Here is a 72089-nt window from a genome sequence, read left to right as displayed (position 1 = left end):
CGATGGAGGGCCTCAAATTGTTGGGAGTAAGGGGAGTAAAGGAAACGGGAAGAGCAGGCAGTATGACGCTAGCAATCCTTACCGCCACTGGGACGTGGAAAGCGAGGAGCAGGAGAGGGTGATGAAAACCCAGCGGCGAACAAGCAACGGCCGTGAGGGGCCGATGTTCAGTGGAAATGAGGACGCTTCCCGTGATGACACTGCTCCAGCTGCTGGAAACAGGACGAATGGTCATAGTAATACTACCAGCCGCTCCTACCTGCTCTTATTGGCGGGGAACTCGACCATCGTAAAGATGCGCCAGAAGGACTTTGCGAAGTACCTGAAGCTGAACTTGGCGGCGAGGCTGTCGCTCGAGTACGACGACGTGAAGGTGAACCGAGTGGTGCTGGCGCCGCCGCGGCTGCTGGTTAACGTGAGCGTCGTGACGCCGCCGGCCGTCGCCACGGCGGAGCGCGTCGTCGCCGCCGACGAGGACGCAGCGATCGACGCCGGAGGCGGCTACTACGGTGGCGCCGTCCCCGCCGCAGCAGCGGCAGAGGTGAACGTCGTCGAGGAGGAGGCGCCGCTGCACAAGCTGGCGCGCGCCAACGCCACCCTGCTCGAGCTGTCTGGCGAGGAGTACCACATCGTGCGGCTGCTACCACTGCACACGCGCCGCCTGCCGCCGCCCCCGGAGTTCAACGACAGCCTGATGGAGGCGGAGGGCGGGGGCGGCGGCGGAGGCGCCGGCACGGCAGTCGGCGCGGACACGGAGTACCGCGAGGAGCAGCCGGAAGTGGGCGCGCCCAGCAGCAGCCGGCAGGAGCAGCCGGAGCGGCAGGTTCTGTACCGGCACGACGACATCGAGCTCATCATCTACACGGCGGTGGGCAGCGCGTGCGCCGTCGCCATCGTGGCCACGGCCTTCATCACCGTGTCCCGCTACCTGCGCGTCACCGCCTTCCAGTGGCCGTGGCGTTCGCCCAAGACCTTCTCGAAGGCGCCGTGGATCCTGCCCAACCACCACCACCCGCACCACAGCTCCGGAAGGCACTCGCCGCCGCACTACCGCATGGACGAGGAGGGTCTGCACCCAACGGTAAGCTTGTGAGACCTTCTTCCCGTGTCTAAAGTGCTATATATGTATTTCTTTTTCACTTAAATTTTTCCTTCAAACTTATCCACAAGGAAAATGGCGCTGTTATTTGGGTATCCCGTGGAGTCGTGGAAAGGGTTTTGTTCCCCCGTGTCCGCAGCTCGTGATCTCGCGGTCGCGTTCTCGTTTCCCAAGCACGGGGTCCCGGGTTCGATTCCGGCGGGATCAAGGATTTTCAAGTGCCTCGAGATGACTGGGTGTTTGTGTTGTCCTCATCATTTCATCATCATTCCTGAAAGTGGTGAGTTTGGACTGAGCAAAGGTTGGGAATTTGTACGGGGGCAGATAACAGCGCAGTTGAGCGCCCCATGAACCAAACATCATTATCATCATCATCATCATCATCATCAAATGGTTCAAATGGCTCTGAGCACTATGGGACTTAACATCTATGGTCATCAGTAGCCTAGAACTTAGAACTACTTAAACCTAACTAACCTAAGGACATCACACAACACCCAGTCATCACGAGGCAGAGAAAATCCCTGATCCCGCCGGGAATCAAACCCGGGCGCGGGAAGCGAGAACGCTACCGCACGACCAAGAGCTGCGGACTCATCATCATCATCATCATCATCTTCCGCCGCGTATAATGACCTCTTTCTACACGTGTATGACAGTTCTGCCTTAAGTGTGGCTGTTCGATGTAGGTGCCTATACTGTACCTTCTTCTGCGTGTTATCATTTAGCCCCTTCTCCTTGTCAGTGTTTCCCATACCTTGCCTTATTCCCCAATTTTGCTTGCTTATCAGTCCACCAAAATTTTCAGCATCTTTCTGCAGCACCGCATCTCAAACTCTTCGATTTGTTGTGCATTTTGTACACAGTGGTAAGGAAAGGTGGACTACAGTGTGATGCGCCAACTGTCTTCGTATGGAAGCTGGACAGGAGCAGAAATGAATAGCGACCAACACAGCAAACAGCATTTCTGCAAGCGTGTGAAGACACTCATTACAGCTAATTCAGCATGGAACAGAGTCCAGCTCTCAATGTCAACAAGGATGAGGCTCTCTGAACTACACCACAAGCGATGGTGTTGGAGCCTTAAGTAGGAGGTGTCTGCGTAGCATCACACAGCAGATAGACAAAGTGGCTACCTGGACGCCTCCGTCCGTCCTATATTGCGGCGGCAGAGGCCGCTCGTAGCCCAGAACTCAGTGGGCGTCCGTCTGCGTATGACGGACACTTGCAATTCTGTTGCTAGCTGTATGACGACCGTGGGGTGATATCGACACATGATGCCACACGATTCTCTTTTTACCCACTTTTCTACCAGTACATCATTAACTACCACACAACGCTCGGCACAAAATGTACGTATTCAGAAATTTTTTCCTCATATTAAGAATGATGTTGAGTAATAATTCTCCGCACGCGCGGTCTAACGCGCTGCTTCCCGAGCGGGAAGGCGTGCCGGTCCCCGGCACGAATCCGCCCGGCGGATGAGTGTCGACGTCCGGTGTGCCGGCCAGCCTGTGGATGGTTTTTAAGGCGGTTTTCCATGTTCCTCGGCTAATGCGGGCTGATTCCCCTTATTCCGTCTCAGTTACACAATGTTGGCGATTACCGCGCAAAACACTGTCTCCAAGTACGCGTACACCATAATTACTCTACCAAGCAAACATTTTGGGTTACACTTGTCTGGTATAAGACGTTCTCGGAGGGGAAGGGGGGGGGGGTCGGTGTTTACACTTGGGGCCGAACCGCACAATGACCCTGGGTTCGATGTGGGGTGGGTGGACTGCTGTGGCCTGTTGTGGGGTTTTGGGCCACTTTGGGCTACAGCGGGACTAAGCCTTTCCGTCTTTTCTAGGTCCCCGGTTCAATACACAATAGACAATAATACTTCTGTCCATAACGCCCTCCTCGCTTGAGCTAGTCTGCTCTTTGTCTCCTGCTTCCTTCGCCCATATGTTTTAAGCCCATTTTACACGATCGATCTCACTGCATCAATTGATTACTCGAGGGAGGTGCGTCTATTGCAACGCCAGTAGCGTTTTACCCCTGTACTAAACCTCGTCTTCTTTCTACATTGTGTGTAAGAGTTCTGCCTTCAGTATAGCTGTTCACTTTAGGTGGTTCTAATGGATATTTTTTATGTGCTATCATTCCGTCCCTTCTTCTTGTCAGTGTTATCCATACGTTCCTTTCTTCATCGTTTCTGCGGACAATCTAATTTCTTATCAGTCCACCTAATTTCCAGCACCTTTCTAAAGCACCACGACTCAAACCCTCGATTCTCTTTTTTACCTGTTTTCCCACAGTCCATGATATACTGCCACACAAAGCCGTACTCGAAACGTACAGTACCAGGAATTTTCTCCTAAAAATATGAACAACAATGTCTTCCTTGCCCTTGTAGGCTTCTCTTTACATAGGCCTACGCCTTCCTTCATCCTTCATGTGTTAAGCCGCTTTTATCACATTTGACGACTGCGGACATGTGAGCCATCTGCACCATCCTTGGTGTTCTATTCAAGTACTGAGCCTCCTTTTGTATCGAGTGGTCACTCCCGGTGGCATGTCTGCCCAAAAACTAGTGCTTGTGAGAGCCGTCTGCTGTGGAGATTGCCACCTGAACGATCAAACTAAGTTTACGATGGACTGTACTTTTATAAAGAATTAAATTATACAAACAAAACGTAGGAACAGTTAATGACAACAGAGTTCATTAATGACCAAAGCAAAATTTCATAGTGAATGTTTTTGTCAAGAGCCTTGTGGCAAATTCTCTACACTCCTGAGAACTGACATAGGAAAAGTGTCGGCGAAACATTGCAGAACATACATTGAATTTGCTCGAGAAAATATATATCTGTAAACACATCAAACAATATGAAGAACGCAGCAAATAGAGCCTTTTTACTTTACCTTTTGTGCCCCTTCTTGCCGCGTGGTAAATAACATCGAAAAATAATTTTCTTTTCAGTAATTTCCACTTTTTCACTGTTCAAATAACGTTCATTGAAACACTTTTATCTGTTTACATTCTTATTCTTGGATAGTGTACGCCTTTCCTCTGTAAAACGTAAATACCTTTTTGCTTTGTTTCACTTGTCGTAGAACATTAGCAGCTAAAATACCAGGATCTCGTGTAACCTTTTGATTGTGTCACGAAAAGAACGAAACAACACAATAATGATTATGAGACACGAAAGCACAAAACTCATTTCTGTAATACCAAGGCTCGGCCAGGACGGATTAACCTCCCATATTAGCTGACGCCCCCACCGTCCCGTGTTTTTCTACAAACGCGCAGCGTACAGCATACTCGGAAATTTAGAACTTCCCAGTCGACACAATCTGTACAGGATGGTCAGAAAACCTGGAAAACTTGTAACAGTGTAGCAGGGTAAGTTGTGTTGCGAAATAATTGCGAGGAAAAAAATTCGATACTTTGCGACGTATCCGAGTTAATTAGCATTGGTGTTAGCCATTCAGACTGTTGCGCAGGCAAATTCAAGCGGCCGGCCACATACATTTAGTTTCAGTTGTTCTCAAAGCGCAGATGATAGCAGCCTTTGGCTCGGGTTCCATCTTTACTACCCTACCGAGTCCAAATGTAGTATCGCTCTCTTGTTCAGTTTTTTTTTAAGAAAGCGAACGAAGAACACGTTTGGCGACACCGTCTCTGGCGCTTCAGTTTACATGTTTTACGGACTGATTTGCTAACTTCAGTACTAGTTAACTCAGACACGGCGCGACGTGGCGAATTTTATTCTGAACAATTATTTCTCAGTGTAATGTACCCTGCAACACCCTTACAAGATTCTCATACCGTTTCTGTCCTCTCTGTAGATCATAGACGTCACAGACACACTCGCAACTAGTTTGGTTGGTAATTTACATGCAGGCATGAGTAGTCGATTTTGAGCAGAAAGTCATTCGCGTGAAACATGCTTTGTTTTACTCACAACGTATCAGAATTCATTCACTACATCTAGTTCATGGTGTCAAATCTTAATGTTCAGTTTATCCTTAATCTCATTTTTGCTGCTCCACATTACTGTCATCTTTCTATAGTTTACTTTTCCTGGGTCATCAACAGTCTTCCGATTGGTTTGTACTCATTAGATTGTCCGTTGCATTCAATACGTCGTCAAATTATTCTTCATTTTCACTGAGAATACCAGGGTCATTAGGGAATCTTATCATTGGTATCATTTCACCCTGAAATTAAATCTCACATTAAACATTTCTGTTCATTCCATCATTTCTTCCTTAGTGCACATTCTAGTACCGTAAAGCGCCGACAGGGCCCAACAGAACAAGATACACTTGCTCATATTAAAAACTAAAGGCTCACCAGATTCAACACTATACTGCTGCATAGATGAGATGGCCAAAATTCACCACTGAATACGCTTCAGCAACCCGTGGCCAAGTTGAAACCTTGCCTGGCATACATTTTCAATGCAAGTGAGAAAACACGCTGCCGTACAACACCGCACGATAACAGCGTTCCTCATGGTGCACCACACCCCGACGAAAAGCCTCTACAACCCGTTCGAAGAATGCTTGGCGCCTCAGCGCTCTTCTACACCAGGCGGCATACCAAACAAGAGCTCTAGCGCAAGACCTGGCCAGCAAGACCTTCCTCTCGCCCTTCGAAGTGCAGCGTTAAAGCCTCACTTGTCCGCCCTCTGCGCGCCTCCAATCGGTGCGTGGCAAAAACCAACAATCCGCAGTGCAGCAACACGGTATCTGACCGGTGCAGTGCAAAGAGCAGCACAACTAGCAATTACGCATTTCGTGTTTTAATATTCGCTGCGTGGTTATATTTCTTATCTGTTCGAGTGTACAGCTTGCGTGTAACTTTCCTTTCAGGTGGCCCATTCAGATGAAAGTCTGCTGTCATTTTTCTTGAGTCATCATTAGTCTTCCGATTGGTTTGCCGTAGCCCGCCACGAATTTCACTCCTGCACCAACCTTTTCACCTGAGAGTAGCAACTGTAACCAATGTCCTCAATTATCTGCTACATGCATACCAATCCATTTCTTCCCCTACAGTTTTTACCCTCTACTGCTTCCTCAAGAACCATGGAACTAATTTCCTGATGTCTTAACAGATGTCTTATGATCCTGTCCCTTCTCCTTGTCAGTGTTTTCCACATATTCTTTCCTCTCCGATTCTGCGCGGAGCGTCCTCATTCTCTATCTTATCAATCCACAATATGTTCAATATTCGCCGGTAGTACCACATCTCAATTTCTTCGTTTCTCTTCTGCTCCGGTCTTCTCACATCCCATGTTTCACTACCATACAATGCTCTGCTCCCAAGGTACAGTCTCAGAAATTTATTCCACAAATTAAGATCTATGTTTGATACTAGCATACTTCTCTTGGCCAAGAATACCCTTTTTGGAAGTGCTAGCCTTCTTTTGATGTCCTTCTTGCTCCGTCCGTCATCAGTTATTTTACTGCCTAGGTAACAGAATTTTTTAACTTCATCTACTTTGTGACCATAAATCCTGATGACAAATTTCTCGCTGTTCTCATTTCTACTACTTCTCATTACTTTCATCTTTCTTCGAATTACTCTCAATCCATATTTTGACTCATTAGATTCTTCGTTCCATTCAGCATATCACTTAATTCTTCTTCACTTTCACTCAGGATAGCAATGTCATCAGTGAATCCTATCCTTGATATCCTTCGACCTTGAATTTTAATTCCACTCCTGAATCTTTCTTTTATTTCCATCACTGCTTCTTCGATGTACAGATTGAACAGTAGGGGGGAAAGACTGCATCCCTGTCTAACACCCTTTTTTATACGAGAGCTTCGTTCTTGATCGTCCACTCTTATTATTCCCTCTTGGCTCTTGTATATAATATGTATTACCTGTCTCTCCCTACAGCTTACCTCTATTTTTCTCAGAATTTCGAAAATCTTGCACCATTTTACATAGTCGAATGCTTTTTCCAGGTCGATAAATCCTCGATTTTTCTTTAGTCTTGCTTCCATTACCAACAGCAATGTCATAATTGCTTGTCGGGTACCTTTACCTTTTCTAAAGCCAAACTGATCGTCATTTAGCACATCGTCAAATTTATTTACCATTCTTCTGCATATTATTCTTAATAGCAACTTGCAAGCATGAGCTGTTAAACTGATTGTACGATAATTCTCGCACTTGTCAGCTCTTGCCGTCTTCGGAATTGTGTCGATTATGCTTTCCCGAAAGTCATATACACTCCTGGAAATGGCAAAAAGAACACATTGACACCGGTGTGTCAGACCCACCATACTTGCTCCGGACACTGCGAGAGGGCTGTACAAGCAATGATCACACGCACGGCACAGCGGACACACCAGGAACCGCGGTGTTGGCCGTCGAATGGCGCTAGCTGTGCAGCATTTGTGCACCGCCGCCGTCAGTGTCAGCCAGTTTGCCGTGGCATACGGAGCTCCATCGCAGTCTTTAACACTGGTAGCATGCCGCGACAGCGTGGACGTGAACCGTATGTGCAGTTGACGGACTTTGAGCGAGGGCGTATAGTGGGCATGCGGGAGGCCGGGTGGACGTACCGCCGAATTGCTCAATACGTGGGGCGTGGGGTCTCCATAGTACATCGATGTTGTTGCCAGTGGTCGGCGGAAGGTGCACGTGCCCGTCGACCTGGGACCGGACCGCAGCGACGCACGGATGCACGCCAAGACCGTAGGATCCTACGCAGTGCCGTAGGGGACCGCACCGCCACTTCCCAGCAAATTAGGGACACTGTTGCTCCTGGGGTATCGGCGAGGACCATTCGCAACCGTCTCCATGAAGCTGGGCTACGGTCTCGCACACCGTTAGGCCGTCTTCCGCTCACGCCCCAACATCGTGCAGCCCGCCTCCAGTGGTGTCGCGACAGGCTTGAGTGGAGGGACGAATGGAGACGTGTCGTCTTCAGCGATGAGAGTCGCTTCTGCCTTGGTGCCAATGATGGTCGTATGCGTGTTTGGCGCCGTGCAGGTGAGCGCCACAATCAGGACTGCATACGACCGAGGCACACAGGGCCAACACCCGGCATCATGGTGTGGGGAGCGATCTCCTACACTGGCCGTACACCACTGGTGATCGTCGAGGGGACACTGAATAGTGCACGGTACATCCAAATCGTCATCGAACCCATCGTTCTACCATTCCTAGACCGGCAAGGGAACTTGCTGTTCCAACAGGACAATGCACGTCCGCATGTATCCCGTGCCACCCAACGTGCTCTAGAAGGTGTAAGTCAACTACCCTGGCCAGCAAGATCTCCGGATCTGTCCCCCATTGAGCATGTTTGGGACTGGATGAAGCGTCGTCTCACGCGGTCTGCACGTCCAGCACGAACGCTGGTCCAACTGAGGCGCCAGGTGGAAGTAGCATGGCAAGCCGTTCCACAGGACTACATCCAGCATCTCTACGATCGTCTCCATGGGAGAATAGCAGCCTGCATTGCTGCGAAAGGTGGATATACACTGTACTAGTGCCGACATTGCGCATTGCGCATTCCTTCGTGTTCTTCAAGTATTGTTCCCTCTTGGTTCTTGTACATATTCTACATTATCCACTTTTTCCTACAGCTCACCCCTGTTTTTCTCAGAATTTCGACCATCTTGCATCATTTGATATTCTCAGAAGCTTTTTCCAGGTCGATAAATCCTATGAAGCGTTGGATTTGTCATCACTCTTGCTTCCATTATCAACCGCGACGTCAGAATTTCCTCTCTGGTGCCTGTACCTTTTCGAAAGTAAAACTGATCGTCATCTAATACTGACGCAATTTTCTTACCATTCTTCTGTATACTATTCTTGTCAGCAACTCGGAGATGAGCTCTTAAGCTGACAGTACGATAATTCTCGCACTTGTCCACTCGTGCAATCTTCGGAACCGTGTGGATGATATTTTTCCGAAAGTCAGATGGTATGTCGCTAAGTTTCGTACGTCCTACACACCAACGCGAATAGTCATTTTGTAGCCTCTCCTATTCTTTTTAATTTTCTCAGTTTACTGTACTGTTCAGGTGTTTTCATCCCAATCCCTGTAAGTTTGATGTTGCTGATTATGTCCTTTCTAACACTATTTTCTCTTTTTTCATGTTGACAGCAGCTTTCTTTTAATACTCAGGGATTACTGTAATGAACGAGCATGAGCAAATTTCTTAAAATATCCATACACATTTTATCGATATCAGTAAATGTCAACGGCATTGTCGAGATTAATATCGATATTTATGTCCAACAATATGTGAGAGAAGTCTCGAGAATGAAAGACTTCTCATACATATTCGGCACATAAAATATTGTACGTAACATAAACATTTCGGACAACAAGAGTCTATTTTTCATTAAATACCAGTGCAGTAATGTGTGTAAGTTTTGTACTAAGTCTACATCACTTTTACAGTGCGTCTATCTTCTCTTGATCCAGACAGTTAGTCGACATAAGGAAAGCGCACAATTAGTCTCATAATTGGAAGCAGGGAGTGATAATTTCCATCATTCTCATACAGTGCCGTCTCCAAACGTGCTCGTTTTGCACCTCGTACAAGTCATTTGCAATGCTATAAATGACACGCGAAAGTTACAAACTTTTATGAATATGCAATACAGTACATTCATGTTCAGATCTGGCACCCATTTGATGTACTGAATATGATATTAAAATAAGCTCATTGTAAGACATTTATTATTAGATTGCAAAGGCTGGTAGTAGCTAAATGGTCAAGTAGTCTGCCGATGAGAGATGTAGTGCCTGTGACCATATAAATATCTCTTTCGATGTAATTTCTTAGACTTTCCCGGCGATTTGATGACATCTCGTGGAACACCTGATGAAGACGTCAAGTAATGACGGCGAAATATCGTGTTTGGAAGACGCTGATATCCGGCAGAAAACCCGATTTCCACGAGATAACTCTTTCGATAGCCAATATGTAGTATCGAATAATCGATACATGGGTTTTATACATATCAGGAACAGAAATAGAATTACTATGAAGGACTGTCGATACTTTTATGTACCGATACTTTTTGTCCATCCCTAGTGAAATACACAGATGTGCCAAAAGTCATTGCGTGCCTCCTAATATTGTTCCAGACCTCCTGTTGTCCGACGTGGTGCAACAACTGGATGTGGCATGGACTCAACAAGATGTTGGAAGTCCCGTGCATAAAAACTGAGTCATGATGCCTCTACAGTCAAACATAATTGCGAAGATGTTGCCTGGTCAGTAGTTTGAGCACGAACTGATCTCTCGATTTTGTCTCATAAATGTTCGGTGGGATTTGCGAGTGCCAAATCATTCGCTCGAATTGTCCAGAACGCTCTTCAAACCAATCGAGAACAATTGTGGCCCGGTGACATCTCGCATTGTCATCCGTAAGAATACCATCGTTCTTTGGGAAAATAAAGTCCATTAATGGTTGCAAATGGTCTCCAAGTAGCCAAACGTAACCATTTCTAATTATCGCTCCAGCTGGACCAGAGGACGCAGTCCATTCACGTAAACACAGCCCGCAGCATTATGGTCACTACCAGCCTGGGTCCATGGCTTTGTGGGGTCTGCGGTACACTCAAACCCTACCATTAGCTGTTCCCAACTGAGTTCGGGACTCATCTGACCAGGCAACGGATTTCCAGTCGTCTAGAGTCCAACCGATATGGTCACGAGGCCAGGAGGGGCACTGCAGGCGATGTCATGCTGTTAGGAAAGGCACTCGCGGCTGTCGTTTGCTGCAGTAGCCCATTAACGCCAAATTTCACCATATTGTCTTAACGGATATGTTCGTCGTACGTCCCAGATTGATTTCTACTGTTATTTCATTCAGTGTTGCTTGTCTATTAGCACTGACAACTCTACACACGCCACTACCCTCGGTCTTCAAGTGAGGGTGGTGACCGTGGTGTGAGTTAATGCCCGAAATTTGGTATTCTCGGCACATTCTTGACACTGTGGATCTCTGATTATTGAATTCTCCTAACGATTTGCGAACGGCAAGTCCCGTGCGTCTAGCTCCAACTACCATTCCGCGTCTGCAAATTTCTGTCGTGCGGCCATCATCATGTCGGGCACCTTTCCAGAATAGTCACCTGAGTACAACTGATAGATCTGTCAACGCACTGCCCTTTTATGCCGTGCGTACGTGATACTAATGCCCTCTGTATAGCCGGCAGCGGTGGTCTAGCGGTTCTAGGCGCTCAGTCCGGAGCCGCGCGACTGCTACGGTCGCAGGTTCGAATCCTGCCTCGGGCATGGATGTGTGTGATGTCCTTAGGTTAGTTAGGTTTAAGTAGTTCTAAGTTCTAGGGGACTGATGGCCACAGATGTTAAGTCCCATAGTGCTCAGAGCCATTTGAACCCTCTGTATATGTGTGTATCACTATCCCATGACTTTTATCACTTCAGTGCAAAGTAGTACAGCTAGAAGTCATAAAACGTGAGCTTCTCGCGGCATATCGAATGTTCAAATAACTTACGGGATTATAGCCGGATAACGGCTTCAACAACCGCCGATATTTAGATAGAAAACACCCGGCCATTTTCAAGGCTCAAATGAAATGAGAGATCTCTGTGTTTTGCCCCGGTGGGCGGTGCTATGCCAAGTAACAAACAAAGGACGCGTATGTAGATTGACAGCAAAGACGGAGAAAATTTGACGCCACTAAACAACCAGAGCTGACCAATGTCAGACGTTTTCAATAGTGCAATTTAATTAAAAGTGGAGTAGGTTTTCACTCAAATTCTGCTTGATATTCTGATCTCTCCTTGGTCAGACAACAGAGTGACAGCGTTAGCCTCACTTGCTCTCCCATGTACAGTATATTAGGTAATAACTAAAATAATCACAGAGGAATCACACTGCAATTGCAGGTTGTGCGTCTAATGGCTTCCAGGAGCAACAAAAGTTTGATTTTCAGTATTTCGTGTAGTTACTGAATAAATACAAAAATTTAAAATGCTGTTATAATCTATTCATTAAGATGTAAAAGTTCATCACAATAAATCAAGTATTAAAGTGAGACGCTATGTATACGTCTCGAGGCAGTGTAACGCATGGCACACAAATTTCCCAGACTATATTCATCCAGTTTTTTAAAAAGGAGAGCACTGAACGAATCGTAGCAAACTTTACACACAATTTCATTCCAACTAGTTTAGAAGCTTTTTCTCACTGACACACTCCACAAAATACTAAAGGGCAAAAAGTAATCACTTGCCACAATTCCACTGTTCATTCAGTAACACTTGAGGATCAGGTATGATGTTTTAATTTACTTCTTTATTACTAACTCTTCTTTACACCTATCAACTCAATTTGCCCACAGGATACGCTTGTACTTATGTTTTTACCTGCAAAATAATATCATTGTTACACAATGCGGTCATAAAAGATGCATAAAAACTAGATAAGGGGTAATTATTTACTTACATAAAAGGGGTTAAGTTTTTTTGTTTATCAGTTTCGCTTTTGACCTTTTAAATAGACTGTGGATTAATAATCCTAAAGCAATAAAACCAGCCCAATTAGGGTTTTGGATCTTCAACCATAAAAGGTTGCTCAGAGCCAAATGTTTAACACTTTAACTCATCTCTAAAGTAGTCAGACGTTTGAAGATATTTCATACAATTTTATATGCGGAAGTTCAATATTTTAAAGACTGGGGCTAGAGGGGGGCGAGGGGATTATTCGAGTTATATGAGCAATGGTGACGTATTTCAATGCAGCAAAAGCAAGGGAAATCATAATTTGGAACATGGCTGCGCTTCAGCAACTGTTCGTGCAAGAGCTTCAATAGAATGAAAATAACAGCCAGTCAGTTGCAAAATAAAGGTTTATTAGACTTTGACCATGGTTTTTACAGTTTTAAGACATAGCTCTACAGTAGAGAACTAATATTTTTGTATCACACCTTTTAAATAGTGGTTAAGTGTATGACGCGCACGTATACCAGACAAAATCAACGAGTCTCGCATCGAATATAGATAATATGTATTTCTGTGCACAATATCTTCTGAGGAAGACAATTTTAAAACAGTCGAAACCATGGACAAGGTTTAATAAATTTGTATTTTGCAACTTTTTGGCTGCCATGTCCAATGGATTAAGGAAATACATGTCTTTAGTGCTGCATGAAACACAGACAAGTGATCAGAGACGTATAAAGAAGCTTAAAACATTAGAGATTGATTTCTGTAGAATATCAGCAAAAATCTCAAGGACTGATCACTTACGGAAACAAGTGGTAAAGGCAATGTACGTGAAAGAGTGGATATGTGTTTTCATGAATTAAAGAAAATTATCGTGGTACAGTCATGTAAGAAGAAGAGAGGAAACAAGAATACGGAAACTGATATTGCTGTGGCATGTTGAGGGAAGGAGAAGAAGATCGGTGACTGCATGGCTCCAAGATGTAAACACCACGAGGAGAAGATTTAATGCGGAAGAGGATACAAACGTTCGAAGCACCTGAATCATAATTTTGAAGAGCACTTGTGTAACACTCGTAACACTCAACGTATTAAGGTCCAGGCGTATTATGATGTTGAAGAGGAACCTCTAGACTAAATAAAGTCTCAATTTTTAAAAAATGTGTTATTTGACGCAGGAAAACATACATAACCTAAACGAAAAAATGAAGGAAAATAGAAAAAAACGCAAGGAATACGTATACAGTACAGGTGAAGAAAAAATCGCGGCGAAGTCTCTCAATTACAACTGCACTGGAAGAAATAATGTAGGAAGACCAAGCATGAGATGGAACACTGTGGAATTACAGGGAATTCATTAGTTGTTGTTTACTTAACGTCTAGGTCTGTTTGTCTTTGGTTGTGTAATGGAGCTTGTTATTTACAGTGCGCGTTGTCTTTGTGCATATGGTTCTTTTGGTTCCTGGTTGGCGCGGCCCGGTATGCCACGGGTCTAAGTTACCCCGCAAAGCAATCTCTGTTTTCATTTGTGCCTTGAAAATAACGGCGTGTTCACTAGCCGAAATATCGGCGCTAAATTCCCGTAAGTTATTTGAACAGTTCGAGTTTATGTACTAACGCTTTAAATGTTCTAAACTAATTAATATTTTAGAATAAATGTCAGTCGTCAGTTGCTGATGTATTGTTATTTCTGCTGAAAAGTAACAGTTATGAATAAAATAATAACTAGTCACTATTATTTTTAATCTTTATGCACTTCAAACATGATAAACTAATCAGTTTTATATTTACTGTTTATGCTCTTTATTCATTTACTTTTCATCTTCGTATTGACCAGTTAGAATAACGTAAGAACTTTAATTCATCTTCTTGCTCTATTTTATCCTGTTTCTCCAGTACTCCTTCATCTTCCTCACTTGTCTTTGCCTTTCTTCTGCCCATATTATTCCAAATCAATCATTTTTCCTGCCTTGGAAGCGTTCTAAATTTAGTACTTTATTCTTAAAAAGGTTTCTCCCTGTTATTTCTTTTTCTTTGATATTTTTTGCGTCTAGATATTTTCTTCCTTCCGTAATGAATGCTGCTGACGATTTCTTTTTCCAAAAATATAGGAATACTTGTTTCGTTAGCCTACTCTCATTCATGTGGTAGAGGTCCCCAAAGACAATTAATCTTCACTTTGGTATTACTTCGCTATGTTTCCATAGATTTCTTCATTACTTCTTATTTTATATTTATCTGTAGTTTTTATTGCGTCTATTATTTTTCTAATTCGTCCTTTAAGTATTTCTGCTCTGTCCAGCTTATAAATTATCGTCAAGCATTCACATGCGTGTAACCATTCTGTTACTATAACTGCAGTATAATGCTTTAGTTTTGCTTTTCCAGATATGCACTGCTTGTTATAACAACTTTTTGTCAAACCATACGCTTTTTCCATTTCAGTAATTCTCAGAACTGTGAAATTTGTTCTATTCTATTCTTCTGTATAGTTTCTCCAACGTATTTAAATTTACTAACTCGCTCCGTTTTATGCATTTATATTTCTGTGTATTTTGTTGCATTTTTATATTTATTATGACTTTTCTTTTTTTCAGAAGAAATTTCGAGACCAGTTTTAGTTGATAGTTTTTCCAAAAAATATGTTACAGTAGCTGCTCCTGTCATCTTTTCCGGAAGCTTACCGCCAAGTTGTCAACAGAGTTTATCTATTGTTTCTCTGTTTACCGAATTAAAGGCTTACTTGAATTTAATAACATACCATTAATAGTTTAATGGTTAACATTCTGTGGAGAGTTATTGATTTTAAAGCAGTGAACACATGGTGTGTCGTGGGGGGATTGTTTCTAAAATAATTGAAAAGCCACGATCGCTTCAATCGTTTATCGGTTTCAGCACTCTGAAGGTGCCGTCATCAGATCTGTGAAGGTATAACATAACAGATTTGAGTGAGGGCTTACATGAGTTAACTATACACGTGGGCGTACCCAGCGAGGGGCAGGGGGGCAGCTGCCCTCCCCTCCCCCCCCCCCCCCCAGAAGATATTCGCAGTTTTTCACTAGTTTACGGTTTTATTTAATAAGAAATGCTGCATGTCTCGAGTCCTTGTTTCCTGAGACCTGCCCCCTCTCCCCCCTAGTTCAGATCCTGGGTACGCCCTTGACTATATACATTAGAATTATTACAGAACCACGTACCTGAAACGTGGATTAACATTTATAAAACCATATGGACATCATGGCATATGAGGCAGACCATCTGATAAAATCATTGTCACAACCAATGAAAATAATAAAAACTGCTCTCATGGTCGATCTTTCCATAAAATATAAAACAAAGTCACCAGATAAAACTACCACTGCTCGCCTAACACCGGTCGGCATCATCACTGCCCTATTCCGCGCAGGCTTACCTGCTGCGATTCCAGCGGTTCACAACCGGCCACCAGATAGCGCCGTCCAAGCAGCACATACACAGTCCCACGGTATAACCACTCATTACTACTAAAACACAACTTCAATATAAATGCTTGTCACATACCCATGCAAAGCCCACATTTGCGCATACATTGTTGGTTTTATAAATGTTAATCCACGTTCAGGTATGTGGTTCTGTAATAATTGTAACTCATGTAAGCCTTCCCTCAAATCTGTTATGTTATACCTTCACAGATGTGATGATGGCACCTTCAGACTGCTGAAACCGGTCATCCAATAAACGATTGAAGCGATTGTGGCTTTTCAATTATTTTATTGATTTTAACTTAAAAATCTGTTCTGTGCAGAAAGATACCCTCTTATTCTACCCTTTATTATTACTATTATTATGATTATTATTATTATTATTATTGCCTTCTCGGATGGGAGGACTAATGACCACGTGCCTGTTCAATAGGTTTTTTTCTACCTGTCTTCTGATCACTTCAGACCAGTTTTTTTCACTCTTGTGTCTTTTGCCCTAAACACTGTTCTTCAGTTGTTTCTTCACCTTTTATATTACTTTTTATCCTAAATCATTTATCACCTTATGGATCCAACTTGTCGTTGACTTCTTATTCCACAAATATTGGTTAATTTATTTTCTTGCATTCGATATAAACGTCCATGAAGTACTAGTGTTGTTTCTCTCATTGTGTCTGATACGTTTTCTATGTTTCGATAAGACACCATTACTGCGTGATTTCCAATGTTCCTTAGTTATTCCTTATAATTCGCCTTTCTCGTATTTCTAATTTACCTGTATTATTATTATAATTATAATTATTATTATCACTGCCCATTATGCTATGTGCATCATTGTAAGTATATGTATATGCGTAGGTCCTGGTTCAGTGTAAGACAGAGTCTTAAAGCCCTAATTTGGCCATGCTAAATGAAAGGTAAACAAGTAAAGAAACAAAATTACACACCAAATGTGTCCCTGGCCTACGTCGTGTGAGCTGAAACGCCGCCCTCTTTTGGTGTGCCGGACAGGTGATCTACTCGGGCGCGTTCGCGGCGGCGCACAACGTCGGCGGCAGCATGTGCGGCTCCACAGGCCCGTCCTCGTGGGCGGACGACTACCAGCCACCCCTGCCGGACCGCGCGTCGCTGCCCGCGCACTGCGGGTTGCCGCTCTTCGGCCCCGGCGGCGACCCGGGCTCGTCCAGCGCCCTCTACAGCGATGTCGTGCAGCAGAGCCCGCGCTCCAAGCTGCACCTCTTCAGCTGCCGCCCCGGAAGCCTGCTGCTCCCCATCGCGCCGCCGCAGTCGCCGCTCAAGTCGCTGCCCTCCCGGCTCGGCAGCAACAACAACAACAATAACAACAACCAGCAGCAGCAGCAGTCGGCTGGACACCTCAAGGGCAAGCTGGTTGGTGGGCTCGATAACCCTAACTATGAGAAGTAAGGTGACAGCGCCACACGGCTAGTTGAGGCTCAGCAGTCACCTGCGAGACTACGTGCCAGCAGGCAATGGCTAAAGTCATTACTTCTGAAGCAACTTACAGCTGGAGGCGATGTTTGGGATTGCGATTCTTGTCGCCTACGGTTAGAGTAAATGAGTGCCAAATAAGTTCAACTTCTACTTCAGTGCAATACTTGATACCTGAATAATCAATAGACAAAATCTCTAACATTGCCTTGAAATGTCTTCATGAACTACTTGTTTCCCGGCATTCAAAGAAATGTGTGTGAAACTAAAGAACAGCAAGGTTATTGATGTGTCGGCACATACCGAAATAAAGTGAGAACAGTACATACAAGACAATAGTTCGTCGTTCGATAAACGTATATTAAAAAAATTACGATGGCACTTACAGAAATCGAAGGAATTTACAGTATGCTTACGCATACATTTAAATACTGAATAGGCAAAGTAAAATTGTCACGGAAAGTATTTCACGTATCTTAAGATAGACAACGCAAATTACACCATGTGCTGCACGCAGGCCAGACGATGTAAGCTGGTTTGCTATCTCAATGCATATTAAATATTTCCGTGACAGTTGTAATCTGCCAACCCGGTAGTCATGTTAACTGCGAAATGTCGACTTCATAGATGCATGTAGCGATCGGCACAATAATGTGGAATATATCATGGCATAGATCACCTTGTATCAACATGCCACTTCTTCAGATACTATTTCATAGTCTCTTCACAAATACCAGAGTCTGTACCGAGAACGACGGAGTATAACCAATATTACTTTTCTCTCCCTGTGATGTTAGCTAATTCGTATTCTGATATATTCGGAAGGTGTCGAACTGTAAGATTGAAGGATGGTCAGATGTGATTAAGGATGTTGCACAAAATATATGACAACGATTTTTGGGAGGTTGATATGGTCGTCATTCGGAAAACCCATATCGATCTTAAAGAAGAAACGACCAAAAAAAAAAAAAAAAGCTAATGATATTACTGTACTCATTCAGACGTCTTGGGATGTATAAAAACTTCCGCTTGTCTGTTCGTTGTGGCATATTTAGTCCAATATTGTGGAGTATATTACAGATCACTGTGTAACGAGATGCCATTTCACCATCCCATGACGTAACGCAGTACGTTCGCAGGTACCAGTTCCTATATCCAGAACGAAATGTGTAGCCTATGCAGTCCTCGTCTCCCTGTCCATTATTTTCAAAACACATGCTTATTTTCAGTGGGTTCGTTGCGAACTGTTTCTTTACACACTAGAGGGTGTCGGCCCTTTCTCCTTACACTTCTACGCGGTAACGTAGTCGTCAGCGTAGGTGAAATTGCGGAGCTCTTCTAACAGAAGCGAAGCAGCTGTGTAGATGTTGAAGAAAGATGGTGTCATTACTTTATCTTGCAGAAAGCTATTTTTCTGTACCCGCCATATGCTTTTCTGGCTTTCTGAACGGGACTTCTGTGATTGCGCGTTAAGAAATACTTTTCTTAATGTTGTGTTTTCCTTACAAAATCGCTGATTCACAGTATCGTTAAGGCATGACGCATATGCTACCTACTCAGCAAACATCCAAGAAAGATACCAACGGCAGCTGAGGTCATCACTTCTGAAGCCCTCACTCCTCTAGGCCACATTTAGCAAAGTGATTCATCTTGTCTGTGGCGAGAGTAAGCAAGCGCCAATTCAAGTTTCACTTTAGTGCAATACTTGATACCTTGAATGGATTATATCTCGAATAGGCCTATTGCCATACAAGATAAAGCCAACAACTTCACCTCATATTTTGAAGATAAGAATCCACACTGGACTACTTATTACTTCTTGCGAAAATTTCATCCTTAATTCTGGTAGTACACAGGTATAACCTCTGCACGTATATTACAGATCACTGTGTAACGAGATGCCATTTCACCATCCCATGACGTAACGCAGTACGTTCGCAGGTACCAGTTCCTATATCCAGAACGAAATGTGTAGCCTATGCAGTCCTCGTCTCCCTGTCCATTATTTTCGAAACACATGCTTATTTTCAGTGGGTTCGTTGCGAACTGTTTCTTTACACACTAGACGCTCTCTCTCATCGGTTGTTTGTCACTAGCTCCGCCACACTGCAGCTGCCTAACGACCCAGCGCAAAGTGACTGCATTGGGGCAGAGCGAATAACAATCAACCAGTGTGCGCAGCTATTCCAAAACTGTGCGTTCAGGAGGTCATAGCTGCATACAATATGAATGAAGGCCGAAATTTTCGAGCGGAAGTGATTGCTGGGGATGATATCTTTCAAGGACGCTCTTTTCTCCTCAAAATATAAAGTCAAGTAGGTGAAGTTCCCTTCTTAGAGTGAGTAAATGGACTACTTATTACTTGGCGTTCGACGAAAGACGACTAAGACTGATGCACACCTAAGGTGATAAGGATTTTGATACGTACCAAAGAAAAATGAAAACTGTTTGTAAATGACTGAGCATTTTGTCTTTCCATGAATCTATATCAGTGAACAAATTAGATGCCCCTTAAGAAAACAAGTAAAAACTACTTCCTGGCCAAAATCCTTGCAGCAGAGCTGCGAAATGTCCATCTGACAGATACTTGTCCAAATCTACGCAACAGTTTGGAATAGGTCGCCTTGTAATAGCATTTTACGTTACCGGCATTTAATGTAATATTGTATGTTCATGGATACTATATATAGAACGGTGTATAGCTTGTGTTCTAATGAACAGAGGATGCTGACAGCTTGTAGAGGAGAAGAAATTCATACCTGACGCAGTGATAGAACGGTCGTCAGCTGGTACAAAACTGCTGGTTGATTTCATTAAAAAGTTAATTATTTATGGAAATGTTAAGAAAGGATGGGACTATACGACTTCCTTCAATCCATTTTTCTATTTTGGGTATCTGTTTCTATGGTCTTGGATTTCCACAAATAATATTCGTATCTGAATGAAATTTTTGAGAATTTGCGAATTGATTCACAAAGTGGCCCTCTCGAAGTAGTTGGCAGTAAACTGTTGTTTCTGTCTTATCGTCTGAAGGCCGCCGGTGATGGCTAAAACCGATAATTTCTTCTTAAAATTATTTTTGACTGGGCCAGTATATAAATCACTTAAAAAAGGCAGGAAACTAAAAAATTCCTTATAAAAACAATGACCGACGTTGCTATAAGGTGTTGTAAGATCTATAGAAACAGCTCCTGCAATGTGGCGTCTCTTACATGTTGATTCAGTTTCGTTATTTTAGATTCGCTGCTCTTACAGACACTAAATAGCGCTTCTTCTTTAACGGTGAGTGAGTCAGTCTTTTCCGGTAGTCTTCGCATAATTAGTCTCTCCAACACCTTGCGACTTAATAGTGATGTCGATCGATCAACAAACAAAATACGACTACCATTAAAGAAAAGCAGTTAACTGAATACAGCATTTTATTAGAAATTTTTATGAAATACGACGCACTACAAGCACATAGTCTGGCAGCTCAGTATGGACTTCAAAGATTCAAATACGTGCATGTCACCGTGAAGGTGGCCGACTATAAAAGACATTGATACAGTCATCTAAGGAACAAATCTTGTAAACAACTGAACGAGTTTCATTCTGAACGTCCAGGAATGACAACAAGCATGACACATCTGTTTGGAAAACGACCTGAAGCGTGATGATGTACGATTTTGCTTCATAACCTGATAGTTCATTGTCGTTGTGAGCACATGACGGACAGGGACAATCATTACGAATTAGATGCAGATAGTTATCCACTAGGCAGCGAAACAACGTCCTAATCAGTTTAATTTCAACACTCTGTTCTGTCATGATGGAACTTTATCATTCTCGCTCAAATTGGAGCCTGTACTTTATGGTAGCTCCACCTTCGTTTCTTAACAAGGTGATTACTACAGTAACACAGTTTGGAAGAAATTTTTTAAGGGATTTATATTTATTGAGGTGATCGAAATACATATGTGATCCACGTAACATGCGTCAAACTACAATTACGCAAATTTGTAGCTGACAGACCCATGGAAATGCTGAATGGACAATTTGTGAGCGTAAAGCCATTTGTGTCTCTTTACTAGCAGTTACTCGAGTGACCACTGTGTTTCCATTTTGCTGTGAAGCAGTCCTCTACAGTAACACTTGTCAAATTTATTGACCACATTTTAACGATTTGCCTATCAGGTTGACCTGCTCAGAGGTTTCTCATGAATTACTGTTTTGTACCGTCATTCTTCTTATAACTGTTACAATATCATGTTAATGGTATTACAGTCGAGTCTTACATTGTTGTGGCAAAAATTATAAAAATAGTTTCAACATTGCAAAGGACAACAATTATACGAAATTAATTAATGAGGATTCATCAGTTTAAAAAAGAGTTACTGCAGATTTTAAACGTTTTATGTCCTTTATCGATCGTTTTTATTTAATCTTTTTTGCGTAAATTACAGCTCTGAATGAACGATCACTTAATGTGAAACTCATCAGAGAATTTGACGTATCTTGTAAAACTTGACTAACACCTATTTCACCGGGAATTTGTGGGTCCCAGAAGAAAAATGCGTATTATTACATAATATTATTGGTGTTGTTTTTTATTTATTCACTTGTAGATAATTATAAATGTGTTACAATAAAATTTAAAATAAAGAAAATAGATATGTGTGTTTTAGTATGCAATAGGTCTCTGTTTGCAACTTTAATTACCTACATGATAATATTACTGTTGTCTAAACCAGAAATACTTGTTATCCTGCACTGCTTTCTGAAAGTCTGAATAATTCGCTGTAATAAAGGCTGTACGATTGGTGTTATAATGAATGATAATCATTCCATTAAATCTAATATAATGACAGCTGGTCGTGTACTCTATAGCTCACCCTATTCTCTATGTTCGATCCAGAAAATACGAGACAAGCTCATTGCGTACTGTGATTTTATACATGTAAATAGTTTTAAACCAGCTGAATCATCTGGACGAACTCTGAGACTTGTGTTTTGCTGAATACAAGTGCAGTTACTAACTACATCAATCAAAATATTTCTAAAATCAGATGGAGAAAAAATATTTTTATTAACTCTTCAACATCACGGACTGTATAATTTCAGTTTAATTGATCTGATTTAACAATGCTATGAAACTTAATATGTAGTTGGGAAATTTAATCAAACTCGTAAATGCAGAGGTTAATTTTCGTTACAGTTATATGTCTCTCGTAGCTGCCAGCTTGAAAATATTTATTTCCTCTGTATCTGTAGTGACCTCCATAGAAACATCAAAAATAGTGTTTCTTTTCTTAGTGTTTGTTGTATATGATACCAAACAAGAACTGATCGTTTATATATACAGTATTAGCTATAATTAATTTCATTGTAGATATTAATCGTAGTTTATTGGTGTTCTGAATGAAAATAGATCATAGAGTTAGACACTGCATCATTTTAGGAGCAGATTTGTGTCAATTAATTTTTTCGTCTTACACATCTTTGACATGAAAGTGAAAAATATCTCTATTGTATCTGAATTTTGTTAACTTACGCAATTGTTATTTCTTATTCCAAACTATGTTGTTGACTAAGTTACACTTAGAATTACTACTGAAAATGTTAATTTGTTTTTTTTCATGTTTGTGTGCTTCTATAGATATTGCAGTAATTGATAGTTGCATCGTTGGAGCTTGTTAGGCTTTTCATGTTAATGGTTATGCGCTTCTTGCAGTGGTGTTATCTTTTTTCCCCCCTATTGACATTTTAGACGAATGTGATAGATGTTCAGTGTTACAAAACCAAGCAATTTCGGTTTTTATGTAGTTCTCATCTGCAGAACTGAGAGTTTTATGTAACTGAGGATTTTTCTGTTGAGTAAGGTAACCCTAGTTTCATTAGTTAGTACTGCTAAACATAATAATTTCATGGTACCTACCCAACACCAGATAAAACATTATTCTGCTGTCGTATTTGGCAGGTAATAGAAAAACATGTTTGATATTTGTTTAACACATAGTGAATAGGTAACTGTACAACAGACAACGATTGTCGAAGATTAAGTGTGTTTTTAGTTTTTGTGGTAGCCTTGTTTTCCAAAGACGACGAAATACAGCCGTAAGGCACCATGATTGGAGTCATCAACCGAAAGCAGGAACCTTTTAATTGGTTGGCTACTTAAGTATTCATATTTTGTATATTTACATAGTTAATTGCAATTCATTGATTGTAATTTCCCATATCCGGCGAGCATTAAATAACCCCCATAGTTCATCATTTGCAAAACCAAAGATTGTACTAAATTTACTGTATTACTGTGAATGTTGTAGCTTTATTTGCAATAAATTTTTATTCTTGTTGTTTACTTTTGTTAATCGCAAGATTTAACCTGCAACCACGAATAATAAGAGAGTTCTACAGCTGAATCTTGTGTAAATCGAGCTCAGGTGTAAGTCTGAATGTCCAAGCTTATTAATACGGCAGGTGATTTTATAACCAGAGACATCTCCAGTTATCTTCCTTTCCCAGGCAAGCGTTGTGATATGGCAGCTAATTGGTACGAGCGATTGGTAACAGACTGTGTGCCATCTTTGATACTAGTAAATCCCTGTGTTAACCAACTTGTGATGACTCAGATCTGTGGATAAGAACCAACGCTCATTCCCCTTGTATGGACAAATGTACTTGCTGTGATTTTAAGCGTTTGTCTTCCAGATGACTATACGAACAGTTAGTTCATCAGAACAGTTCGCCAGAATGCCAGTATACGTCAAGGACTCCGAAGATGGATCATTGTTAACTGAAGTCACGTAAGAGTACGAATTATAGGGCTACGATAGGAGCGGCACCGTTCAACTTGAATCTTCCGGACGTCTCACATTTCCCAATTTTTAGCACGTATTCCAGTTCCCGCTTCCTCTAGTGACTCCCGCACTGGTGCATCGCTCATGTCACGGATTGCGCAGCCCCTCCCGCCAAAGGTTCGAGTCCTCCCTCGGGCATTGGTGTGTGTGTTGTCCTTAGTTTAAGTAGAGTGTAAGTCTAGGGATCGATGACCTTAGCAGTTTGGTTCCTTAGGACTTCACACACATTTGCACAAATTTTTTGGCGCCTCGCTTTCTGCTTTCTTATAGTAGTACAATTCGAACAGTATGGCTGTCACAGTCTACAGATACAGAAAGTTAAGTTTATTGCGATGTATAATGGACTCAGTGCAATCAACCACGGGGTGCTACCATTGTGGTAACCGATACATTAGGAAGATAGAGGACAGGAATAACTGGGCTTACTGCGTTCAATATATTTTGCAATAACTCACAACTGATTTATTAAACATAAAATGCCATTAAGATATTTTCGTCTGCTGGCGTTATTTGTTCAAAATTGAGAATTCAACAAATTAAATGATGCCACTTGTGCAAACGACTAACTCCTTTTAACAATAATGGATTCACGAAACTTTCCTCCTCGTTTGTCACCTTAAAGCTTATGTAGCTTCGGGCGAAGTCCGAGACAAGGCCAGAATGTACGCACTTTTAGCGTCGTGAGGTACATGGGACAAAATCACTTGAAGTATCTTTCAGGAGGACTGCTTCCAAAACGTTTATTGGACGACCCGGATTATTTCAGTGCACTGTTACAAATGTATAGGTTTGGACAAAAGTATAGAAACACAGAGAGAATTGCATGTTTGAACGTAAATGCAGATGATAGCCAAGCCTACAGGTATCGCTGCTTTATTTTACCATGAATGGTGCTGTGCAACGTCCTCACTACTTCATCCGTAATCACAACATTGTTCGTTGGAGATACACTATGTGATCAAAAGTATCCGGACACCCCCGAAAGGTGCATTGTCCTGCCACCTACTGCAAGGTACTCCATATCAGCCACCTCAGTAGTCATTAGACGTCGTGAGAGACCGGAATGGCACACTCCGCGGAATTTACGGATTTCGAACGTGGTCAGGTGACTGGGTGTCACTTGTGTCACACATCTGTACGCGAGATTTCCACACTCCTAAATATCCCTAGGTCCACTGTTCCCGATGTGTTAGTAAAGTGGAAACATGAAGGGACACGTACAGCACAAAAGCGTATAGGCCTACCTCGTCTGTTGACTGACAGAGACCGCTGACAGATGGAGAGGGTCGTAATGTGTAATAGGCAGAGGTCTATCCTGACCATCACACTGGAATTCCAAACTGCATCAGGATCCACTGCAAGTACTGTGACAGTTAGGCGGGAAGTGAGAATACTTGGATTTCATGGTGGAGCGGCTGCTTATAAGCCACAAATCACGCCGGTACATGCCAAACGACGCTTCGCTTGGTGTAAGGAGCGTAAACATTGGACGATTAAACTGTGGAAAAACGTTGTGTGGAGTGACGAATCACGGTATACAATGTGGCGATCCAATAGCATGATGTGGGTATGGCGAATGCCAGGTGAACGTCATCTGCCAGCGTGTTTAGTGCCAAAAGTAAAATTCGGAGGCGTTGGTGATACGGTGTGGTCGTGTTTTTCATGGAGGGAGCTTGCACCCCTTGTTGTTTTACGTGGCACTATCGCAGCACTGGCCTAAATTGATGTTTTAACCACCTTCTTGCTTCCCACTGTTTAAGAGCAATTCGGGGATGGCGATTGCATCATTCAACACGATCGAACACCTGTTCATAATGCACGGTCTGTGGCGAAGTGAGTACACGGTAATAACATCCCCGTAATGGATTGGCCTGCACAGAGTCCTGACCTGAATCCTATAGAACATCGTTGGGTTGTTTCTAAACGCCGACTTCGTGCCAGGCCTTAACGACTAACATCGATACCTCTCCTCAGTGCAGCACTCCGTAAAGAATGGGCTGCCATTCCCCAAGAAACCTTCCAGCACCTAGTTGAACGTATGCCTGTGAAAGTGGAAACTGTCATCAAGGCTAAGGGTGGGCCAACAACATATTGAATTCCAGCATTACGATGGAGGGCGCCACGAACTTGTAATTTTCAGCCAGGTGTCCGGATACTTTTGATCACAAAGTGTAAGTTGTGTCTGGGGTAAGTGACTTCGAACGTGAGCAATTTGTTTGTGCTCATATGGTGGGTGCTTCCGTAACTAAGATGGCTGAAATGTTTGGTGCTTCAGGAGGCACTGTATCGAATATTTATACTGCCTACAGGGAAACTTGGGAAACGTCATCTGCTAAGTCGTAACGCTGACGAACTTACGTGCTGGGTGACGTTCATTGACGAGGTTTGTGATGAAAAATAGTAGGATGACAGGCGCAAATATCACTGCAGAACTGAATGTCACACTCACGAACGTTGTCAGCACCAAAACAACTCGAAGGGCTCTCCTTAGGCAGGAAACTGCAGGGGATTTGGAATTCAAATACCGCCCATCATTGACATAAATGACTATAACAGGAAAATGTGATGCGGAGGTCATTTTGTCGGACAAGTCTTTTTTCCTCCTGTTTCAAACTTCTGAAGTCCTGTAGTCCTGTAAGTGTAACCTATTGCGTATAACAAGGTGAAAAACCGCATTAATGTAAGAGTACAAAATAAATGCCCAGTCTTTGGAAGCGGTAACATACGTCAAGTATCTGGGTGTAACTATTCGAAATTATCTCATATCGAATGATCAGATTAAACAAGTAACGGGTAAGGCAAACTCAAGATTGCGGTTTATTGGTAGAATCCTGAAGCGATGCAGTCCTTCAATAAAGGAAATAGCTTACAATACGTTAGTTCGTCCAGTCTTAGAGTATTATTCGTCTGTATGGGACCCTTACCAGTTGGGTCTGATTCAAGAGATTGAGAAGGTCCAAGGAAGAGCGGCAAGATTCATGACTGGTACATTTAGCCATCGCGAGAGCGTTACAAATCTCATCGAAAGTTTGAAGTGGGACACACTTGCTGATAGACTGCGTGCTAAACGGATGGGGCTGCTCACTAAATTCCGAAATCCGTTCTTCAAGGAGAATGTAGAGCATATATTATTACCACCAACTTTCAAATCGCGCAATGATCACCATTCAAAGATAAGGGAAATTAGAGCTCGTACTGAGGCGTTCAGACAGTCGTTTTTCCCTCGCGCTATCCGCGAGTGGAACTGAGGGTGGGGGAGGTGGGGGGAAATATGACTTTGGCGCGAATTGTGCCCTCAGCCACTCACCGATTGGTTGCTAGCGTATATATGTAGATGTAGATGAAGAATGAAACATTGAGGGGATTGGATGAGATTTGGCCAGCCATATTGTGGTTCCATGGCTCATACGGTTATTCCGCAAGACTGCATTACTGCCAACGGTTATGTGATCAAGTCCATCTTACGGTACAATGTTCACCAAAGGTGACACAGTGTTCCAAGACGATAGGGCCCCTATTCACACAACTCGCGTTGCGCACAAGTGGTTTTGTGACCATGAGGATGTATTGTCGCAACTCCCCTAGCCGCAGTAGTTATTTTTGAACCTTTGCTGTCTACTTTGGAGAAAAGGGTGTATGATTGTAATCCACCATCATCGTTACCCAAACTTGCCACCTAAATTTTTCCATTCTGAGAGGAAGCTGTTTTAAATGTCAGTAGATGTCGTAGTAGGCACGATAATGTTTTTTTTGGTGTTTCCATATTTTCGTCCATCTCCCGTATTATAATGCTAAATAAGGACTAGCCTCGCTTTGACCCACGACACTGGTTTAAAATATTGCTAATTAAAGGCTGTAGCAACCCAAATACTTTCGCAAGACTCTCAGAACCTAGCACTGTATTAGTAAATGTACATTACCAACAGTAACTATATTGACTGCAGCCGGTTTATAGTATCACAGTTTGGAATATGAAAGGGTCACTCGATTGGAAATGTAATTTTTTTAAATCATTCAGAAAATATTACGAGCCTTAAATATTTACATGTCGCAGGCGGTACTTTCTGTGATTTTTTCAAGGGACTTGAACGCCTGGATTACGTTAATGTCTTAGAAAATCTTGTTTTATGGAACTGATAGTTTTACACATTACTGGTTTCAATCACATTTAATAAAACAAATGCAAAACATTGTTCTCAATAATACAATATTTGAAGGAGAGAAAACTTTGGTGACTGGGGAGAAATCACGAAGCTAGGCTCATAGGTTCAATTTTGGGTGCCATCTATTCCTTACAGATGTATGAGTTATCTTCCACATAACGTTCTTCAAGCAGAATTGATACATTCTGCAGATGACATTAATGTTGTAATAAATCCCATTAGAGTGAAAGCATCACAAGTTTTTAATGATGTTATTAAGTGGTTTTCTAGAAAATAATTCTCCCTTCATTCTGAGAAAATACATTGTATTCAGTTCCGTACAACAAATAGAGTCGTAATAATGTAACACATGAACAGGAGTCAGTAAATGGGGTAGAAAGCTCAAAATTTTTAGGTGTATTTACTGAAGAAGGGCACTGCAGTGCTACTCAGTTAAGTTGAGCTACTTCTACTCTTCACGTTGTTGCTGGTGTTGGAACCAAACGAATCAAACTCGTGACATATTTTTCATATTTCAGTTGAATAATGTCTTATGGAATAATTTTCTGGAGCAACTGGTCACTTAGAAGAGAAGTATGGATTGCAAAACAATGACCAGTAACAATAATACGGGGTGTTCACTTTCGGTTGTCATGTAGGTACTTCTCCAATGGATTAGACATTGTAACTGCGCCATCCCAATACGTTCATTTCCTAATTCGTCATGAATAATCCACCCCAATTTGAAAAGGATATTGATGTTAGTACCTGCAGCACTACAAGAGGAAATTGTCTGTATTACCCATTATTAAAGTTGTCAACCATTCAGAAAGGTCTCCTACATTCACAATCCTTCTGATGTCCTACATGTCTGTTTTTTTAAGTGCGGTAGCATGAGAAGAATGAAAAACTATCATGTTAATTAATGTTAACACTAATCACGTAACATGTCCTGCCAATACGACTAGTTCCACGTCGTTTTCAAAAAAGAATAATTGAAATGATCTATGCAACATGCAACTTCCTAACTAAATAAATCACTCTGAAAAGTAACTCCTCCACTATAACATTGTAAAGTTAAACAGGAGGCGAATACAAACAAAAAGACCATATATTTTCACTGCACTAAATGAAGTTTATCATCTCTTATAAGACCTCTGCAAGTCCGCCTATTTTTTTTTTTAATTAATAGTTCCCCACAGCTACATGAGCTACCTGTCAATATGACACGTCTATCTCCCAAGTAAATGCTGGCATATTAAGTAGCTTCCTATCTCACAAGAACTGGGAAGGTCTTTACTGTCACTGAGGAGGACGCGTCACTGCCTTTTTTACACACGCAAGGCTCTTAGACCCTCAGCTCCGCCATAAATGGCGCACTGCTCCCATCTTATCCTGGAGACGAGCGCAGGCGTATGACTCCCCATTTCACGAGCTACAAAACCGCTCCACACTGCTGTTTCGACGTGCAGACCTCTCGGCCAATCAGTTTCCAGAGCAGAATGAAGACATTTCAATTGAGTTTTCCAGGTCGTACGTCCGCGGTCGAAGAAACCTGCTGGTACCTGACGTTTCGTCCACAGCTACGCTGGACATCTTCGGAGGTGCTCCTGGCAACGCTGAGTCTTGCCGAATGACTAGTCGGACGTCGGAGAGCGTAAGTAATGAGTAAAGTGGAGGTGGTCGAGTTTATATGTGATCAGCAGAGATAATCTTTGCATAAATAAAACTTAACTATCTATTGTCGGTAAGCAACGATAAAAATTTATTTATCGATTCTGCAGAGCCACTGTCCATATATCACTGAATTTCATGGCTTCTTCTTTTTTGTTAAAATTATCACGATGTTTATGTATTTCGACGGCTTCTCTATATACTCGCAGATAAAAGTTAATCATAATAATCAAAAAGTTCGTTTCGGAGAACTTCATTAATTATTTAACCGGCAAAGATTTTTATGTTCGTTATTTCTGTCGTCTTCCGTCGTTCCTAAGTTCCTTCAAAATTCATGGAGGTATGTTCCGTCTCTGCAACTAAATGAAAGGCAGTTTTTTTTTACCATATGTGTTTCGCATCTTTTATGTATGAAGCATTTTCAGTGGTGACGTAATACCTGATTCCTTTTATACTTACAATAAATGAATTATGTAGTAGTTACACTATGTTACTAGGTTACGTTTTCTAATGTTTTTCGCTTTTCTTCAGATTAGAATAAAATTTAGCAAATGAAATTTTCGCAACTTAAAATTATTGTTTGGAGCCTACTTACGATGGAGTTTTCAGCATAGGTAATACGAGGGACACTCCAAAAGAAAGGCACACTATTTTTTTCAAATCTTTTATTCTACATGTTTGAAAGTTTTACCGTGTGTACATACATCCTTTAGGAACAATACTTCCATTTCTCCATATAATTTCCATCCGTCTCAACTGCCTTACGCCATCTTGAAACCAGCGCCTGTATACGCGCACGGTAAAATTCTGGACCAACTTGTTGGTGCCACTGTTTGGCAGCGTGCACAAGGGAGTCATCATCTTCAAACCTTGTTCCACGAAGAGAGTCTTTCAGTTTCCCAAAGAGATGATAGTCACATGGAGCCAGGTCAGGACTGTAAGGCGGCTGTTTCAGTGTAGTCCATCCGAGTTTTGTGAGCGCTTCCATGGTTTTTTGATTGACATGGGGCCGTGCATTGTCGTGCAAGAGCAAAACATTCAGCTTTTGCCGATGTGGTCTAACACGACTCAGTCGAGCTTGAAGTTTCTTCAGTGTCGTCAGAATTTATGGTGGTTCCACTTGGCATGATGTCCACAAGCAAGAGTCCTTCGGAATCGAAAAACACCGTAGCCATAACTTTTCCAGCAGAAGGTGTGGCTTCAATTTTTTTTTTCCTTAGGTGAATTTGCATAATGCCACTCCATTGATTGCCTCTTCGTCTCTGGTGAAAAATTATGGAGCCATGTTTCATCACCGGTCGCAATTCCCTCCAAGAAATTCATCTCCGCCATTCTTGTACTGTTCCAAAAGTTCGCTGCATACCGTTTTTCTTGTTTCTTTGTGAGCCACTGTCAACATCCTGGGAACCCACTTGGCACAAACCTTTCTTAACGCCAACACTTTCAGTATTCTGCAAACAGTTCCTTCCCCTATCCCAAAGTATCATGACAATTCGTTCACTGTGATACGTCTGTCAGAAGTCACCAATTCGTTAACTCTCTGCACATTGTCTGGAGTGTGTGCAGTACGAGGCCTGCCGCTGCGAGGACAATCATCAATATTGCCGTGCCAGCTTTCATCACGTAACCTGCTTGCCCACCGGCAAACTGTACTGCGATCGACAACAGCATAGCCATACACCTTTTTCAACCTCTTGTCGTTTCCAACTGTCTCGTTTTCACAGCACAGGAATTCTGTGACAGCACGTTGCTTCTGGGTAACGTCAAGTGTAGCAGCCATCCTGAAGGCATGCTGTGACGGCGCCACTCACGAGAACAGGTTGAACTAAGTTTGAAAACAAGCGGGAAGGAAGTATCTACACACTGTAAGACTTTCACACATGCAGAATGAAAACTGTATTTTTACAAAAATGGTGAGAATTTCTTTTGGTGTGACCCTTGTGGTAAGTAACACCAAACGATGAAATTTAACCTAACGAAAATTTGTCCTACGAAAGTTGTTTCTAATTTTAAAAACAAACGAAAAACATGAGAAAATATAACATAGTCACGCACTGTAACTACTACTCTATACATTTATTATGTATATAAAAAGAAACATGTATTACAACTCAATGAAAATGCTTCATGAATAAAAGAAGCGAACCGCGTATAGAAAAAGCAAACAGCCTTTCATTTACTTGCAGAAATTGAACTCACCTCCATGAAATTTTATGGTCTTTCAGTCTTGTATTCACGCTTTTTTTTTGGTAGTCCCAATGTAAACCTTTTCACAAGTACACAGAATCTCATATGCTCAATTTTCTGATAAAGGAGGGTCTTCATCCTTTACAAACAGGAGTGCTTTGTTGGTGTAAAACCGGTCTGATGTCATGTTTCTGTAAAATCTCCGACCTGATCGGTTACTCTTTTGGTAAACGGGAGAGAACCCGTTCTTCCATAGCAGTGTCTCTTAGTTGTCCTTTTTCCTTCTCACATTCTGTGACAGAACCCTGTTTACTGCTTTGCCTGAATAACCATTAATCTCGAAAACCTGCTTTAGATGTTTTAATTCAACGTCAAGGTGTTACGACTAGCATATTCTTTTAGCTCTGTGAAGAAGACTTTTAATTGCCGCTCTCTTTTGTTGCCGGTGATGGGGTTCTTATGTTATTATCTATTCGTATTTGTGAGTTTCCGAAAAACTTAATGTTGGAACCTTCCACCAACCTGTTTCGTAATTAAACCATCCGAGAAGGATATTGCGTTGCCTTTTTCCATCACAGTGAATTGCAGTTTTGGATTTATACCACTCAAATAACAAAAAAATTCTTCTAAAGCTTTTTTACCGTATGACCAAACCACGAATGTATCATCGACAGGCCGACACAGTTTCTTATTTGAATTTTCTAGAGCTGACTCTTAGAATTTTCACTTATAAAAATTGGCGATCGCAGGGCCTAATAATTACCCATTGCGACAGAATCAGCTTGCACATTATATTCATCATCCCACTGTAATTGACTGGAACTAAGGCAGTGTCTAAAAGGATCAGTCAAAGTCCGTGGTCACTCCAGGCAAATGCCGGGATGGTTCCTCTGAAAGGGCACAGCCGACTTCCTTCCCCATCCTTCCCTAATCCGATGAGACCGATGACCACGCTGTCTGGTCTCCTTCCCTAAACAACCAACCAACCAAAGTCCATGGAAAAACATCCGTTACACAAATCACGATATCCGTGACTGGAATCATAGTGAATAAACTATTGGTCTCAGAGGAAGACAATTTTATGAATTTTTGGCAGGCCTTAGAATCTGGGACACATTGTTTCAATTTTTAGTAAGACTTTCTCACCTTCTTTTTAAACTGAAGTAGATTATTTTGTCAAAATTTTTGTTTTCCACAATACGCCAGCTGTGTGTCTTTCTTAAAATTGTTCTTCCTCTGAGACCAACTGTTAGTGCTATTAGTTCCCCAGCTTACCAAATAACAAGCCATACATTAGTAAGACTGCCTCTTACGTGGAAGACTCACGTCATTTTTATAGAGAAACTGAAGGACTAACTTTGGCACCTGAAGATATTCTTGTGTGTTTCGGCCTAGATTCTGTATTAACTATGATTCCAGTTAACTAAGTTATGATTTTCAACGGATATTTTTCCAGGGGATGTGACTGCTCTTTTTAGAGATGTCCAGGATAGCTTTGGACGCAATATCAGGTACCGATAAGTTTTATCGACTACGGTTATACAACTCGGAAGATTCATCAGCAGCTGTGACATCCAGTCGTGAAAGACCCCATTGTGTTATTTCGATTGACCTTTCCTACTACCGCTCATAATAGGGATAGGCGAGCTAAAGTAACCAGTGCATATTTATTTTTCCCTTTGAACTGTGTTTATACCTGCCGAGTAGTGACCAAAGTCGTTTGATGTAAGGTAAGTCTTATATTATTCGTGTTACACCATGTCTACATCTGTACTTTACTACAACATGTGTGTGTAAACGTCAATACAGGATGATTCAGTAACTATGTTACAGGCTTTCAAAGATGATGGGGAAACATTATTGTGTCAGTCTGAGGAACAGGACTTTAGTCGTTCTGACATGTCACAGTGGACTTGTTCTACTGCAAGGTCTTTGCTTTCATTGTTTTGGGAGGAGGTGGTTCGGAACAATGCAAGAAAAACTTTTCTAGTAAACATGTCCTGTGGATACACGTTAAGTGTCTTTAATGCAGTGGATTCCATTGCCTTCTGCTTCCTCATGTCGTTGATCACGCTGATTCTTTCGCTTGCTATGGGCTGTTTCCCACCCCTAGGGTAAGAGAGTGCCCTGGACATCTGCCCGCTACTCCGCTCTCTTTGACAAGGCCGTTGTCAGAATGAGGGTGACTTCTTACGCCGGAAGTCCTCGGCCGCCATTGCTGATGACTTATTCAAAATTTAAGCAGTGATTCCTAATCTGAAAGCGACAAAGTTCTACGAACAACTATGATTCGATGAAAATTCAATTTTCCTAAGGGTGTCCACTTGGCCCCATTTTCCCCAACTTGTTTCCTGACAGACCTCTGAGAAGTTTCCAAAGGGTATTACAAAACATCCTGTGGAAATCACTCGATGTGAAAACAATAGAATCAGCACAAACTATCAGCTATTCATCCGGATTAACGGAAAACCGACCTATTATCTCGAGGCTTCCACTGAAAATGGAAAACCTGTGCTGGCTTTCACTACATCGACCAGTAATAATCGATGGGTGCGGCCCAGAAAAGGTGAGTTACTCTGTCACATCATAATCAGTTTGAAAATGAAGATTAACTTCGAAAACGCAGCTTATCAATTAAACGTCTATGTTCTAATATGATATCAGCAAGGACATGAGCAAGATTCAGGCTACTTAAGATAAGTGGTGACTGTGGTAATACAAGGAAACACAAGTTAAATGACTTAAAAATCACAATTCTTCAAACAACAAGCGATTCCAGATACATGTAACTGTCGTAGGAGCAACCCAATAACATTTATAACATTTCCTGGTTGAACGGCTATGCCGCCGATACAATGAAGTCCGCAACATCAAATGAATCAGTGTTCCTTGCACCAATGCAATCACGGTCAGTGTGGCACCTTGTCTACTAGTTGCTGTCCAGTCCACCTGCTGCTAATGGCCTTTGTTCATCCACTTTGGCCACGACCTGTGCAACGACGGCACATTTATAGGAATATTATAAGAATTTTGCAATAAAATTGCACAATCTACTAAGTATCATTAATCTCATTAATTTAAACAATTATATCTCAACTATGAGTGTAATAATTTACTGCTGCAAGACAAGAAGGACAGGTAAAATCAGCGAAACTCACATGGTGATATCATCAAAATAAAAAATAATTCAATTGTGCGTGATTTCGTGGCACAGTTCTGCCTCACTCAGCAGGTGCAGGAGTTTCCTAAGAGCGACACGAGGGCACAGAGATGTAAGGATCCCAGTGTCATTGCTACCAGTGTCGATGAACATGTCTTGGCTGGCTGGGAGGAGTGGAACAGGTGGGACTTGGAGTTCAGAGGAAGTGCGTTGCAAGCTGGTGGTTGAGCAGGAGGACAACACGCAGATAGCGGCACTGACTGCGTGGAGACTTACCGGCCAGGTTTGTCATGGAGAACCGGAAATCTGTTCCACCCACTACATGCTCTGCTACCATTAATATTTTGGTATTAGCAGTAGCATTGGGCTGACAGGTGGAAGTCATTAGATGATGCAAATATACAGAGCTGTCAGAAATAGTCTGGAAAGCTTGGAATGTTGTTCCAAGGAAGGCTGAGCTGAGAAATAATTGTTAATAAAGACATTCGACGCATTATTTAGTGTTGAAGTTAGCCAATCAGGTCATAGCGTGCACAAATTCGAGCACTTTCAGGCTGTAAAATGTGATAATGCAAAACACATGTGGGTCCATAAATTGCCACTTGTTCAGATGTACCATTTAAAATTTATCTTTGTCGGAACTGATATATTTGATCTAGGTGAGAAAATGCTACATTTTTCGATTTGAGAAAACCAAACAAAGAACATGTTTGACAAAAATGTCTCTGGTAGGCCGCTTGAATCTGTGTGAACGATGACCTGACTGAGTAACTTCAGTGTTTAATAAATTGTAAATTGCAAAACCAATCGATTATCTTTTGTTGACAGTTACTTCTCTGTACAGCGTCCCCTGCAACATCCTGAAGAACTTTCCAGACTGTTTCTGAGCGCACTGTATTTTTGTATTCAGACAATTTTATCATCAAACACCTTTTCACCTGATTCAGATTACCAAATATCAAGTAAAGCAGTTCCGAAAATATTTATACCAAAATGAGTAATCATAAAAACATTAACTGGTTACGTTTTCCTTTAAATCTGCGTTCAGTTTGGGCAAAACTCCAATTTGCCTAAAGAATTAATTCCTATTATTCAATTAAACATACATTTTCAAAAAAATATAATAACTGAGCTCTAGCTGGAATTTCACAAGTCTTCTAAAACAAAAGAAAAAATGAAAGCAACATGTTGAGTAACTTGAGCAGAATATTCGCACTACACTTTTGAATTAAGATATGTCATATTGTTGGGCGTTGAGTTCATTCAACTGAATGCTTAAACACTGTGTCAGAGGACTGTCAAATACGAGAGTTTCACTTGGAGAGTCCTGTGTGGAAGGCACACATCTCAAGGCACCGTCTCTTCCCAAGCACTGCTGGCACTGATTTCTTTGCCACCAGCACTACACTGGCTGGCCAGTTCTCCGTGGAGTCAGCACCTCTGTGTGCACGTTGTCATCCAGCACAGAATAACTCAGAAACGTCATAGCTGCCAATGTAGAAAGCAGTTAAGATCAAAGAAAAGGTAATGCAGAAAAAGTAACAGAGTGTACATTGGAGAAAGCACCGTAATTTGACAGTTTGTTTTATAAACAGTTCATTTGATTCACCTGGTGTTTGCTATCGCGTTGAATCAGACCGCATTATTTGCTGACGGCACTACCGGAAAGAGTACTCCATAGGTAAACGTATCGCTATAATATATTCCAGAATCGTGTTCCAGTGTGACACGTGCACTCAGAAACATTTACCGCCACTCACTGAACATACTGTGAAGAAAAGAATCTTGATATTAAATGTTTATGATTACTACCGAATTTATTACGGCCTGATTTCACGAAAAGATCCCTATGTCGATGTGAAGTCCACTCAGGCTACATACACACTATTCAAAAACCCTTTATGTCATTCTTGTATTAGTGGATGACAGTCTTATAAAGCAGGTAACTAATTTCCATCTATGATGACAGTCCTGAGGCATTTAGCACAAAAACCTTTTCTACTACATCCAGCCATCACTCTGATACAGGGAAAATAACAAGCCATAAAAGTTTCGTCGTTTCATGCAAAACTGTAAGTACTAAAGGTTGCTAAGAAATATGATGTAATTCCAAAATACATATTAGAAAATGTAACGGCTACTTACTGTAAAGAAAATGTACTCTTCCATGTTCCAAAATGTTTACCATAAAATAAATACTTCACTCACCCATTCGTACCAACAAGGGCCACTCCACGATCTCACAGACCATGTATCAACAGGCCTGTTCTGCAACAGCGGTGGACAGTGGTCAAAATATTCTGGCTTGTCTGTGTCGATACACATTATTCAAGCTTAGTTGGGAGGACTAGTTTGATTATGGAAAATGTAGGAATACACAAAGCAAGACATACACTATTTAGTATCATAGATGATAGGTTGAATAACGAGAAACTCACATTCGTAGCTTTAATAGGATTCTAACAGAATTTTTACAAGGTTGATTGTACTATATTCTTCGAAATAACGTTATTATCAGGAATAAATTTACAGTAAGCGAAACAATATCTTAAAAATTTTACGCAAATCACATTACGGTTAGCCGGCCGGAGTGGCCGAGTGGTTCTAGGCGCTACAGTCTGGAACGGCACGACCGCTGCGGTCGCAGGTTAGAATCCTGCTTCGGGCATGGATGTGTGTGATGTCCTTGGGTTACTTAGGTTTAAGTAGTTCCAAGTTCTAGGGGACTGATGACCTCAGAAGTTAAGTCTCATAGTACTCAGAGCCATTTGAACCACATTACGGTTATAAGAGTCGTAAGACATTAATGAGACGTAGTAGTTAAAAATAAAGAGATGTGTTGGTATTCCAGGTAATTTGTACATGTAGCCAGTAGAAAAGCAAATCAATCAGAATTTAGGAATATGTATTAACGTGCAGGGAGGGGCACAGCTTTGTTTCCGATTACAATATTACTGTCTCAGAACAGGCTAAGGACATGGAACAATCAGTTGATTGAGATCGGTAGTGTCCTGAAAAGTGTTTACCAGATGATCACCGATATTGAGACAGGTCCTAATACTGATCTAGACTGGGCTGAACTAGCCAAGATGGGTCCAACAATTTCTGTCTGTCATAATGTTACTTATGGCACCTGATAATGCCAAATAATCCCAAAACCATCGCCTCAACAGTTTATAATAAACAGTTAAAGCTTAAAAAGGTGTTATAAATGGTTCGAATGCCAGTAGTTTGACAAGTACTAACGAACACTTCGAACTGGAACTACTTTAAAATAACAAGTCCCTTTAACCTGATTCAGTAAAACCAACAATTAATTCAATGATGATTGGATTTCTCTGCTGATTTGATAACTGCTAACCTTCCTCCTACTACGATCTAGAACAGCAGTGAAATCACTCACACACACATTCAAGCAGTGCATTCTGCATCATTTGAGCATTCCTTCAGATATGCCCCGAATATCTCTCTTTTTCTCCAAGGAATCTCTTTCCATCTTCAGTCCATTTCGTACCTGGTTCCTTTGGTGCTTCATTCTCTCACCTAACATTCCTCTTGTATGTCTTGTTTCTGCATATGTTTCTGTCTGCAATTTTTGTTGGATCGGTTTGAGCATTGTTTAGGTCAGGTTTCACTTTTATGACCTTTTGTATTGTTTACTTGACCCACTGCATGTTGTTGTTGTTGTTGTTGTGGTCTTCAGTCCAGAGACTGGTTTGATGCAGCTCTCCATGCTACTCCACCCTGTTCAAGCTTCTTCATCTCCCAGTCCTACTGCTACCTACATCCTTCTGAATCTGCTTAGTGTATTCATCTCTTGGTCTCCCTCTACGATTTTTACCCTCCACGCTGCCCTCCAATACTTTATTGGTGATCCCTTGATGCCTCAGAACATGTCCTACGAACCGATCCCTTCTTCTAGTCAAGTTGTGCCACAAACTTCTCTTCTCCCCAATCCTATTCAATACTTCCTCATTAGTTGTGTGATCTACCCATCTAATCTTCAGCATTCTTCTGTAGAACCACATTTCAAAAGCTTCTATTCTCTTCTTGTCCAAACTATTTATCGTCCACGCTTCACTTCCATACATGGCTACACTCCATACAAATACTTGCAGAAATACCTTCCTGACACTTAAATCTATATTCGAAGTTAACAAAATTCTCTTCTTCTGAAACGCTTTCCTTGCCATAGCCAGTCTACATTTTATATCCTCTCTACTTCGACCATCATCAGTTATTTTGCTCCCCAAACTGCAAAACTCATCTACTACTTTATTTGTCTCATCTCCTAATCTAATTCCCTCAGCATCACCTGACTTCATGCGATTGCATTCGATTATCCTCGTTTTGCTTTTGTTGATGTTCATCTTATATCTTCCTTTCAAGACACTATCCATTCCGTTCAACTACTCTTCCAGATCCTTTGCTGTCTCTGACAGAATTATAATGTCATCGGCAAACCTCTAAGTTTTTAATTCCTGCTACAAATTTTGCTTTGTTTCCTTTACTGCTTGTTCAATATACAGATTGAAAAACATCGAAGGTACGCTACAACCCTGCCTTACTCCCTTCTCAACCATTGCTTCCCTTTCATGCCCCTCGACAGCCTTTCGCTCCCTGTATTTTATCGCTGCCGCCTTCAGAATTTTAAAGAGAGTATTCTAGTCAACATTGACAAAAGCTTTCTTCAAGTCTACAAATGCTAGAAACGTATGTTCGCCTTTTCTTAACCTATCTTCTAAGATAAGTCGTATTGTCAGTATTGCCTCGCGTGCACCAACATTTCTATGGAATTCAGACTGATCTTCCCCGTGTATGGCTTCTACCAGTCTACCAGCCTGCAAAGAACTCGTGTTAGTATTTTGCAGCTGTGACTTATTAAACTGATAGTTCGGTAATTTCCACACCTATCAACACCTGCTTTCTTTGGGATTGGAATTATTATATTCTTCTTTATGTCTGTGGGTATTTCGCCTGTTTCATACATCTTGCTCACCAGATGGTAGAGTTTTGTCATGACAGGCTCTCGCAAGGCTATCAGTAGCTGTAATGGAATGTTGTCTATTCCCGGGGCCTTTTTTTGACTTTGGTCTTTCAGTGCTCTGTTAGCTTCCTCACGCAGTATCATATCTCCCATTTAATCTTCCTCTAAGTCGTCTTCCTTTTCCATAACGTTACCCTTATTAAACATCAATAATTCCTAAGTAGTGATGGGAACTATCGGCTACCGTAGCAAAACAAAGATCACAAATCTTGGACGTTTATTCGTTCCAAATCCGATGATTGCTCAGAACAAACGTCGGTTTGCATTAGGGTTTTGGAGCATATACTGTATTCAGACATTATGAATCACCTCGAAGGGAACGATCTATTGATACGTAATCAGCATGGTTTCAGAAAACATCGTTCTTGTGCAACGCAGCTAGCTCTTTATTCGCACGAAGTAATTGCCGCTATCGACAGGGGATCTCAGGTTGATTCCGTATTTCTGGATTTCGGGAAAGCTTTTGACACCGTTCCTCACAAGCGACTTCTAATCAAGCTGCGGGACTATGGGGTATCGTCTCAGTTGTGCGACTGGATTCGTGATTTCCTGTCAGGAAGGTCACAGTTCGTAGTAATAGACGGAAAATCATCGAGTAAAACTGAAGTGATATCAGGTGTTCCCCAGGGAAGCGTCCTGGGACCTCTGCTGTTCCTGATCTATATAAATGACCTGGGTGACAATCTAAGCAGTTCTCTTAGGATATTCGCAGATGATGCTGTAATTTACCGTCTAGTAAGGTCAACCGAAGACCAGTATCAGTTGCAAAGCGATTTAGAAAAGATTGCTGTATGGTGTGGCAGGTGGCAGTTGACGCTAAATAACGAAAAGTGTGAGGTGATCCACATGAGTTCCAAAAGAAATCCGTTGGAATTCGATTACTCGATAAATAGTACAATTCTCAAGGCTGTCAATTCAACTAAGTGCCTGGGTGTTAAAATTACGAACAACTTCAGTTGGAAAGACCACATAGATAATATTGTGGGGAAGGCGAGCCAAAAGTTGCGTTTCATTGGCAGGACACTTAGAAGTTGCAACAAGTCCACTAAAGAGACAGCTTACACTACACTCGTTCGTCCTCCGTTAGAATATTGCTGCGCGGTGTGGGACCCTTACCAGGTGGGATTGACGGAGGACATCGAAAGGGTGCAAAAAAGGGCAGCTCGTTTTGTATCATCACGTAATAGAGGAGAGAGTGTGGCAGTTATGATACGAGAATTGGGATGGAAGTCATTAAAGCAAAGTCGTTTTTCGTCGCGGCGAGATCTATTTACGAAATTTCAGTCACCAACTTTCTCTTCCGAACGCGAAAATATTTTGTTGAGCCCAACCTACATAGGTAGGAATGATCATTAAAATAAAATAAGAGAAATCAGAGCTCGAACAGAAAGGCTTAGGTGTTCGTTTTTCCCGTGCGCTGTTCGGGAGTGGAATGGTAGAGAGATAGTATGATTGTGGTTCGATGAACCCTCTGCCAAGCACTTAAATGTGAATTGCAGTGTAGTCATGTAGGTGTAGATGTAGGATCAAGTATTCCTCACAGGAGACAGAATGCATATCCGCATGTGAACGTGTGATTACTGTGGTACTTCGGAGGGAAAGGACAGGAAAAGTTTTGATATTATAGACTGAAATGGCCATAAATCGTTTCAGCTGACTAATAATCATAAAACTGAAATGTTGCTGACAATTGCATTGGAAGGTTAGTGGAGTCAAGAACAAGAAAACCTCAAAGAGTAAAATCAGGGCCGAGAGGTCACCATACAGTGGCTGATTATTTAGTTAGAATCCACGCTCCTGTCCATCAGTACAAATTCTTACGCCGTTTTGCTGTCAAACTTACATCAACTGCGGCAGACGAGGCGTGGTGAGATCGAAGGCAGAGATAGGGGCTGGCATGGTGCCGTTAATCTATTCGTGCATCGACTGCTCGTCTCCAAGTATGTTCCTCCCTCTTCCACTGGCGGCGAAGAAATCTGCTCTCTCCTCCACGCGACCATGAAGTGTCCTCTCTATGCCTTCCAGCGAAGAATTGTTTGATGCTTCTATCTTCTGCTCTTTCGCAGTGTGAGCCCGACAAATCTGCCATTGTGGGCAATCCGAGATCGCGTACTTTATTTCTACAACCCAGATACTACTAACAATTTTGTTCTGGAAGGTCTGGCGTCGCCATTCGTAAGATTGCGAATACGACCATATCTTGATCCTTCTTTCCAAAAACTTGCCAGTACCGCCCTATGAAAAATCGCAGCTCCCAAACATTGCAAACTCCGACCTATCAAAGGGCATCCCAGCAAAACTTTCTGTAACTCGCGGTATGTTATGGCAGTGCCTATGTTGTTCAGGAAGAACCAATACGCAAAGAAGTGGTATGGGGAAGCATTAAGGAATTAGGAGATACGCTCCAAATTCTCTGAGGCTGTAGATACTGCGACAATGAATAGCAGGAGTTCAATCGAAGAGGCAGTCACGGAAGTTGGAAAGGAAAACATAGATACAAAGAAGGTAACTGCGAAGTAATCATGGGTAACAGAAGATATACTTCATCTGATCGACGGAAGAAGGAAGATCAAACACTTTCAGAGAAATTCAGGAATACGGGAAAACAAGTCACTTAGGAATGAAATAAATAGGAAATGCAGGGAAGCTACGGCAAAATGGTGACATGAAAAATGTGAAGAAATCGAAAAAGTAATGATTGTCGGTAGGACTGACTCAGCGTGTAGGAAAGTGAACACAGCCCTCGGTGAGACTGAAAGCAAGAGTGGTGACATTAAGACTGCAATAGGAATTCCACTGTTAAATGCAGACAAGACAGCGGATAGGTGGAAAGAATACATCGAGGGCCTCTATGATGGGGAGGACTTATCTGATGGCGTTGTAGAAGAAGAAACAGGATTCGATAGAGTAGAGATTGGGGATTTTTGTATTAGAATCATAGTTCTGAAGAGCTCCGGAAGACTTAAAATCAAATAAGGCAGAAGGTATAGATATCATCGACTGGGATTTCTAAAATCAGTGGGCGATGTGGCAACAAAACGGTTATACACGTTAGAGTGCAGAATGTATGGAATGGGTGATATACCATCAGACTTTCGGACAAACACCATCTACACAGTTCCCATCATAGCAGAACCTGAAAAATTCAAGAATTATCGCACAATCATATTAACAGCTCATGCATCCTAGTTGCTGACAACAATAATACACAGAAGAATTGATAAGAAAATCGATGATTTGTTATATTACGATCAGTTTTGGTTTAGGTAAGGTAGCTGTTCTGACGTTTCGGTTGATAATAGATGCAAAACTGAAGAAAAATCTGACACTTTCATTGGATTTGCCAGCTTGGAAAAAAGTTTGACAATGTAAAATGATGCAAGGTGTTCGAAATTCTGAGCTCTAGGGAGCGACGGATAATTGACACTCCAAAAAAAGTTTTGCATCACCTCGGTTCCGAGACTTCCAGAACCTGTACAGAAAATTGGAATAGAAATCAACATAAACATCATTTCCGCCCTTTTTATTGCTCATGAAAACCACACTTTGCTTTTGTACCACCATACAGCGAGACCTTCAGAGGTGGTGGTCCAGATTGTTGTATACACCGATACCTCTAATACCCACTAGCACGTGCTCTTGCATTGACGCATGCCTGTATTCGTCGTGGCATATTATCCACAAGTTCATCAAAGCACTATTGGTCCAGATTGTCCTACTCCTCAACGGTGATTCGGCGTAGATCCCTCAGAGTGGTTGCTGGGTCACGTCATCCACAAACAGCCCTTTTCAACCTATCCCAGGCATGTTATATAGCGTTCATGTCTAGAGAACATGCTATCCACTCTGTTCGAGCGATCTTGTTATCCTGAAGGAAAATTGACAAGCTGTGCACGATGAGGGCGTGAATTGTCGTCCATGAAGACGAATGCTTTGCGAGCAAGCTGCCGATATGGTTGCACTATCGGTCGGAGGATGGCATTCACGCATCGCACAGCCGTTACGGCGCCTTCCATGACCATCAGCGGCGTACGTCGACCCCACATAATGCCACCCCAAAACAACAGGGAACCTCCACCATGCTGCACTCGCTGGAAAATGTGTCTAAGGCGTTCATCCTGCTGATTGCCTCCAAACACGTCTCAGACGATTGTCTGGTTGAAGGTACATGCGACACACATTGCCCCAGAGAACGTGATGCCAATTCTGAACGGTCCATTCAGCATGTTGTTGGGCCCGTCTATACCGCGATGCATGGTGTCGTGGTTGCAAAGATGGAGCTCGGCATGGACGTCGGGAGTGAATTTGCGCATCATGCAGCCTATTACGCACAGTTTGAGTCGCAACACGACGTCCTGTGGTTGCACGAAAAGCATTATTCAATATGGTGGTGTTGTTGTCAGGTTGCCTCCGAGCCATAATCCGTAGGTAGCGGTCATCCACTGCAGTAGTAGCCCTTCGGTGGCCTGAGCGAGGCATGTAAGCGACAGTTCCTATCTCTCTATGTCCTCCATGTCAGAACAACATCGCTCTGGTTCACTCTGAGATGCCTACACACTTCCCTTGTCGAGAGCCCTTCCTGGAACAAAGAAACAATGCGGACGCGATCGAACCGCGGTATTGACTGTCTAGGCATGGTTGAACTAAAGACAACACGAGCCGTGTACCTCCTTCCTGGTGGAATGACTGGAACTGATCGGCTGTCGGACCCCCTCCTTCTAATAGGCGCTGCTCATGCATGGTTGTTTACATCTTTGGGCGGGTTTAGTGACATCTCTTAACAGTGAAGGGGACTATGTCTGTGCTACAATATCCAAAGTCAACGTCTCTCTTCAGAAGTTCTGGGAACTGGGGTGATGCAAAACCTTTTTTTTTCTGTGTGTATGTACTATGTACAAAATACAAGATCGAATAAAAAGCGTGGATGACCAAGAACGAAGCACTCCGACTAAAGCGAGTGTAAGTCAGGTATACGGTCTTTTGCATCTACTGTTCAATCTACACGTCGAAGAAACGATTCTCTGCCTCCTGATGACTGGGTGTTGTGTGATGTCCTTAGGTTAGTTAGGTTTAAGTAGGTCTAAGTTCTAGGGGACTGATGACCATAGATGTTAAGTCCCATAGTGCTCAGAGCCATTTGAACCATTTTTTTGAAGAAACGATGAAAACGAAAAACAGATTCAAGAGCGGAATTAAAATCCAAGGTGAGAAAAAAACAATGCTAAGACATTGACATTGCTGTCCTCACTGAAAGTGAAATAGAATTACAGGATCTGTTGGGTGGAATGAACAGTCTGTTGTGTTCAAAGTACAGATTGACAGTAAAAAGAAAAAAGACGAAAGTAATGAGACACAGCAAAAATGAGAACGACGAGAAACTCAACAGCATTATTGGTGCTCACGAAGCAGATGAAGTTAAGAAATTCTGCTACCTAGACAGCAGAATAACCCATGACAGACTGAGCAAGGAGGACATGAAAAGCAGACTACACTGGAGAAAACGGTATTTCTGGCCATGAGAAGTCAACTAGTATCAAACACAAGTCTTCATTTGAAGGGGAAATTTCTGGGAATGTACGACTGAATAACAGCGTTGTATGGCAGTGAAGCATGGACTATGAGAAAACTGGAACAGATGAGAATTGAAGCATTTGAGATGTAGTGCTACAGAGGAATGTTGACTACAAGGTGGACTGATAAGTTGAGTAATGAGGAGGTTCTCTATAGAATCGGCAAGAAAAGGAATATATGGAAAACACTGACGCGAAAAGGGGACAAGATGACAGAACATCTGGGAATAACTTCCATGACACTTGAGGGAGCTTTTGGGGGTAACACAACCTGCAAATAATAATGAGGTTGCAAGTGCTACTCTGAGATGTAATACTGTGCTACGTATGTTTGTGGGATGAATTTCCTTGCCTGTTACACTTGGTCGTTCAATTATGAGATGGCTAATGCTGTTTGTGTATGAGTTTGGAGTTTTTGCCCGGTGCCATCCCATATGTGATCGACTGGAGACAGATCTGGCGAACGAGCAGGCCAAGGCAACATGTCGACACTCTGTAGTGAATGTCTGGGTACAACAGCGGTATGTGAACGAGTGTTATCTTGTTGGAAAACGTCCCCTGAATTGCAGCACAATAGGTCGAACCACCAGACTGACGTATAATTTTGCATTCAGGGTGCGTGGGACAAGAATTAGAGTGCTCCTGTTGTCATACGAAATCGCACCTCAGATATTAATTCTAGGTGTAAGTTCAGTGTGTCTGGCTGGCAGACAGGTTGGTTACAGGCCCTTAAGTGGCCAGCATCTAAAACACGGCCCCTCTCGACTTACTCCCCTAAGTTAAAGTTCAAACTGTACACCATTTAGTAGGAATACTTGCGCTTTTATTTAAACAAATACCTTTGCAGGGACAGCTACCATTCCTCAGTCGAGTATTCCGCCACCATGCTCCACTGATGTTGCCAGAATATTGGATACTGCTGCCAACAGCTGGGGTCACTGTGTCGCCTAAGACAAAACAGTCTGCCAGCCGGTAGTCAGCCCACAGTCCATCAGTGACAGCTCCAGGCAGAGAGGGACACCAAGCAGATACTACTGATTCGATAATCTTATCTCAGATTGAATACAGAAGCTCTGATTCCAAAAGCTAAGTGGAAACGCTAGCTATGGCTATGAAAAAAAAAATAAATAAATAAATAGGACGCTATGCTTGTGAATTCACCAAGTAAATAAATTGTGTTTGGAATGGACGGTGGTTATTTATTGCCTGTAATATAAGTAACATCGTCAAACACGTGAACGTATATGTACTAGGCATGCAGCAATAGCATTTGCAACTGAAACGCACTTGTAATTATTTGCAACTGGGTGGATAGTCATAAAAAATGCGACAAATGCATGTGACTGGAAAGTTCAACATTTTCTATCAGAATAGTGGTCAATACCGTACTTCGTCTTTTATCCCATTCCATTTACAGTATGAAACAGCACTTTGTTTCACATGAAATAGAAAGATATTGTGCTGACGACACTGAATTTTCCTGTGTTGGTCTGCTTATTTTCAGTGACGCGAGGACTGAATAAGTCATTTATAGGCTGAAAGGAAAGAAAAAAAATGTTGTTAATCTGTCCCCAGAAAGGGCACAAGGTGTTTTCCAAATTTTAAAAGCCGACTAGTGCTGGCGATATACCATACACTTTTAGTTCCCTTTGGTTGTGTGCATCAACTCGATGGTACCTCATTCCCCACCTTTTACATTTCTACTAGAATTTCGGACTTGCAGAACAGTTGTAGCTTTGATATATGGTAGTACTGTCCAATGAATTACCACCTGAAGGCAATCCCATTTCTGCTACAGGTACAAAACCACAACAACTGGGAAACTGAGTTTTCCACAGACGTTTTGATGACGGCTTGTTAATTTTTCCCACAAATCTAAGTCTTCCATCAGTTTCTCCTGTACTCCACGAAGCGAAATGGTTTTGCGCAAGGTGTAGTGTCATCAGATATCTTCACTGAATTTCTGAGTCTAAATATCGAGAACAAAGACATCGGGTGTAAAGCGTATCGTTTCTATATAATTGGTTCAAATGGTACAAATGGCTCTGAGCACTATGGGACTTATGAACTGAGGTCATCAGTCCCCTAGAACTTAGAAGTACTTAAACCTAACCAACCTAAGGATATCGCACACATCCATGCACGAGGCAGGATGGGAACCTGCGACCGTAGCGGTCGAGCGGTTCCAGCGCCTAGAACGGCTCGGCCACACCAGCCGGCTCTACATAAATCGGTAAAAATATGAGATATACTATCAGACATGACTATGAGAGTGTGAGAGACAGTGTCATGATTGCAAACCATTTCTCCTATATGGAGCAGACAACGTGATTACAGAGCTCCAAGAACAATGGTGGCCAACTGTGAGAGGATGAAGCTACTGTTGGCCGGCCGCGCTGGCCGAGCCGTTCTAGGCGCTTCAGTCCGGTACCGTGCGACTGCTACGGTCGCAGGTTCGAATCCTGCCTCGGGCATGGATGTGTGTGATGTCCTTAGGCTAGTTAGGTTTAGATAGTTCTAAGTTCTAGGGGACTGATGACCTCAGGTGTTAAGTCCCAGTGCTCAGAGCCATTTGAACCATTTTTGAAGCTACTGTTCATCAAATACAGCATCGATTCTGTCTGACAAAAACATTTTATAGGTTTCTGAAGGTGCACAAGGTCAGCTGTTAACGAAATTCACGTCAGATACTGTTCATAAATTATGTCATGTTCACATCGCCCTGTATAAAATCGTGTTCAGCAGTGCTAAAGGTGTGTAACGAAACAGAGTAATACGAGAGTAATAGTCTGTTACCCTAGTACACCTGACATCTCAAAACGAAAAACTATCGCTGGTTTAATAACCAGACCACATTACATTTGAGGACGAAAAACAGTCACCAGCATCGGTCACCAGTCCACAGCACACACCAGATGTCACGAACGCTAACTTAATATTCCAACACACACTTAACAACGCAGTCTAAGAATAGTTTAAAATACACTTATGACCACTGCCCACCACGACTTTGGATGCTGCTTGGTGCCGTTGCGGGTCCGTGATGGAGTAACAAAAGTGTGTAAAGGGAGCAGACACATTAGGGGGACCAGCTTAGCGATGATATGTGCTACAAATGGGGAAATCCATCGAAATAAGCGACTTCGACAAAGGGCAGTCTATAATTATGCACAGCATGTGAAGAAGTATCTCGAAAACTGCGAAGCTGGTCGAATGTGCACGTACTACTGTCATGAGCATCTACGGCTGGACGGTTGGACGTCCATAACCCTTCACGGAACGTAGGACTCGGAGGCTTGTATGCTCTGTAAAGTAGGACAGATGGTGATCTATGGCATCTCTGCCGAAAGAGCGCAATGCTGGTTCGTGCAGCACCATTCATTGTACTGTACATTGTTGATCATAGAGCTCCACAGAAGACCACCCGTATGTGTTCACACATTGACCCAACGAACTCGTCAATTACGATGGCAGTGAGCAGGGGACTATCTGGATCTGAGTGTTGATCATTCGGGTGAATGACACGCTTGCTACACTAGACTGATGGCCGTCTCCACAAACACAGTCATCGAGGTGAACGACAACGACAACAAAGTGCAGCGCGCTACGAACGCTGGCTATTGGAAGTAATATTATGCAATGGGAGAACACCGTAGTATTAGAAGACACGCTGACATCTGCGAACCAGCTGCATCCCCTCATGCTTGATGTCTTCCCCGACGGCGATGTCACTTTTCAACAATCTAATGTCTGTATCTCGGAGCCAGAACGGTGTACAGTGGTTTTAGGAACATTATATTGAATTCACGCTGATGTCGACCATATTCGCCTGATGTAAATCCTATGGAACCCATCTGGGTCACTATCGGGCGCCATCACTGCGTACGCAAATCAGCAGCGCGTTATTTAGGCGACATAAATGACCTGTGTGTAGACGTCTAATGCCACATATATACGAAAACCTACCACAAAACTGTCTTTGTCCCTTTGGTTCAGTTCGTGTTGTACCATACTGTTATTTGTAGTAATTGTAGTAAATTTAGTAGATTCAGACGGTGGCACAGTGGGTAATTCAGAGTGCAGTAGGTTCTTAATTAACTGTAGGATTCTCAGCCAGCTGTATCACGGCGACCCACACACTCCATTGCTGTGTGGTGGTATAGCTTTTTAATTAACGCTGATTTTTACTGTAGAAACGCCTTGGTGTGATGGAAAATTAATATCGATATAGAGAAAATGTTGAACACCAACCATTCTTCATATAAATAGAATGTGGTCTAATGTCCAGGCTGGCACTACATTTTTAAGTAATTGTTCACGTTAATTGTGTTTTGCGTTGTATGTAGGACATCTAAGACTTCCTTCAGTTTTTTATCCACTATTCGTCTGCAGCATCAAGGCTAACTACCCATTGAAAATGAAGTCCTTACCATAAACTTCTAGCAAGTTACCTTCTAACACAGTAAACCACTGAGCAGCGTAACACTACTTCAATGACGTCACCTAGTGGGTAGTAACCTACATGGTTTTAAATTTAGAATCCACGATGTTCTCGAATACAGGACAGCTGACACAGTTCAAAATAATTTTCCAATCCCCAAGGCACTGAAATTGCCCTCCCCACCACTGACCTTCAGTTCAAGTGTACTAACAATCAAGCCAACACACCAGTTGTGCCCTGTGGTCCATAGTGAAAGTCTGATCATCATCATAAACTGAGACTCAAGAAACTCTTTCGCACACTGGAATTTAAGGATTAAACCATTCCTCTCTCTCAGTGTTTATTATTCATCAGGCATGTATAAGTATTTATTGGGACTGTTGATATTTTCAAAAATATGGGTACTCCAATATATAGATATTTTTAAAATATCATTATAGTCTCTCGATATATAATGAGGAAAAGAATCGATATATGGACGGAAAAAATATCGACGTACCTGCCTATAAAAAATATCGGCTACAATTTCTAAATAGACTGCAGGTTTTAGAGCTGTATATTTAAATGTTGATTTATTATTAAGTATTCTGTAAATCAAGAAGCTATCAGCTTGCCTATTCCCCTTGGAGCAAAAACTGAAAGGAAAACGATGCACGTTCACGCTTGGCGTTAACCACCTTGTTAACAATGGTAGCTGCATATAAGTGGCACAATAAAAGGTGTCCGATGTGTCCGTCGTTCGGTTTTGTCACATATTGGATTTGTCCGGAACACCTCATGTCGATTTCCCTGTTTTCTTCATTTCTGGCAGCGCCAGCGAACTAGCAGCTGTAGTTTCAAAACTGAGTGGTGAAGTTAAATGTTGCAGTTCCTATCGGTAGCGCCGAGCGCCGATTACGTCAATATTTCCGCTCACCCGTCTCTGTCCACTGTAAACACCGATCTTGTCTTTCAGAGTTTAGTTCATCATTTTCAGCAACTGTTTTTGAAGAATGCCGATGTTAAGGAAAAGCACATTAGGCGCGTTTAAATTGTTTTTAACGCAACTGGTGTGCTATTTCTTCACATCGGAAATCTTGTTATTCCATTCGCACAGCCCCGCCCCCCCCCCCCCCCCCCCCGAGCAATCCGACTTCAACTTTTGTGTCATATTTCCTTGCTTCACACAGTCAAAAAGGATGATTGGATGTGATAATACTCAAAAAGTATTGAGAGTCCTTCGCATAGTGAAAGAAAAATTATGTTCTACTACAACTTCAAAAGAACACTTCAATATTTACCGAAAATTATGAAAAAAATATAGTATAAATTAGAAACACTGGCCCTCGATATCGTATTTTTTATTTCGATATGTAAGGGGAAGAAAATCGCCAACATGTATTAATATTGTTTAGAAAAAATCGATATATCGATATTTAATCAACAGCTCTAGTGTTTATGTAGTTTTCACAGTTTTCTTTTCTCACTTAGTTCAACAGATCTGTGTTGTAGACGATGCAGTGCCTGATATATTTGAGAAGCAGCAGAACCAGCAACAGTAGCAGCAACAGCAGCACTAGTAAACATCAAGCTGGCATACAGACACATTCTCTGATGGAGGCCCCCAACGTATTGGTGTGCAAATCAATTACATTCGAACAGCTGCAGAAGCAGAAATCCAGTCTGAACAGGACACAGAACTGTGTCCAGACTCTCTTTCCAAAACATCCGATGCCTGCAACTCTCATCAAGCCTCAGCCAAGCCATTACAGTGTGCTGCTTTTCAGCACTGCGTATCAGTTGATCGCCAATGCATCTAAGAACGCTAATGTTGCTTTAGCACCTGACACAGATTTCGAAGTTATAATGGAAATAGAGAACGTCCAGTGGCATACATAGGCGAAGTTCAGTGACACAGAATGTCATCAACTGTGCAACAAGCTGTAATATATCAAGGATACATCTCCATTCCCAAGAGACATAACTATCTTGGGCAGTGACAGTGTATCAATCATCGACATATTTGGGGATGATATGATGAAGTAGCATCTCAAGACATAATGCAATGTGTGTATTTAAAGCATCCAAGTGTCATGAACCAGCATGGTCTGTATAATGCAATATGGGTCGCGATGCAGAGACTCAGCCTATGACGAATGTAAATTAACCAGTCTTAGATCATATTCTCAAGTCTCTATCGGAACGTGAAGTTAATGATGAAAAGCAGTTGACAGATTTGTGCATAGGTGCTTGTATGTGTGCTATAGCTAAGACTGCCAGTATTACTCCTATAAACAGAAATTCCATACAATCAGAGGTTACAGATGGCATTGCCAAGTTTATTAGTGCTCCAACTGGGTTGCATAAAATACATAAAAATAATTCCTTGGAAAATATTGCTGAGTGAGGAGTAGGGTTGGTGTAGAAATCCGGGATAACAATTTTTTAACGATGGTGATTTATTACCCATACTTCACAAAGTACCAAATGTGTACTGACACCGTACATTGTAGTAATAAATAATGTTTTTCTTTTATATAAAAATGAATAAACAATATTTTTCTTTTACAATTTGTAATATGTTTTTCCATCATACATATGTACAATGAGACTTAACAGCTCATCTGCTGGAGAGAGAACTTCAATTGACCATATATCTGTAATGTCAGAGATCCTTTACAGTTTAGTTGTTGCTATATCAGAGAGATTGAGCACAATTGGAGCCTTCACAGTCGCATAGTATTCCGATGGCAATGTACCTAATTCTTTGGGAATTGCAGATGCCTGAAGTTTAACATTAGCTGCATCCTTGACCCTTGACTGTAATTAATACGCCTGTTTCCAATGTATGGTACCAATGAAAAATCTTTCTCATGAAATTTACTCCATGTATCTTATCTATGGCATTCATTCAGTAGAGGTGACTAAATTTTGGACAGGTCTTCAGTACAGCTATGGAAGTGATTATGATCATAAGGTGCCTGCTCCCATGGACTAATATGTGCAGCCCAATGGGCAAAATTCAAGTAATTGATGTGTAAGCTGTCTCACTTTCTCTTTCTGCTGCTAACTGCACTTTGTGCTTCTTGTTATTAGCCAAAGCTAAATACATATTGCCGGTTTCCTAGATTATAACATCTCTTACCCTAAATGGTTTATTCTATACATGCTAATCTGTCACATGCCCTACGATGAATTGCAGTCACATATAACCGGAATTATATGTATCAAACAGGTGAAGCACAAAAAGCTTTTGTGGCAGGAAGGAGGGCTGCTCTTCACAAGTCTCATCCTATCCCAGACTGCATACTCCCACACTGTATCTGGGTACAGTGTTACACTATACCATCTGGCTAATGCGCTGTATACTTTGTCTAAAACCACATTCGAGCGCAGCACTATACTGTACCATCTGGGTAATGTGATGTACTACGAGAACCGAAGACTCATTAGGCTGCAGCACTATATCTACCATGCAGTTAATGTCCTGGCCCACCCATATGAAATAGCATTATGATGCAGCACTATACTGTACTGCAAGGGTAATGCACTGTACTACATCAGAAACTGAGTTCGAGTACAGCAGAATATTTCACCGTCCAGTTATTGTGCTGTACGACTCGTATGTAATGGTGATACTCATGAGGGGCAGCCACCCTTTGTCACAGTTCACCTGTTTGAGACATATAATTCTCGTCATACATGATTCCAATTCAGCATTTCACGTTATAATTCATATATCAGACAGGTGTAGATAGTATCAAGCATCTAACACAGGAGGTATTGATACCTCGGATTTTGAAGTAGATGCAAGAAGCCTTAAACCATGAACATATATTCTGCACTGTCTAATAAGAAGCAGAAAGTGTATTTCACAGAAGAAGGAGAAAGTGAGCAAATTAAACATTAATTATTTGGAATTTTGATTATATTGCTGCATGTATTAGTTCATGGTAGCAGACAGACCATGATTGTAGTTACTTCCATAGATGTATCGAAAGCCTGTACAAAATTTTTTCACTTGTACTCCATGAATGCCGTAGACATCACGTATGAAACAAATTTTGTGAGGAAGATTTTTCATTGATACCATATATTGATCAAAGGTACATTAATTACTGTAAGGGATGCAACTAAATATTAACCTTCAGGAATCTGCAATGGTTGTTATTCCCAAAGCATTAGGTGTGTTCTCATCTGAACAGTAGATGACTGTGAAGGCTATAAATGTGCTAAGTCTCTCTGAAACAACAACAGCTGAACTGTAAAGTCTCTCTCACCTTGCAAATGTATGTACTACTAAAGCTCTCTTTCCAACATCTTAAGTGTTAACTCTCATTGTACATATGTATGATGGAATAAAACATATTACAAACTGTAAAAGAAAAATATTTTTTATTCATTTTTATACAATTTTTTTTACACTATCAACATACATTTGATACTTTGTGAACTATGGGTAATAAATCACCATCATTAAGAAAAAGTCTACTCATCATTCTGCAATATTTTTCATATAATTGTTTTATGTGATTTAAATTTAACATGTATTTCATGTAACCCAGATTAAGCACTAACAGACTTGGGAATGTAATTTCTGGTTGTAGGAGTACTACTAGCAGACTTAGGTATAGCACAAACACAAATACCTAAATACACACCTATCTATCCCTCTTCACCATGAACTTCATGTTACAATAGATACTTGGTAATATCATCGATGACGATGAGTGATTTAATATACTTTCGCCATAGACTGAGTTTCTCTGTGATGATTCATATAGTATTCTACAGACCACACAGGTTCGTGACACTCTTAAGCTTCAAGTACACGCATTGTGTCGGGTCTTGAGACGTTCCCGTCGTTGTATAAGCACCAAACTGACTATGGTGGATACACTGACACTACTGATGATACTAATGTCTCAAGGGAATATACTGTACTCTCTCCACACACAATCCTCTACGTATTTCAACTTGCTGTACAGTTGAACCTACTCCATTACACAATATTTCCACTATAAATCCGATATCTACGTCAGGTCCTAAACCAATTTCAGCACTCTTTGATCCATTCGAAATCAACTAATAAGTAGTGTTGAATAACAGCATACTGTAAAGACTTAAGTGACGCTTGATGACTAATCCAAAGTCTGGAGACAGTTCTGTGTCTTGATTCGATATATTCAGTGCTGCATGAAACACCCCCGTTTAATTCCTTTACTGGATTTTGTGTAATTTATCGAAGCCGCCAAACAGTTAATTATTATGATTATACGACTGTGTCCTTACTGGACGAAAGGCTATCGGTTTTTCTCCTCTGGTTTCGGGGGTATTCCAACCGAGTGCGTCTATTCTGAGACTGAATAGTGGAATGATTGAAAGTTTGTCTATTATTAAGGACCATAAAGGTTGCGACGTACAAACTGATATATATATTTCCTACTAACACACAAATGCTGAGGCAGTTGCCACTTTCGCCTTACACATCTAATCACAGTTATATCTTTTTATTGGTTGTTCATTTGCTGTACTTCGTCACATGCAATGCTGATGGTTAACATTCACAACAATCCTCACTGCAATCCATGGTTGTTGCTGGCCGACGCGGTTGACGCAAAACACGTAATTTGGCACTTGTCACTTTCTGTTTGATATCACTCGCGAATCGGTATTAGTGAGGGTCAACCCCACGACGATCAGGGGGACATGCTCACTCGTCATACTTCGGTGAACTTTACTGTTTACAACTCACTCGACCACCATTCTTGCCTGTCTCTCCCGCACTACCGCTCACTTGACGATCTCTACTACTACCTCGCACTCAACACTCGTCTCACTGCCTCCTGCAGCGCTTGACAATCGACTCCTGTCTACTATCGACCTGGGCGTCAGATAGTAGCATCTATGGTCATGGGATCACGGATCCCTTACATCCCCGCCCTAAAAACCTTCTTTGTAGCCACAGGCGAAAAAGAATAATAGGAAAAAATTATCACATAGTATATAAATGAAAATGAGGAACATACGTTCTGGTTCACATACTGAAAGTCACATTGTATCACAAATAATACCCTATTGACTCCGGTAGAAAACTGCCCCTACAGAAACATTATACAACATCACTCTATCTTAATTAATATGGCATGGTAAATATTTTTACAAACTTATCTTACATTCCATTACCAACAATCTTTCCTTTTAAAGGTCTGTATGGGCCGTTAACTACATATTTGTTACTGGTTAATCTTTTATAACTTACTACAGAAAAGACAAGAAAACAACTAGTTGAATGCCAGCTACCCCTTTGGTATGCCATCCTTTCAGCGGGGTTCGTGCCATCCATACTACTATCACTCTAATATATAACTCACTCGGTCAACACATCAAACTTAAGGAAGAAATTCACAACTTATTCATTTGAGTCTTTAACACAAGCAAAATTGAAAATGAGAACAATATAAACCATTTATATCTTGACTTACTCAATTATTTTACAATTTCTCATACCTCTACAGATTGATTCAATGCTCTTGAATGCTACATGATACCACTAAATATATCTTACATAACTATTTGCATCACTATAACTAATGTGGTCACCCAATGAAAATTTTAAACTACTGATCATTTCATTTTGCCAAACATTTACTGCCAACGCTAATTCTCAGATGAAAAATATAATATTTCCTATTATACTGACATTAATTCAAATCTGCTATATGGATATTTATTGTTCATTACACAGTGCCAGAATTCTGCTTCTACAGCTTAATCTAAGTATAAACATAATTGACTCTGGTAGCTAATTGGATACATCAATTACTAATTATTTATTAGTTACACTTTGTTTTATCAGCATACCCCAGATCAACATGTATACCTACAAACAACTTGCAAACAAATATTTCTGATGTGCTAAATGACATACTTCAAACATCTCATACTCCATACACTTCATTACACATAACTCCCTCAATTTAACAGCAACTTCAACTGCAAATAAATGTATATCAATCTCCAACCTACATCAATCCTCCATATACTTCAATACTTCTTCAAACATCTCATACTCAATACATTTCATTACACATAACTCCCTCAACTTAACAACAACTTCAACTGCAAATAAACATATATCTTCAACCTACATAAATACTCCATATTCGCTGCAATAACTACATAAAAATACTACTCCAGCTCCTTGGCCTCTCCGTACATAATATTTCATATCATTTATTCGAAAAAGTTTCTCCTCCTGTATTTGTTTCTCTATATGCCTTCCTATTTGCAAGCTGATACATTACTTCAATTCTCTTACACTTGGTTGATCTTTTCATGCCTCACAAAACAACTCTATAAGATTACACAAACTCTTGTTTGACCAATTAGCTTCCCACCACATCTTATAAACATTAGCTTTCGGATCTGGTTCTCATTTTATTACTTCTGGTACTAATAATTTTGTAATGTACTCACACTAAACTGATTTTTACCTTATTGATTCTTTGACATCTCATACTCTACATCAACAGTAACTACTTATCCTTATTTTAAGTCAACTATAAATCTGCTACATGGTTCCTGACTGAATTAGTTGGATGACCACTACCAATCCTAGCTACTATTGTAACTTTCTTAACCTAAGTATAGAGAAAGATGGTAGAGGAGTGAAACTTGAAATGAGAAATAAAGTCTCACCCAGCTGGGAGTGTACCAATCGCCACTTGGTATACCAGCAAAAGAGTTGCTGGCTCCCTACACCTGACTTTCTTCAATTCATACCCCATGATCTCTTCGTCTATCATCTCTTCTCTCATAATTCTTGTCATCATCATCTCTCCTATGATTGTGATGAAACTGTCGACCACTGCCATGGTTCCTATGTCCATTGCCCTCACCTCTACCTCTGTAATTCGGTGGGCCATTAAGTTGACTTTGACGGTAATTATTTTCACCTTGGTTCTGATCACGCATCTGGTCATTTTCCTGTGCACGAATAGTTTCTAATTGCTCCAATACTTCCATTAAAGTATCTTTATCTTTAATCAGGCTTCCAGGTAAGTTTTCTTGCATCCTACGACTTAACCTCCTTTTAACTGCTGATATCGTTATGTCGTCATTCAAGGGCTGCTCCAATGTTTCATTCAACTCCCATATATGCTCAGCAAATTCTCTCAAGGTACCTCTCCAGGTGTTAAGGGACTTGCGATGCAGTAAATCTTCAAGTGTTGCACATTGGTGACTTTTGGACCAGTATTTCTTTAAAAACTCTTCCGCAAATTGACTGTAGCTGGTAACTTCTTCTTTCTTCCTAACTCCCCAGGTGAAAGCTTCACCTTCCATTCTGTCTATTGCGAACGGAATTTTATCTGCATCTCGTAAGTGTGCTGGGAAAACTCCTCGTAACCATTTAGTAAATATCATTGGATGCAATGCTCCTTTGGGTTTATATTTTTGCCCCATGTTGGTCTGGGTATACCTATTATCAGCATTTACTAATGTAACGAGCTTGCCCTCTCCTACTGTTAAAGTGGCACTATTTATCTTCCTATCAATCTCTTCGGTTTTAGTTTCTAGCTGCTGGACTCCCTCCTGCAGCTGTTTGATCTCATTTGTGACTATATGTTCCACAGCCTCCTCCAATTTCACTTGCCTGTTTCTCAATTTACCAATGTTAACACGGCACTGCTGTTGTATTTGTACCATGTCTTCAATCTGCTGGTGTTGTTGTGTTTCCATTTTCTGCAGTCTCCCTTGTAATTCAGTTCAGACACCATCAACCTTTTCCTCAGCTTTTCCAATTATCTCTGCCTTCATATTGTTCATTTCTTCCCGGAGTCTATCTACCTTCGCCTGTAGCTTGTCATCTCTCTCCTGAAGGGTTATTCTCATCTGTTCCTGGAATTCCTGCAGTCCTTTCCTTAAGTTTTCTTGGTTTTCTTGGGACATCTCTAGTATACCTTTCTTGATTTTTTGGAGCATCTTAAATATTGTTAACTGCGATTCTCCATCCTCTAGACTCAATTCTTTTCCAATAGGTTTTACTGGTGTCTCAGGGTAACCGGTTGAATGACCCAATGGGCTGTTCATTGAAATTCCACAACTACCAATTCCTGACTCATCCTTGTCCTCTTGGCCTATCTCCATTTTTCTAACTACCTCCTCCACAACATTTTCTTTCAATTCAGGATCCATTCTCAACCATCCACTATGTACACACACAAGAAAATAAAAATTAACCTCCTAGTAACCCAAACACTCACTAATTAGCTAATAATTAAATAATCCTTCACTGAATTAGGTTAACGCAGACTGGAAAAATAGACCTCACCATTTAACACCATAAATTACAGAAGCCTACCCAGATCAAACATCAATGACCGCATTTATACACAAATCTTGAAGTAACATACACACAACTTAGAAGACACACAAGCATGTAATTTACAATACTAATGCAAATTAGACACTACACTGTACAGCATTAAAACTCCAGCATATTAGCATACCATGCTTCAGAGCAAATTCGCAAAGAAATGTTAAAAAATATTGTTTTTATATTTTCTGCAATTAACAAATTTAATTTGAAGTTTCTTCCGCACTGTTAAGATAGTGCAATATTAATTAGTCTCGCGTCAGCAAATCGTCCTCATTCACCCCTCGACGCTCGTCGAAGTCGCGATGTTTTGACGTTTGAAGTCGCGCTACTAGTCGTGTTGGCGTTGGCTCCTCCGGAGCGGCGGCTGCCAGGCGAAGCGTCGTTGTAGCTGGTGTGGTGCCGTGTGCTAAGCGAAGCTCGCGGCGAATCGCGCTGACGCAGTCTCGTAGTTCGGTGGTTGGCGACGGGATGGAGCTGTTGTCACGTCTTTCGTTCATCGGCGGGTAGGTGGCGCAGGCGTCGTATACTTCCGGGGTACGCCACTAGATGTCGAACTCCGCGACGTCGTTGTTTCTACTTCAGCCACTTGGCTCCGCTGTAGTCACTGGTCAGTGTGGTACATCTCCGCTGTCTAAATCCTTGATGTCGCAGCGTGTGGAACCTCTTCACTGCTTCAGATGCTTTTGTTAGCCGCTCACACTCTGGGTGACGTCATCCAACAATTACGCCAAAGACAACACTCGCGAATGCGGTAACACTTTATGGGTCCACATCAAATTGAGCGATTTACCCCGTTCAACAAATAATTTCGGATAGAAAGTCACTTGAAAACATACTCCTGATACTTTCGTAGCGGAATTTTTGCTGGTTTACTCGCGATTATGCACAAACGCTCTTTTTCTTAGATTATGAATTTTACAGTAGTGCAAGCAGGTTCTCGTGTCCATACTTCAATATATTGTTTATTAACACTGCTTTTCTCACTTGAACTCATAAAAACAAACTTTTTACTGTTTCTCAGTCACTTTTGCACTGTATTGTCTAAATAATGTGCTTCGTTCCTGCGATTTCTAATTTCACCATAAATACGTTACATTACACTGTCTCTAGTTGGAATACTATAATTTTTGTCACGGTAACGACAATACCGAATTATTATTGCACTAAAATCGTCCGATAATTGCAAATGTCTTTCCACTGAAACCAAAAAAATTGTTCAAATGGCTCTGAGCACTATGGGACTTAACTTCTGTGGTCATCAGTCCCCTAGAACTTAGAACTACTTAAACCTAACTAACCTAAGGACATCACACACATCCATCCATGTCCGAGGCAGGATTCGAACCTGCGACCGTAGCGGTCACGCGGTTCCAAACTGAAGCGCTTAGAACCGCACGGCCACATCGGCCGGCTGAAACCAAAAAAGGTGCTTAATAAATCATTGTTCGGATCCGAAGATTGCAACTGTCCTTTTCACTAGAGCCAAGATTCCTTTACTGGATTTTGTGTAATTTATCGAAGCCGCCAAACAGTTAATTATTATGATTATATAACCGTGTGCTTACTGGATGAAAGGCTATCGGTTTTTCTCCCGTGGTTTCGGGGGTATTCTGGGACTGAATAGTGGAATGATTGAAAGTTTGTCTATTATTAAGGACCACAAAGGTTGCGATGTACAAACTGATATATATATTTCCTACTAACACACAAATGCTGAGGCAGTTGCTACTTTCGCCTTACACGTCTAATAACAGTTACATCTTTTTATTGGTTGTTCATTTGCTGTACTTCGTCACATGCAATGCTGATGGTTAACATTCACAACAATCCTCACTGCAATCCATGGTCGTTGCTGGACGACGCGGTTGACGCAAGACACGTAATTCGGCACTTGTCACTTTCTGTTTCATATCACTCGCGAATCGGTATTAGTGAGGATCAACCCCACGACGATCAGGGGGACGTGCTCACTCGTCATACTCCGGTGAACTTTACTGTTTACAACTCACTCGACCACCATTTTTGCCTGTCTCTCCCGCACTACCGCTCACTCGACACTCTCTACTACTACCTCGCACTCAACACCCGTCTCACTGCCTCCTGCAGCGCTTGACAATCGACTCCTGTCTCCTATCGACCTGGGCGTCGGATACTAGCATCTATGGTCATGGGATGACGGATCCCTTACATGCATCAGAGAGCTTGCGTGAAAGTTGACTTAGTGGTGCTGGTAATGGGTTCAGTGGAACCTCAAAGTCCAGAAACAGTTCTCCATGCTGGCTTGATTTCCATTCCAGTGTGTCAGGAGCTGCATAGGGTTTTTGTAACCATGCTGACCTGATACCTGCTTCTGCTACTGCTCAAAGGTGCTTTATTTCTATCCAAGCATATCAAGGGGTGCATCAGGGAATATGCCTACGTGCCAGCTGATATTTGTCGGCCGCGGTGGCCGTGTGGTTCTAGGCGCTCCAGTCCGGAGCCGCGCTGTTGCTACGGTCGCAGGTTCGAATCCTGCCTGAGGCATGGGTGTATGTGATGTCCTTAGGTTAGTTAGGTTTAAGTAGTTCTAAGTTCTAGGGGACTGATGACCACAGCAGTTGAGTCCCATCGTGCGCAGAGCCATTTGAACCATTTTTTGAACCAGCTGATATTTGCGCTCTTTCTCCACAGATGTATCAGGCACTGCATTGTCCACATCATGGAGCTGCTGAACCGTAGGAAAAATAAAACGTAACCGTGAAAAACACTTACATACAAATACACATATCATGTGTAACAATCACTGAGATAGAGGAATCATTTAATACTTACAATGCATTGTATGAATCAGTTTCTTCTGCCTGCCGGTGGTTGATCTCTGTTGATGATGAGGATGATCGGCCTTTCACTTGGAGTAAAGAACACATATGTTGAGTTCACTTGATGGCTAGTAAGCACGCACTTAACGTGAGTGGAAGGCACGGGGTGGCAGACAGCTGCAGCACCATGCAAATTGGAACAATTATTTTTGATTTCATATCCCCAGATCAGCTATTTTGGATTCGCGTGTAACTGCAGACGTTTTGAGTTCTAAATTTAGAACCCTGAAGGTTAGTACATGCAGGGTGACGTGACTAAAACAGTGTTATCCTGCTCAGAGGTTTACTGTATTAGAATGTCAACTGTGAGTAACATGCTAGAAATTCATAGTGGAGACTCCATCCTTGATGGGTTATAGACCTGGACGCTACGGGTGAGTAGTCGATAAAAATCTGCTAGAAATCTTAGATGATCTATGTACAACGCAAAACACGTAATTTTTGTGAGTGATCGCTTAAAAATGCAGTTCCAGCCTGGATATTAGATCATATTTTGTTTATAGGAAGGATGGTTGGAATTTAATGTTTTGTCCGCATTGATATCAAATTTTCATCACACCAAGGCTAAAAATCCTACATTCAAATAGGATCCTATTGCAATCTGAATTATCCATTAAGCCTACTCTCTGAAAAAATGGCTCGGAGCATTATGGGACTTAACTTCTGAGGTCATCAGTCCCCTAGAACTTAGAACTACTTAAACCTAACTAACCTAAGGACATCACACACATCCATGCCCGAGGCAGGATTCGAACCTGCGACCGTAGCGGTCTCGCGGTTCCAGACTGTAGCGCCTAGAACCGCTCGGCCACTCCGGCCGGGCCTACTCTCTGAATCTGTTGACTCTACTACTACTACTACTACTAATAATAATAATAATAATAATACAAATGCTATTATGGTACCATACCAACTGAGCCAAAATGACTCGTATGTCTTAACGATGTATTATAACACATTATCTTGTAGAAACATTCTTACATTTCGTCAGAAATTAGGGGATTGTGGTGTGTGTGGTGTTCAAGACTTCTGTGCTGAGAACGAATATGCATTTCTGACAAGTAACTTTAAGATCTAGAGTGTGGTGAAAGTGTACTCTGCAATATGGATCGCTAGGGCGGTACAGGAAAGATAGCACTCCTGCTTCCGTTTTTAATCGGGTCTTTTCTGCCGTTTTATCTGAGCACCACGACCATTTAGTTTTTTTACGGATGGGTCTAAGGAGGGTGACTGTGTTGGTTGGTTGCTCTGTCGTCTTCCCGGATCGTGTCCTCAAGGTCAGACTGCCTCCTGAATTTACCATCTTTGACGCAGGATTATATGCCATCTTGCGGGCACTGGAGCAGATGAGACTTTCTACCAGTCTTAAATTTCTTGTCTGTTCAGATTCTTTGAGCACCCTTTACTCTCTCCAGCGTTTGTAACCAGCAGATAAAGGAACCCAGACTATCCACGACGCCCTCCTCCAACTACAGCGACTGGGGAAGCAGGTGTCTTTCTGCTGGGTACCAGGGCACGCGGGAATTCCGGGGAATGAAAGGGCTGATCGAGCAGCCAAGGAGGCGTGTCGTGACCGTCAGGTCTTTCAGTGTGCTATACCACTGCATGCCCTCACCTCGCTGTTGACGTATAAAGTTCTGTGTCGATGGTAACATGAGTGGCTAGAAGTGACCGACAACAAGCTCCGGGGTGATCAAGCCCACAACTCGGCCGTGGCGTACTTCCTTCCAGCCACATCGACGGGACGAGGTCATCCTTATTCGTCTTCGCATCGACCACAGCCCAATGACGCATGGATTTGTACTCCGGCGAGAGGACCCTCCGATGTGTGGTGCTTGCGGCGTACTGATCACGGCACACCAGCTTTTGTGGGACTGCATTTTATTTGCTGACCAGCGGACTGCAGCGGATTTGCCGGCGGATCTGCAGTATGTTTTATGCAATGCTCAAATTAATGTGGTTCGGGTCTTAAAGTTCCGTGAATTGTCCCACATTTTTAACAAGATTTTTGTGAGATATTTTTAATGTGTCAACGGGGTGGCTGGCTCACCCAAATATTTTCGTAAGTGGTTAGCCAGTCTCATTTCCTTGTGCTGTTCTTTCAGCTCTTTTGTGGTTTATTTTCCCTCTTTTACTTTCTTGATCAGCTATCTTGCCTCCTCATTGGTTTTAATGCACGTGAGAGTGCCTGTGCGATAGTCATTGTGTAGTCGTTTCGTGTGCATGCGTGTACGACACTTTTCGTTCTTATCCACCTTTGTTTGTTTTCATCGATGTCAGGGCGCTGATAACCTCGCCGTTGGGCGCCCATACGTTCCCAAACCGCCCCCCCCCCCCCCTCCCCGCACACACACACACACGCGCGCGCGCGCTATGGACAGACTACCTATTGCGGATGTATTTTAAACAACTCTTTGATCACCTTGTCAAGTAATGTTGGAATATAAAGCTAGTGCTGTTTCTGGTGTGAGTTGTGCGTAGTGTTGAATTCCTGACTCTGCCTTGGAGCACAACCTTATCGCCTTGTCTTTGAAATTAGCCTACAATTCATGGAACTGGATGGATGGTACCACATGGGCCAAAACAGACTGCGTTCGTAAGGTGGCCACAGCGAGACAGACAGCGAAATTTAACTGGCTTCAGCCGTCTTCGCAGCAATAAACTGTTATTTGACACTCCGTCATTCAATGTCAGATAAAGATTTGCACGACACTATGATGATGGTTCTAAGAAAAGGACTGAAATTTGCACCTACGCCAATGGTTTTACCAGTACCTGCGTTCACCAGTGCCGTTGAACAAGCTGTTCGACAGGTTTCCATGGATTTTGCAGAAGAAATAAGACGTGAAACTTGGTGAGTAGTTATGAAACCTCGCCCACAAAGAAGTAATATATATGTGACACTAAGTAAGCTACACTATGTAAGCTTCACCAGTATACCGAGACGGTGGTTCTTCCGGCTGTTAAAGGTAATGGCACTGTTTTATTGTCTCGTGGACTAACGTGATATAATGTACAGTTTACTGAAAGATAACAAACAGTGGATGATCAGTAAAAACCCCAGCAACCAGGTGGTAAGGAAAACTCCTTCGATTCTGAACGCCTCCCCTTTCCACCAGAGGTCATGTAAAGACTGAAACCAAATGGTACAGTTCCTCTGATGGTTTATGGACTTCCAAAGATCCATAAAAAAAGATGTTCCTGCGCCTCTAATAGTAAGTAACATTGGCTCTCCAACCTATCACTGTGCAAAACACTTAGCATCTTTATTAAGGCCTATTGTGGAAAAATGTGGTCATCGCGTAAGTAACTCTGTGGACTTTATTGGCAAACTAAAATCAATGTAACTGAGAAGTTGTGATATATTACTCAGTTTCGATATAGTGTTGTTACTCACAAAGGTTTCACTTACAGAATTATTATCTCACAGCAGCAAGACCTTTGATGAAGAAGTTTCAGACTTGTTTAAACATGTCGTGAGCTCGACATACTTTTTATTTAATAATGAATTTTTTGAATAGACTGACGTTGTCGGCGTGTGTAGTCTCTTGTCGTCCTTGGTGACCAACTTGTATGTGGAGGACTTGGAGGAAAAAGTGCTAGCGTATGCTACCCTGAAGCCACAATATTCTGAAGGTATGTTGATGTCATATGTGTGCTGTACCCTATGGTGAAGATGTTTTAGAAGAATTTTTAAACCATCTGAATTCCATCCATAGAGAAATCCAGTTTACAACGGAAATCGAAAAATGGGGATGCCTTCCTTTTTGGATGTTTTGGTGTAACGCAAAGATAATGGCATTCTGGGGTATGCAGTATAATGAAAAACGGCATACGTGGAATTATATTTACGTCTAAATAGCTGCCACTATCCTTCCCAGAGGAAGAGTGTTCTTGGAACTCTGGTACACGGAGCACACGTCTTTGCTGAGGAGAGCAACCTGGAGGACGAGCTGCTGCATTTGAGAGAGTTTGTGAAGCCAACGAGTATTCTCCACTAGACGTAAGTAAGGCTCTACGAATGACACCAACGGTGTGTGCATATGGAATGCAAAAGTGGACACGGAAAGTTATAAATCCATGGCTTTCTTGTCATATGTTGGAAGCTTCTCGTCAAAAATAGGACGAGACCTAAGCAAAGACAAAGCAAAAGTGATTTTTCGCCCTCCAACAAAGACAGCAGCACTCCTGGATTCCATTAAAGACAATATGGCGCTCCGGAAGCCTGGGGTTTACTAGAATGCCCGTGAGTGTGCCCTTCCGTTCATTGGACAGACGATATGGGCAATCCGTGAAAGATGTACAGAGCACTGCGGGTACACCCAGCTCTTATCATGCAAAATTGGGTGGTGGCGGAGCACTATGTTGACACTGGGCACGCTATGGTGTTCGAAAACATCCAAATTTTAGACCTTACTTCACCTTTCTGGGACTCAGCAGTGAAACAAGCAACTGAAATTCAGTTGGTGACGAACTTAATTAATAGAGATAGCGGTTTCGTCGAGTCCGACACTTCCTGTACCAATTTTAGGAAGACGTCCCCACAGTACAGCTCGCAATGTTACACCGATATCTCAGCGTGGATCAACCGCGCAGCCACAGATCTAATTCCTGTATAAATTGTACTTCTTTGCCGACAATCAATGTCTCTGGTGCCTTGTGTTTTTGTGGATGCATGCGCAGTGGTGCGGCCCGCGAATATGAAAGCGAGTGCTGGAACGTCAGGCTTTCAGCTCAGTCTGAAGATGGCTGAACGATACAAAGCCGAAATATCAGAAGAAGAAGTGGAATTTATGAAGCTGCCCTCCCTAAATTTAATAGGACATTCATTGCGTGCGAAATCATGAATATGTACGCCTTAACATTTTACATTTTTTACTTTTTTATTTTTTTATTTTCCCGAGAGCTTCAATACTGCACCTGGCGTTAGCTTATGGAGTCGGTAGTGGTGTCCCTCCCTCTCTGCTCGGAGCTGTCGCTGATGGGCAGTGGTCTGTCTGTCTGCTGCCCGACTCTTACGTCTCAGACCTCACAGTGAACCCCAGCATTTGTCAGCCCTGCCCAGCGTTCTGGGAACATCAGTGGCACACGGTGGTATACTTTCCGACTGTGGAAAGAGAGCTCTCCCTGAAAACGCATTTAGTTAAATAAATACGCAATTTTTCCTACTAAATGGTGTACACTTAGGACTTCAAGTTAAGGGATTAAGATGAGGATGAGGGAGGAATGTCCAGAACGTCTGCCCCTTCTGGCGTTTGTTTAAATAAAGATGCATGTGAAGAGACATAGAGGCGTGTGGTCATTACTCCTTCTGTCTCTGGGTGAACGGTAGATGGAGAAAACATGTAAAGTAGGTTAGGAGACAGCCATGGACCTGCACAAGCATCCATTCTCTCAACTGTCGTAGTGTCAGTATTCTGGAATTTGGATTCTGATGCCATAAGTGTATGGTGACGTCATAGACCTTTACCCATGTGCCCCAGTCTCTATTACTATTGCTATGTTGGATTCTAGGTCAGCCATTTTGAGTTCTGACGTCGTAGTTAGACTGGTGCTCGTATTCCAAGTCTGAGGTTGTGGCATCACTGAGCCAGGGCTAGTATTTCAAGTCAGCCAGTATGTCAATGCACAACTTTGAATTTCCCGCCAACTTATACTTAGGACAACAACCCTCCATCTGTAGGAAACGCATTTGTACAATAGGGCTATTTATTTTTAATTTCCCGCCAAAATTTTGAAATTCGCATCAAAATTTGGATTCACCACCATTTATACACAGATCAGTCGGTTTTTTTTTTTTTTTTTTTTTTTTTTACAAAGAGTTGAGGCTGGGGGATGGGTATGGGGCCCTGGGGAATTGGCCGAGTGGTCTAGGGCGCTGCAGTCAAGGACTGTGCAGCTGGTCCTGGAGGAGGTTCGAGTCCTCTGTCGGGCATGGGTGTGTCTGTTTGTCCTTAGGATAATTTAGGTTAAGTAGTGTGTAAGCTTAGGGGCTGATGACCTTAGCAGTTGTCCCATAAGATTTCACACTTTTTTTATGGGTATGGGGATTGGGGTTGGGTGGGGTGAGGAATGGGATTGGGTGTAGCAGTTTAGGTGTTCGTGGGGGTGCGGGTTGGAGTTGGGGTGGAGTTATGAGTAGTAGTGAGAGTGGGAGTGGGCGTGGAGGTGGCCATGGTGGTGAGGTTGGAGATGGGGATGGTGTTGTGGGTGGAGGTGGGGCTGGGGAAGTATTGGATGGGGCAAACGCTATGACTCATCGATAACGTCATCGATGGCATCATAGGTGGGGCTGCATCCTATTTCAGCCCGTTCTCTCCTTTTTAGACCTCTATCGTTTTAGCTGCCTCTTACTGCTAGGTCTACAGTTCGCCTTGTCAAGTAATAATAAGCCACTGGACACAATGGGTTGGTAATACTCCCTGAACAAACTCCAAAATATTGTACTTGGGATAAGATTTCACTCTATATACACAGACAAATATACAGGATTATTACAAATGATTGAAGCGATTTCATAAATTCACTGTAGCTCCATTCATTGACATATGGTCACGACACACTACAGATACATAGAAAAACTCATAAAGTTTTGTTCGGCTAAAGCCGCACTTCAGGTTTCTGCCGCCAGAGCGCTCGAGAGCGCAGTGAGACAAAATGGCGACAGGAGCTGAGAAAGAGTATGGCGTGCTTGAAATGCACTCACATCAGTCAGTCATAACAGTGCAACGACACTTCAGGACGAAGTTCAACAAAGATCCACCAACTGCTAACTCCATTCGGCGATGGTATGCGCAGTTTAAAGCTTCTGGATGCCTCTGTAAGGGGAAATCAACGGGTCGGCCTGCAGTGAGAGAAGAAACAGTTGAACGCGTGCGGGCAAGTTTCACGCGTAGCCCGCGGAAGTCGACGAATAAAGCAAGCAGGGAGCTAAACGTACCACAGGATGGTGCTCCACCGCACTTCCATCATGATGTTCGGCATTTCTTAAACAGGAGATTGGAAAACCGATGGATCGGTCGTGGTGGAGATCATGATCAGCAATTCATGTCATGGCCTCCACGCTCTCCCGACTTAACCCCATGCAATTTCTTTCTGTGGGGTTTCTCTACCAAGAAACGTGCCAGAACTGCGAGCTCGCATCAACGATGCTTTCGAACTCATTGATGGGGACATGCTGCGCCGAGTGTGGGAGGAACTTGATTATCGGCTTGATGTCTGCCGAATCACTAAAGGGGCACATATCGAACATTTTTGAACGCCTAAAAAAACTTTTTGAGTTTTTGTATGTGTGTGCAAAGCATTGTGAAAATATCTCAAATAATAAAGTTATTGTAGAGCTGTGAAATCGCTTCAGTCATTTGTAATAACCCTGTACAATAAAATATAAATAATTGTAAACCTAGTCCATCCTCAGTTATCTCGCCATCAGTAGAGGAAAAGCAATTCCCGTCTTCACTTCCGAAGTGTTTACGAAGTTGTTAAGCAACCAGCAGATAGCAAGTACGCAGGAGGTGAGGTCGCGGCACCTCTCTCAGAATTTCGCAGACACCATGATTCGACATCCAATAAGTAGGTCACACACTCGGCGCGCTACAGGGTTTTGCATCTTAATTGGTTGCGGCGTTCCGCGGCGTCTCCCAGCAGACGGCGCTGCCCCCGCTGCGACTACTTTTAGGACAGAGCAGCCAGCTGCACCTGCTGCCGCCCCCGCCGCTGCTCCTCAGCGACCATTAGAATAATTAACGCAGCCTTCGGCCCCGGCCTTTGTGCCCTCTCCGGCGCATATATTGCCTTCCGGGGAGGCAGAAAACGTGGCGCCTAATGAGACATTCATTTCGGGCGCGCTGCGCCAAGTCTTTCCCTCTCCTTCTCCTCTGCCGCATTTGTTTCCTCCTGCCCCCACCCCCATCCGCCCCTCCCCCATCTCTTCTCAACCCGGGGCAAGGTAATCCGCCGAGTTATCTGGGGCCCGCCCTCGCTCCGCCCTCGTAAATAAAGAGCTGCGCTGGTGCTCGCATGCCGCGGTTTTTTTTACGGTGCTCGCCCGTCAGCGGACTAGCCGCCGAGTTTTAGCACAGGTTACGGCTTCAGCTGTCAGATGAATCCTTGTTATCTCCTTCTGTCATCGGGTAATCCTGGCTGCCAGTATAACTTGCACTTTTTTCTTATTACAGCCTCACCTCCTTTCAGCAGCAACTTCGTTCATAGCAGGATTCCCATAACAGTCAATATCATAGTTTACCTGCTCTGTGTGATGAACTAGCCTGACATATGTAATGTACAGTCATTCCCAAGTAGTTTTGTGATATCTCTGTCATATTCACATACCGGGTGATCAAAAAGTCAGTATTAATTTGAAAACTTAATAAACCACGGAATAATGTAGATAGAGAGGTAAAACTTGGCACACATGCTTGGAATGACATTGGATTTTATTGTAACCAAAAAAAAAGTTCACAAAATGTCCGTCAGATGGCGCTGGACAGCAAAACGTCAGTGACTGCGCATGACAATAGTGTATAAAAGGAGCTGTAATGAGAGAGAGAATAAGATGCGCCAGCAGTCGCAGCATGTTGACGCTACCTGAAAAGGCGCTTTTAGTGAAAGCTGTATTATCAGAATGGGAAATGTGCTAGTTCAGCGTTACGATTCTATCGCCATAGGAAGGGTATTCGAACGGGTAAAGGTCCGTTGACAAATGCAGCTGTGGCGAGAAAGATTTCGAAGTTTGAAGCCACGGGTTGTTTAGACGATAGACCACGTAGTGGCCGACCGAGCACAAGGCGTAATGCTGCTCGGACAGTTCAGAAGAAATGGAGACTGTAGCGGGTTCGTCTATGCATGGGGAAGTCAGCGCTCGTGCAGTGTCACGTCGCACCGGCATTCCATACACTACTGTTTGGTTGGCACTGAGGCGTACCCTCCGATGCTATCCGTACAAAATCCATCGGCATCATGAATTGTTACCTGGAGGTTTAGTGAAGCGGAGGGCATTTCCGGTGTGGGCGTTTCAAAAGATGGCGGAAGGTGACGATTGGTTGAGTAACGTGTTGTGGACCGACGAAGCTCATTTCACGCTCCGAGGGTCTGTCAACGCCCACAACTGCAGGATTTGGTCTACCGAAGATCCTAGAACTGTCGTGGAAAATCCATTGTACGACGAGAAAGTCACGGTATGGGTTGTATTTACCACATCTACCGTTATCGGGCCTTTTTTCTTCGAGGAAATGCGTGATTCTGGTTTTGTAACTGCTACCGTGACGGGTGAGAGGTACGCCGATATGTTGCAGAATCGCATCACCCCAGCCCGGCTGATAAACACCTCCTGGAACGTACGATGTTTATGCAGAATG

This window comes from Schistocerca americana, chromosome 6, assembly GCF_021461395.2.
Source record: "Schistocerca americana isolate TAMUIC-IGC-003095 chromosome 6, iqSchAmer2.1, whole genome shotgun sequence".
NCBI lineage: Eukaryota > Metazoa > Arthropoda > Insecta > Orthoptera > Acrididae > Schistocerca > Schistocerca americana.
The sequence above is the reverse complement of the archived record's forward strand: the minus strand, read 5'-3'. Positions refer to the sequence as shown.